Source organism: Vanellus vanellus (genome assembly GCF_965231255.1).
Source record: "Vanellus vanellus genome assembly, chromosome: 4".
Taxonomy (NCBI): Eukaryota; Metazoa; Chordata; class Aves; order Charadriiformes; family Charadriidae; genus Vanellus; species Vanellus vanellus.
The window spans coordinates 58,923,808-58,995,896 of NC_138909.1; positions in this window are offsets into that span (position 1 = coordinate 58,923,808).

Consider the following 72,089-nt stretch of genomic DNA (forward strand, 5'->3'; position numbering starts at 1 on the left):
AAAAACTACAACGACATTGAGCAGATTGCTTCTACTTCTTCCATGGACTTCAGTCCTTGGGACAGCTGTGTGCATCTGCCAGTAGTTTTAATAGATCTAGTTTCCAAGCAAACTGTTCAGGTTAATGACAGGGGAAAAAAGGTTAAAAAAAAAAAAAAATAAACCCAAACCAACAATACAAGATACAAAGACTGAGTTTAGGAACACCAGTATAAATTGGTCCAGAATAACTCAGGGCAAAGACCAACCCTCTGCACTCCCTAGGTGCTAAGTACCTATTTCCATCAGACACTTAACTTCCAAACAGCTCAGGATTAGGTGCTACTTTAGAGACTTTCTCTCAAGCAATGCCAGTATTGTAGGAGTCCAATATTTTCACTATACTAAAGAACTGCTGAGGGGATAGGGCAGTCACTCCAAAACTACTGAATCCAAGAGCAGCCTTTCTCCTGGCTCCCACGAGTACTGGGCACAGCCCATCTCCCAACAAGTATGTGCTCCTTGAAGAGAAAGTGCTCTACTACCCCTTCCTCATGAAATGCATCCATTCTTGCTTTTTGGCAATTACTGCAAAGTTTGGGGCAGTTACCCTGGTGCTGGCTGGACTAGTTTAATAACAGCCTGCAGTGTTTATTAGCAGAGAGAAACAGTTACTTCTCCAGCATTCCTGGGGGTTTGTTTTGCCAGGAATTCCTGCTCACACAACAGATTTCAACATTCCTCTTTTAAGACGGGAACAAACAACTGAACCTACTGAGAGTACCCTTTGTCAGAGCTTGGTTGTGCTTTTCTAATAAAACACAGATGATTTATAATATGTTCACATGAGAGACACATTTGGCACATAAAGCAGTTCAAGTGCAAGATTCTTGGGTGCCAGAAAGAGGTTTCTTGTGATTTCACAACAAAGATCTTCTGTTACTGCCCAGAACAGTCAGGGAACTTTTCTGTACAGCACTAAAACAGTAAGATATTCTCACTGGTTAATAGTCACAACCTATTTCTCGGGGTGTACAGCAGCAAACCCACAATAACTTCAATTGTTCTGCCATGAGACAAATCCCCAAGAATTGCTGGGCGGCCAAAGAGCTACAGGGTACCAACAGCTACGTCCATGGCATGGCTAGAATAACTCATTTGTGTGTCACTGGTTCTATAAGCAAGGCTTGGGGATGGATTTGGGCACCCAAAATGCCTTACCTGCCCAGTGGAAGCACTGCCAGGATAGGGGTGGCTGCCATAGCACTGACATTCTCCCAGGAGGGCAGTTTCCAGCATCACTGAATTAGCCTGGACAAAGACTTCATAGGCAAGGCATTAGGCACTCTTTCTGTCCCACTCTTACTTTTAGCTCTCTATTAGTTGACTCAGCAGTTACAGGTAGTTTTTTAATTCTCTCTACCGTCGCACCATGCAGTTTGACTACAGAGCCAGCAGCCTATGTCCAACCGGCTCCATTCAGTGAATCAGGTCAGGTGGAGGAGCAACCATCACAAAAGGAGGCTAGAAAGAATCAATCCTCAAACAAATATGGAGTCAAAAAGACCTAGAAGGAGCCTTACTTCTTTATTCTCTTACATTTTTTCCAGACTTTCAATGTGACAGAAATAGTTCCCCCCCTGCCCTTGTGTATTTAACTCTTTCAGTATCCTGATAGAACTGCATTGGGAAAGCAAATTGCTGAGGGCCAGACATCAAGCTGAGCATCCAGGTGAATGTTTAATTCTATAGGTTATTTACACAAGTGCCCCCCACAGCAGAGACTGCTAGAATGGATAATTACAAAGAAAAGATGTTTGACCTCACTGAGGTCTGGGTCATTTTTACTGTATGGCTTACCTTTCCGGTACTCACTAAAGCTTTGTAACAACTCACGATGTCACCAATAAGAGCAGACCTGTAAAACTGGAATAACCATGCATCAGCCATCCCCAGTACCAAAATCTGTTTGAAATGAGCTTTAGGGAAAACACTTGTAATGCAGGCCACAGTCACATTTCTTAAGTAAAACACAGACTAACAGAATAAGTGACTTTATGATAGATAAGAATTCATGCTGACAAAATTACTTTTGCAATGTTCACCCAAGAGAACAGGAAAAAACCAGTCCTGTGGGATAAAAAACATTGATCATTTTAGCAAGTTTCATAAGCTGTGTGTTTCATATGCTATTTGTGTTACTCACTCCTCTACATTTATATACAAAACATACACAGAAAAAATAAAGCTTTTCCAGCTTTCTGAGGAACAATAGACAGGCCATACATTTTAAACATGAAGTATGTTTTTAAATTAGATTTGTTTCTGTTGACTACAAGGCTGAATATACTTTGCATAGCATTTCAAAGCATGGCAGCAAACCATTAGAAGCAAGCTAATTACAAAAAAAAAAATGTAATAGAGATTAAATCAGACTAACAAGGAAATAATTTATTACAGTCCATTTAAACTCTAATCATATCAAAACTTTGTCCTTTGTTACTTATCAGTACTCAAATGGGAAGCAGTTAGTTTTGCTGCACACAACAAAGCTGCAGTGAAAGAAAACATCAGTCCATGTGATAGCTCATACTGTTTCCTCTTTCGCTTACAAACAGAGCATTTAAACATGGTAGAATGATGGTTCAGCAGGCTCAAATGAGCCTACATCATTCATTTAATGCCTGAGATAAATCATCCATCCTTCAGCTAATCAGGTTTCAGTAAGAGTCCCACAGTTGTCAAATTACATGTATGAAGCATGCAGAATACATGGCCTTTTATTTATAATACATGCAGCAGCTAAAAATGGTTCGACGCCATCAATTAAAAAAGTAAATCACTGTGCTCTACCAGTTTGCCTCAGGCACCACCTCCGTATCACCTGTCATAGACACTCATAATGTCTGAGCCAAACAACAACTAAAAGTAAGAAATAAAACTGTCACCCAAATATTTCAGCTAAGGTCTTAATTCCAAGATTTCCCATTAAAAAATAAGAGAAGCCAAACAAAACTGACCAGAGAGTAAGGACTTTACACAACTGAACTTCAGAATAAGCACTTTACACAAATGAATTCCCTGTGAGATTTCATATCAACTGTACATCATCTTTCAGGGGGAAAAATGGAAATAAAAGCTACATATTGTGTCCAGATTAGAACACAGCTCTGAGCTGTTGAGTCTATTGCCAAATGCCTTCAAATCTGACCTATCAGAAAAACAGAGGAAGCATTTCATGCGAAATTTAGAAGCTGCTACTTCACAGACCAATTTATTGCTTTGCTATTCACTTTAAACAGATTTTTTTTTTCCATGCTCCTTCTTTTATAAACCTAAGGAACATTCTCAAGCAGGTCTGTCATTGTATTTATTTGAAAAGTGTTTTAAGACAATAATGGGAAGGCAGCAAGGGTAATAAAGTTTTAATATAACTGTAATGGTAAATTTTGAGGTAAGAATTGTTTATTTGAAAAATACACATTCCTGTTTATAACTTCTCGTGTAAGACAGTGTGCCCAATTCCATTGCTTATTTTTAATGAACCCTGAAGTTAAAGTAGCTTTCTACCTCACCATTTCAGCACTGCGTACCAACAGCTGATGCAAGTGCCTCTGAATACGTTTGATGTAGTAATTATCACAGGTATTAATCACCTTTGAATCTAAATGGGATTTTTTTTGCATAGCACTAATGGAAAGGGCTCTTTGCTAAGTTATTTCAAACATGGACTAGACTGGACGGTTTAACACGTCTGTTGTGCTAGCAAAATTCTAGGACATGTCTGTGTCTGTCATGCTGCCACTTACTGAATTTCATCTCAGTTTGCTGTGGAGCTTCTCCAACTTTGGCTGAAAGTTATTCTGAAGAACGCTCATTTGGCTTAAAAAATGTAGTTAAAGTTAAATTTGCATCTGCTAACATTGTCTGGGTGCTGAGTGCCATCCCTAAAATACCACAAGAGAATAAATTCATAGGAGAGTCTTGGGGATTTCAGAGACCTAAATTTTAAATGAACTTCTACACTGTGAAATGCAGACCCTTCAAACTAGCCACCTCAACATGAGGACAGTTAAGTGCTCAACAGCTGAGGGCTCAAAAATTCCTTGAGCAGGGATTTAGATTGTCGGTGTGGTAGATATTGCTGAAGGAGAGGGTAATTTAAGCTGCATTTCTTGTTAGTATCCTAATGTTCTGAGAGATTCACAACACTAAGCTCTTTCTTTCAAATGCCAGGAACCCGTCAAGTTGTTCCAAACACCGGAGGAGCTGATAGTCAATAGTTCAGCAGTGGGATTACTCACCAGGAGTGTGGGAGCAGAATGCTGCCAACTGAGCCAAGCAGCATCCTGGCATGGGGAATTTCTCACTCATGCTTTTCAGAGGTATTCCACTTCACCCAGTACACAGGCTAAAGACTCACCAGAAAGGCAGAGAGGCAGTGATGACTTCTGCAGAGTACCTTCCTCCTTTCAAATGCTGACCTCTCACAGGTGAACCCTACACCTTCTTCACTTGGCCATTGCAAGCCAGCTAGCCCTCCTTCATCATCACAAATGGAAATACTATATTTTCCTTATTTGTGCCTTTCCCCTTCCTGCCTCTACCCTCCAGATATTCCCCATCGGTTGGAAAATACTGATTTAGTGATTAGAGCGTTAATTGGCACAGAGGCAGGAAGCCAGCTCTCACACCTCCAAGTGATTATCCTGAACTAAAAGCAACAGACTCGTGCATTTTCATTTTCTTGTTCTAGGCCAGTGCACTGTTAATTATTTCATGCCTGAGCACATCTGTTGACTCGAGATTTCCAGGTAAAGTCGGTGAATATTTTGTGAACCTTGGCAGGGCTTAGGCCCTAGTCTCCTGCCAAGTACCTCAATGCTGTGAAGACTTTGGTGGCTGTAACAATGCACCAGCAGCTTTCCCAGAGGAAAGATGATGCAGAAGAACTTTTAGTCACATGCAGGGTTAGGCATGAATTTTGTTCATGACAGTGGGTGTCTACAAAATTAACTAGCTGCCCTGTCAATCCAGCTCCTGACACCTCAATCAAGTACGTACAAATGAGACAGTAGGACACCGCTATTGCAATTTGTGCACATGAAAGGTTCAGCTTCATTTAAATACTCAAACATAACTGGGGAATCTTATTGTTCTACTTTTTCCCTGAAGATCCACATGATCGCATTCTTCATCTGCATAATTTGCCTGCATTTCCCCGGTGACTGACGCAGGAGCTGTCCGTACCAGAGGCGCGCTCCTCTGAGCTGGGCTTCGCTGTTTGGCAGTGATTGAGATGTCTGGAATAAGAAAAAAGACTCTGTCAGCAATACAATACTCATGACGTGTTCCATCTTCAGAACTTTCCCCCCCCAAAGTCTCACAGTGAACGATGCAATTAAAATTTTGGAATTGCAGGGGTGGTGATTGAGTGCTCAACTTCTCATTTTCTCTGGCAGCTACTCAACCCCTTTGTCCAATTATGGCAGGAACCAAATGAATTGCAAGTGAAATATGTTTTCCCCAGAGCATTTCCATTTTATCAATACATGCTTCAGGTTCTGAGAACACATTAGCAGCATTGTGTCTTTCACAGACATTATTTCAAATTATTATTTTCTTCTGAAAAAAGAGAACTATCTAATTACAACCAAAGAAACACAAAAGGAAGTGGCCTTGAACACAGCGTTCCTATCTCTTGAAAATAAAAATCCAGCAAGATCAACTGAATTGTGTTTACAGCACCACAAAAGTTTTGGATATTTACTTTACACTTTCAATAAATATTTTTGTGATATGATTCACGTTCACTGCTATTTCTCATTGTTTTGAACATAGTTTAAATTTACTTTTTGACAAAATATGTCTAATATCATAACCACTGAAGAATATCACAATCGTTTTCACAAGTTGGTAGTTTATTTTAGTAGCATCATCTCTATTTTTTTTCAGAATTTGTAGGAATGGTGTTTGTGTACATTTAGTGTGTACACATACAGGCACAGGAGGAGCTGGCATTGAAACCCCACTGGTAAGTTCTGTTGAAAAGCATTTGAAATTAATTAGACTTAGTCAGGCATCAAAAGTCTTAGGTGTTTTGCTGAACAGAAAGGGGGTGTTCCCATGCATACACACGATTAAATTTGGTATACTGGAAGGAAAAGCAGCACATATAGATGACTCAGAGTATCAATGTATGCAGAAGTGGATTCCTGGGTCATCAAATTCAGTCCACCATGGTTAATTACTTGTTATAAACCTTCAAAGGTCCATCCTAAAGTGATTTAGGATTTTTGTCCACAGTATCTATTAAGGTATTCTACAATTCCTCTGCAATGACGATTAGAAACCTTCTTATAATTTCCACAGTAAACACAGGATGACAAATTAAATTCTGATTGGTTTTGTGCTAATACATCCTCTTTTTTAAATCACTTCTCCTCTTGTTTTTTCTCCTAAATGTGTTGTCAAGAACAGCCTTATTATTTCTGGTATCCTGTGCTGAGGAAATGAAGTTACATAATTAACTAATGTAGTTAGGAAATAATTAGATAGTAACTAATGATAGTTACTCCTTTCCTCAGAGTTGTCTAGCGGTCCCTCCCAGTATTTGTTCCAGTTTAGTGCATATATCTCAGTATGAAAAGAAGAGTATACAGTATTAGGGATGTCCTCTCCAAGACCTCATGCACTGAATACTAGATATACTTTACCTGATAATTTGCAGCATCAAATCTCTCTTTGTGTCCCTAGGGCATTAAAAACATTACCTACATCCATTTAACATGTAACAACTAATAACAGCAAGGTTCTTCTTCTCTGTCTTTTATGACTCGGGAGCCCTCTGTTTATATCACAAACTGCTCTCCAAATATCTTTTCTCACAATGCTGGTCGTCATCTCTCCAGTCTTTACCATCATCAATATTCCAGTCCTGTTTGTAACTTAGATGGGTCCTGAACATCAACAAGTTTAATCATCCTGAACATCAAATTTAATTAAACTTAGTTCTGATACCAATTTCACTTTTGAAAATATTGCATAAGATCAGCACCAAAAATGAACTTCAGGAAACTCCATGAGCTTAGTAGTTCCTCAGTGTCGCAATTCATCGTCCTTCTTGTTTGTCAGCTAATCTGTATCTCTGTGCTGTCCTTAATAATTTATTTCTTCTTACTGTATGAAGTTCAGGCTCAGGTTCAGATCAGCATTTCTGTAAAGCAGAAAATCATTTTGACCAAGAATACTCATAGCTTAACCTCGTAAACCCAGAATGCATCTTATTTCCATTTTTTCATTTATATCCATATCCCTAAATATTCTTTATTTAAACTGTAGTCTGTATTTACTAAGTTTAGACTAATGGGTCTGTAGTGCCTTGATGGCTTCCTTACCTCGCTTTTAACACAAATGCTCTGTTTGTTACACTTTGGTCATATGGTAACAATTTAAATAAATACCTGGAGTTATTTAAAGCCCTTGCAGCCTGACTTGTGGTTTCATGTGCTAAATCTTTCAGTCTTCTAGAATGGAGATATCTGCTCACCACTTCCCTGTTTAAGTGCCTTAAGCTTTGCACCTTAGTTCCTCCTCAAAGTTTTTTTTTCCATCTCTTTGTTTCCACCCGCCATTATGCCTTTGCACCGTTTCCGTCTTCATCTTTAATTTGAGACAAAGAATTTGTCTACTCCTGGGGATAGCATTAGGTTCTTTTCAATCTTGACTCCATTTTCATTGCTGAGTTGTCCCACTTCTTTTCTTGTCTCTTTTTACCTCAGTGGATAAAGGATCACTTGATGCTTATGTCCATTTCCCGGAAAAGTCTAAATAAGCTTCCATTTGTTTGCTTGCTTTTAACAGTTCTCAAGGTAGCCCAGTACCTCCCGATCCCAAAGACTTTCTTTGCTAATCAGCTCTATTCCCCTTTGTTCTCTGGCTCACTATCATTTGAATTGTTTAAATACTTAGCAATTATTCATTTGTCTTAGTTCTTTGTGCTGGTATATTAAAGCAAATTGCATTGTTGAATTTTCTGACCTGAAATGAAACATTAAATAATGTAATAACATATTGAAAGAGTTCTAAAAAAGCTTCTGCAGTTAGGAAGGAAGCAATAAGCTTTTAATGGAAATTGTACCACTGTGCGTTGCCTTAAATCATAACTAAAGGCAGAAGGGATGGACGTGATCTCCAAATTTTGTGTCTAAATGTGGATTTGAAATTTTAGTGTGGCCTGCATGTGGGGCGTTTTGGAGGCTGTATTCCTAAGAAGGATGAACAGACTGCATAAAGCAGATATTTTGGTTAAATTATAAAAAAAAAAAAATATGTATGACATGCACTTTCTTTGTATTCATGATATGTATTGGAGGTCTGTACATCAGCACACAAATGAATACTTTCAATATCTTTTCTTTTGTGTTAGTCCTAAGGACTAACACAAGTCCTAAGTCCTAAGCTTTGCTGTGCCAGAAATACCCTATAGTCTATACTGAAGAAGCATGGGTCTTCTGTTCCCAACTACAGCTGTTCATTGCAATTCAGAACCATGAGAGTTAATAATGTGTGAGTAGTGATATCTTTTTCATTGAATATTAACTATAACAACTTTTATGTACTCTGTTTTACAAGAGTTTAGGGAGGACTGGTTTAGCCACCTCACACCAAAAGTGATGGGAGAAAATTGTATTAAACAGTATATTTTGTAAATAGAAGTCAGTGCTAGAATAATTCTAGAGACATAGAGGAAATTACTTTCTCTTCTCTAACTTTTCTGTTTTTTTTTACTTAAAGTAACATTCTGACATGGACAGCACACACTGAATGTTATTGACCAGTCTGTGATCTTTTCAGATTAGATAAAAAAGAATGATGTGCAAGGATTTTATCCAATGTCAATAAATAGCATTCTTGTTCATTACTAATAATGTCCAAAACAAGTTGGATTCTTTCTGAATCAATAATTGTGTTTGCAATAAAAAGATGATAATTTGAGAAACTTGTGCCTCATTCTGCTCTGATTCACATAAACAGGCTTAATTTAAATTGGGATTAATTGCAGAAATCAGTGTGCTAATGACGTGAATTACAGTGTCATAGTGCTCCTGTGAAAAGTATTTAAAATGCCTGACATTTGTTATTTATCACACACAATTTATAAAGGCCATATCTTAATGCTTAGATATATGCTTAGTCATATATACACATACATACTAACTTTAGTAAAACTGTATTAAAGTAAGCATCTAAACACCATTTTCCAGACTGTCCAATACAGAAACCATACAGCTTTTTTCATCTAATGAATGCAGATATAGAAACAGAAAATACATATGATGACGTGATCTAAATTTCTAAAAGGAAATATTTAGATCAACATTTTCTATGCTGAAATTATTACATACACACTGCCAGTACAAGACTATGTTGTTTTAAAGTATCCTGATTTCTTTTTTTAAAGTGGATTTCACTTTTTTTCAAAAGGTTGTCTTTAAATATATAAAAGCCATTGAAAATATTTTTTACAAATCTCTAACTGACATTCTGATCCTCTTTTCCATTGCCAGTCATTATAATCTTTAAAAAAAAAAAAAAAGAAACATGCTCTTTCTCATGGTTTTGAAGCAAATTACAAACCCATTATTTTATGCCCTCACTGCTGGATTACGGGATGCAAACTGCCAAGAAATGTTTTGCCTACGTCAAGCTCTTTCTTGGATTCTCTGAAAAAGCAAGAAGTTAGTGCCATCTATAGACAGAATTTAATATTGAAAAAATAATAGGAAAAATAATATAAGCTCATCAAACTAATCACATCAAACAAAGCAAAGGTCATTCTATAATAAAAAATGAATAGAAAAATGCTCATTCTTTCTGAGTTTTGCTAAGAAATCTGGAAACAATTTAGCACAAATGAAGACTTTAACCTATAACAGAGTAATTTAATATTCCTTTCAGTAATCACGTGAACTCACTTTAGTACACCTTTGTTTAAAGTAACCCGGCAATGATCACGGGTTTAACACACTTGCATAGTAAGCACCATTACTGAGTCATTTCACTTTTTATTGTTTCACCTCTCAGCTGAGCTTCCCTCCGTAGTTATTATAATGGCTATCATCACTGGCAAATCTAATCTTGCAAAGCTTAAGCACCTAAGTCACTTTAATTATGTGAATAAGCCAATTAACTTCAGAAGTTATTCACATGCTTTATCTTGCAGGAACATGCTCTTAGATTATAAAATTGTCTGTCATATGCATCTTGTTTCCTTTCATTGCAGAGCTTCTGGCCTGATTTACCATGAGACTTAAAAATCATATATTTAATGTAAAAATAGTAAAAAAAAAAATAAAAATGTATGCTGGTAACTAAAAATCCACATAAATACCCGATAATGATGAGAACATTACCCAGCAGAGTGGCACTTTGTAAACCATATTAAATACCTTAATCTGTATCTTAGAGGGTCTAAATGCGTGCATAAATCTGTCTTCTATTTGTTTTCATCTCAGTAAAAAAAAAGCTTTAAAAGTCCAATCCAGCTTTCCAAGGAACACCCTTTGGGCTTTGTAATTAAATTAGTTTTCAAATCAAAAACAATCCCATAGTGACAGAAATAAAATTGGGATACAGTTTGTCGGAGTTATATGGAGGAAAAACCATTGCTGTTATTGACCCTAAAGGATCAATACTGTCATTATTGTCAAATGCCCCTCCAAGCCCTTTTGGGCAACTTCCCTTCATTAAATCTCTATTTCTATCCTGAGAGTGAGGAGGAGTGTGGGGATGCAAACACCTGGTAGAGGATTTGTGCTCGTGTCGGAGGCAGGTGTCCCTGCCTATGGTAGGGGGGTTGGAACTAGATGATCTTCAAGGTCCCTTCCAACATAAACCATTTTATGACTCTATGAGCAGAGGAGCAACAGGGCAAGCAGGAAGCCAGCAAGCAAAATGTTCTGTGGTGTTTGGAAAGCAATAACTGCAAACTCCTTAACTTTATAAAATACATGAAAGATCTAAAGGCTTGTTTAGAGTTGAAAGACTAGTAGATTCAGTCAGAAAACTGCGTGTTTTAAGTGGTAAAATCAAATACCCTGAAGTAATAAAAAATAGACTTACTTTTTGAAAAGTTATAATATAATTGATGTTACTATGCCAAAGTTGTATGGTACTGCTGAATTAATTCTGGCACCTTCAAAGGACATGCCTGTGTATTGTATTAGTGCATTCAATTCCATAGCCGGTCTTGTAGCAGCATTTCAATACTTCATTGAATATACACATCCATACACATACAGATATAAATATATATAAAATGTCGAGAATAAAATTGCTTTGAAATGTCTGTATTTTTGCTGCTATAACAAAAAAATGAGTATGTTAATAAAATATGAAGCATTACAGCACGCGTTGAAATTCTTCAGTAGAGGCAAAATAATTTCACAAAGAGTTTTCTTTCTGTCCAGTTCAGCACAATTGCAACTTGTGGTAAAGGGTTTCTAAAAGGAATTAGGTTGCTTGAATTTGTTTGAATGTCAAGATTATATATTCTCTCTCTCCTTCCATTTCTTCCAAGTGCCTAGACAAATTCCATTCTTTACTAACCTAACCAACAGGCAGATTTTTCTATAAAAGTACTAGGCTTTGAATTTTCTTCATCTTATGCAAGTGAAAGAAAATGTCATACTGTTTCCTTGGATGGTAGCAAAGGCATGTGCTGCAGAGCCATACAGATACTGTGACAAAGCTCAGCAAGATGGAGATTAGCAAAGAAGGATGAATAAAAAAGTAACTGCAGGCGAAGATAACCATGGTGCCAAAAAGAAACAGAATTTCCTGAGAATCTGTTGATTTTATTTAATGGTTTGTCCAAAGTTTTTATAACGTTCACCTGCATCTGCACCTTCCTTTCAGTAAACTCACGAGCAACCTTTATTTTCCAGCTGCTTCAGAAAATATACATTAAAGAAGACAGTGCACTTGAAATGAAGAGGCCTAGGTGGCATTTGAGGCAGCCTGATGAGGAAATTAAAACAATGGAGAACTATTGATGCACTTGTTGCTTCCAGACAAAGAAATGTCTGGTTTAACCCTTACTCAGTAGCTGTTTAAAGAAAGTTTAGAAAAAATAACAGAAGTCTTGGGGCTTTTACAACCTTTCTGCCTCAGAATAATTAAAAGAGAAACCATTTTACTTGCCTCTTCTTTATTCAAACTTGGGAGGTTCACAGGTAAAGAATATTTGTCAAAAAATTTTCCCATATTTTCATCAGATCTGAAAATCTGAAACTGATGTAGGTAACTTCCACCCCTTTCTTTTTAATGTACAACATTGATTCCCAGTGAGAGTACTGCTTACCAGTGTTTGCTTTCATTTCCTTTCAAATGAAAAATTATAGATAACTTTTCAGTATGATTTTGTTAAAAATAAATTATTATTACTCTTAATTATTTATTTACAAAGAAACAAATTATCAAATTACACGCATGTGGGATCTGGAAGAAAAAGAAGAATGGTAGGGCTTATCAGTTTTTAAAGGGTTCAATTAAGTAACATTACAGCTTGACTTCAGGCTGCTTTATGAAGTCCAAAAACAAGGAACTGAAGACCATGATCCAGCGCTTGTTGAGGCTAATAAGAGTCTTTTCATTACCACTGGGATGGGACACAAAATGTCACATGTTTCTTATGTAAAGTTCTAAAGTGAGTCAGTAAGATAAAAATCTAGTTTTCTCATATTTAGGAGGCCTGTTCAAAGAACACAGTCACTTGGAACACCATGAATAGCAAGAGAGCCAAGATGAACTCAAAAGAGGATAAATCTCAAATGAACCAGCTTCTGGATGAGAGTTATGAAAAAAACATTCAGAAAAAACAAGCAGTAAAAATTTTTAAATTACAATTGAATTTATATTTTTAAACAGAAGTTGTAACAAACAGACCACCCAACGCCTTATTGGCAACTGGGCCATCAAAGATAAACATGAAGATAATTCAGTAATAATTCAGTAATGTATACCTATAAAAAATAAGATCACAGACAAAGATTTTCTTTCAGCACCACTTGAATTGCATTCATTAGGTTTGAATATTTCCCCATAAATTATTTGCAGACCAATAGAGCCAAAGCTTGTACCCTCCTAAGTAATATGTTTTATAGCATATCTGTTGCTCTCTAAAACCAATTTCAGATCTATTTGGATATGTATGTGTATAAGTAATAATGTTAAACGAGGGGAAAAAATAATTTGATGAAGATATAAAAGGAAAAAAAAAAACAACCTAGGAAACTCATTCAGTGAAGAAATTGAATATACCCAAGTTTCAATGTTTTAGAGGAGTTAGAGGAAAGGGCTTTTTTTTTTTTTTTAAGGAAAAAATGAACCAATTTTGAAAGGCTCAGATATTTCCCTGCTGCGGTCTGGAGTTCTTGCAATATAAGTTTATTGACTCTTGTGCTGTTTTGAATTTGTATGAGGCCATTTATATCATTTATGAAATCTCATATATTACTGTGAAGCACATAATGTGGTTATGTAAAATGTGTTTTAGTTGCCAAGGAAAATAGCGAAGCAAAAAAACAAAAACCCTCGGTGTCTTTGGGAGATTTTAGTATGCACTGAGCTTTAGAGGATGAATACGAAGCCAAATCCGACCTGAATGCTTTGGGTTTGCCCTGAGGCCTAGAAAGAACTTTTTTCTTTATGTACTCTGCCTCCACTTGGAGATAGATGTTTATAGAATATTGAGGAGCTATATAAAAAAGGTCATCAACCACAGTCTTGTCCGACTTCAAAAACACAGACTAGTTATTTTTACTGTCAATCTATGAAAACTTTGGTTCCTTCTTACCGGAAAACAAAGGAATTGATAGAGAGAACAGTATAACATGAAATAATGTACTACTGGATCCTTTCCCATGGAAATGGATTCAGTCAGTCTTCTTTTACAGCAAATGCTGTAGGCTTTACTCAATATGAAACTATCCTACCTTCAGGCTCTTTAAATTCATGTAAAGGGAAGTTTGAAAGAATTTGAAAAGGCGAAGTGATGGAGAGAGATTAAGGATTATTCTGTCTCCCTTGCGTGAAAGAGCTTTGCTGGAGCTGCAGGAAGGAAAGTGAATCTGTCTGGAAGTATTATATTATCTAGAGGTAAATTGGATGTTAACTGGGTCAAACTCTGCACAGCTGTAATTCTGCTGTAGGAGAATTCAGGACAGTGTGTCAGCACAGCAGCAACTCTAAATGACTGATTCTTTCACCCGTACCAGAGAACAGTGGCTTATCTGTAGGGCACAAGAAATGAAACCCTACAAAGAAATTTCTTGATCAGCACATTTGAAAATGAAAACAATCGCATAGCTAACTAATTTCCAATGCAAATAATTAAAATACTGTTCAATATTGTAGAACTCTGTGAGAAGGAAACCATCTGCAGGAATACTAATAATTACTGACGCTGCTCATAAAAGTACAGCTAGAGTAGTAGTTTAAAGATGAAGAAAATAGTCCCTGTGATAACTAATAGTAGGAGAGGACATTTTTCCTCCTTGTGTCAAGACAGAAGATGAAATATCAATACTTATCAGACAAAATACTACACTCGGGACCTTATTGAAGTGTTTGGAATTCACTATTTTTCTACTTTTATTATATAAGCATATTGCATTTTTTAAAACAGAAATGTTTTGTTGTCGCCAGCATTGAGCCTCCCAAAGATTGCCTCCCTTTTGCTCTTAGATTCAAAGAATATCTCGAGTTGGAAGGGACCCATAATGATCATCGAGTCCAACTCCCTGCTCCTCCCAGGACTACCTAAAACTAAACCGTAGGACGAAGAGTGTCATCCAGAAGCTCCTTGAATTCTGACAGGTCTGGTGCTTCTTCATAATACGCCACAAAATGTTTTTTGTTTTAAAGATCAGCCATGTTCTGGACAGTGCATACCACTATGCTTCAGAAGGGCACTGTCTGCAGCACTGGCAGGGCCAACCCCAGGACCGACAGAAAGTCCTTGTCCAAGTTTACTAGTCATAAATACTCCACTGGATTTGGCCGCTGAACTCAGTTCTGCTGCTGGAAATTGAGGTAATCCTACCAGAGATAATCTTTCGTAATGCAATGTTATTAAACCAAAGTGGATTCATAATTACTTTGGAGAAGCCATTTCATGAGGAAAAAAGATGAGGGGGACTCAATTAGCTGTAATGTTTTTTTGTTATCACAAGACAGTAATTTTTTCCCATGACAGAGAAGACTGCTTAGGCAAATGGAACATGATAAACAATTTAGGGCCAAGTGAAAAGATGAATAATCTCTTCGCAAGTCACGTAATTACTGTTTTGAAGTTATCGTTAAGTTCAATATTGTGAATTAAACAAAGAAAGAGGGATGTCCTTTAAATGATTAATTATACCTAGTTTAGACAACCCAGTATCTATACCTAATGATTTACCAAATTTCTAGTGTATTGAATATAGACCAAAACCCATAGCCTTATACACAAACACTGTACCACAACTTTGGAGGAGAGATGGGTTGATCTGATTAATGTTAGTTGACTAAAGACAAATCTCACTACACATAAAAAGTTGCAACTTTCTGTCTAGCACTTTGCAGGAGTAGCAATGCTGTATGCTGAATGATTAGGATTCTATTCTGAGAATAAAAATAAGCATGTTAAAACTAAGCTCTCTAAGCATTGATAACCAAACCCATGTTTCTTTTATTCACGTACTGGTAGGGTGGATTATTAGTAATACTGAGCTCTGTAACTCATCTGGAAAACAAACAGAAGACAGAGTTCCTCTCTATTTCTGAAAGCAAGTTTCATTTAGGAGATCTATGTAATCATTTAGGGATCTTCTATGACGCTCAAGTACAGATACTTAGACTGTATCAACTATTAAGTGCGTTATTCTAATATAAAATGGAATTCACCGTGTATTCCAATGAACCTAACCTATATATCTACCTGAGTGAAGGCAGGGACTGCCTTTTGCATCTGAGATACTGGATGAATTCGTGATGCAGCAGCACCAATGCAATTTCCCCCTCCTCTCTTCTCAGCAGTTTCTTAGCTCTTTTGTCCCTCCCTGTTCTGCTCCAGGCACTCAGCTGTTTTGTTTATGGCTGCAGCAGTCCCTGGCTGTCTTGCTTTACACTAGTAAGTGCCTTGTCTGGTTTATATATGCTTTCAATGCTCCTAAAAAACTTGATGAAGGACAGATAGCAAAGGAGGCCAGACCACCAGTCACTGCAAACTGGATAGCTCTGTGGATTCGAGTGAATTAAAACCAAACTGTACCGATTCACAAAATATGGTTTTTTGTGCTGGGACGCTGTGCTTTGAAATTCTGTTGTGGCTGCACAGACTCTCCGTTTTCTGGATGTCTGTTTAAAAAGCAGACATTTCTGTTTGCTGAGCATATTCATTTCAATATGTATTTGAAGCCAAAGAGATCATCTGGATCCACAAATAAAATGCCTGCAGTCATTCATGGCACTCACAAATACTATTGGGGTGACCAGAGGTAGAACCTATAATTTAGCTGTCAGGTTTTGTTAATGAGTCCATAAAGTAAAAATTATAGGCTGACAGCATCCTCTGTTGGGAAACTTGCCATTAAGATCTTCTGAGGTCTCTTAAATAAAAACTGCCTGAGTGAGAAAAGTGCTGTTAATACGGTTGAGTGTTTTAGGGTAGCTAGATTTCTTCTAATTCCCAAATACTCTACACTGCTCTTGAAGGGTGAATGCATACATTAATACCCTGTCTCCCAAGGAGATGTGTAAATTCTTTTTTTTTTTTTTTGAGAAAAACGGCAGCTTAACACAGACACCATTTACATAGGGATCTTATTGATTCTCTGTCATGAGGAATCTTGACATGAAACCTGATGGCTTCCTAGAGGGTATGTGGTACTCTGGCTCCAGTTACGGTCCTGAGGAGGGAGAGACCTGCTAAATGACAGAGGCAGAGCTATGGAAAAGGTCACCAAAATCCTTCCTATCCTTAAAAATCTACCAAAAGTGTGCTTTACACCAAAACAAATATTTCCTAAGAAATACTGTTGGGTTGCAGCAGCCTGGTTCAAAGCCGTCCCCCCCGCCGGGTCCAGCGCAGGCAGCTGCGGTCCCGGCGGGCAGAGTGGCCGGGAGCTGCGGTCCCTCGGTCCCTCCGGGAGAGTGGCCGGGAGCTGCGGTCCCTCGGTCCCTCCGGGAGAGCGGCCGGGAGCCGCCAGCCAGCGGGGACGGGAGGGGAGGCGCCGCCGGGGGGAGCGCTGGGTGCCGCCCGGGGTGCGAGTGAAGTTTCCTCCTCCAGTACAGGAGTTAATGGGCTTCCTGACTTCTGCTTTTTCATAAAAGGAAAAGAGGGAGGAAAAGGCTGTCCTCATAAAAATATTAGGTACGTCTTGAAAAAAACTTTACATGTTACAGCCATGATTTACTTAAATGAAGAGGCTAGAGGGAGAAAGAAATTAACCCCATGAGGTTCAGTGCTGTGAAGTGCTAAAGACTTGCAGTTAATAACCGAGACCCAAGTCTTTGGCAATAGACCCTTCTGCGCACTCTCAGGAGTAAGATACGGAGCCTGGGGGCCATGGCAGAGCTCTGAACACTGAAATAACATAGGTGCTACTATGAGGTAAATTCCTATAGTCGTTAAAGCCTATAGTTACAATCCCATCTCTATTTAAATATGAGGACAAGAATATTGCTCAGTCCATTATTTCTCTACCATCTCTTTTATCAACAACCCTGGTCTTCTTCTAAGCGTCAAAATCAAATAAAAGATCCCCTACAGGATGAGTGGTACAATGACCGCTCTGCAGATGCAAATAACCTCCTCAAAGCTACAGTAGTCAGAGGAACAGGGCTGTAATACCTTGTATTATTACACCCTTCTTTTCTCATTCGTCTTCAGATGTCCTGCTTTTCCATTTTGTGCCTTTTCTTTTGCATTCTTCCATTCCCAGGTCTCCTTTTTTCTCCACCCATCTGCTCTTTCTCTGTAGTTCTTGTGTACAAGAGAATCTGCATCACTGTTCACAGTAAAAGAGGGAAAATGAAGAGTTACAAGCAAAGTACCCTTCTGAATAACGCTCACCTGGGACCATTGAGGGATATATAAGCTTCATATAATACTTAGAGGTATTTAAGTATCTAAATACTTACCACAACAGAAGTCTACAAGGTTTATTCATACACGTATTTTTCTAGGCAGCTCACTATAACTAGTATCCAAACCACCCACAACTATGCAACAAAACTCCACATCATTGTATAAACAAGTGCGCCATGAAAAGCAATTTCTCTATGATTCCTCAGGGCTTTGTGGGTTTTTTGTTATTTATTTATTTAAATGGCTTAACAAATGTACTCAGATGCCACAGCAATAGGCAAGATATAAGAAGCAAAGTAGAATGTACACTGGAGAAAATAGAACAGTTTAAGATCAGATTCAATTAATTAGCTATGGATGGTTCTCTTCTCTCCATTTTACCCAGACTGGAACATATCTGATCAAACAGAAGCAGCTACTTGGAAGAAAATACTTTCTGGACTACAGGCAGAAGTACAGCAAACTGCTTTCTCTATTTACTTTTTAGGGTTTGACAGTTCTTTACGTATACTCCTTTAAACTTTCACCCGGAGCATCTCCGACTTGGCCAGTTTTTCCTGATGTCTGGGGGGATCTTTCAAGAGCAAAACAGAAGAGAAAACATGTTTAATGCGATCCCACAAGCTTAGCAAAAGGTAGGAATACCATACTGTACTGCTTTTTAAGTGTTTAATTTTAAAATTTGCAAGATTTCAGGTGGATAATGCCTGTCTGAGGCAAGAAGGCACAACTTTACCCCTGAATTTTCTTAAAAGACATTCTTAGAAAACTAGGGTTGTTTATCCAAGTTGGAAAGTGAAACTGAATACAACCACAGGAAAATAAAGCCTGCACATTTACTTGTAGCAATTACAAAAAACAGTGGAGACAAATAAGCAAATTATATAGAATTTAAGAGCAGCCTTTTAAGAAAAATAACAATAGTGACTTCTTGATTCTTAATCTCTTACCTCATTTTGTGTCCCCTAAATGAGAACTTTGCAGTGAACAGCAGGATTTTATAGCCGCTCCTGCTTCTGTGTAGAACTGCTCGGGTCTTGACAACTGAGAAAGCTCTGCTTTTAATTCACTGGAAGGCATATCCTGAGTATCTTAAAGGGATTGATCATACACAGCTTCAAAGAAAACACAGCTGAGCAGGGGTGAGTTGCATTACATTTAACCAAAAGCCCTGGAGTTTAAAGCACTCACCTGGTCTGTGGACACCAGTTCCAATCGCTGCACTACACATGGGCTTTGAACCCATCAGTTGTAAGACAGAATACTCCACAAGTTCCAAATTACCTGTACAAACACAGAAGGAAAAATTTATGAGGGGAGTATTATGAAGTCTTGCTCTGAGATGCTGCCTATCCCCTAACCACACACCTGAATGCACCAGTCTGTATCGAGATGTATAAATGGGACCATATTCTGCTCAAAATTCATTCCACCACCTATATGATTGTCTAAACATTTGCTCAAGAGCTATCAAGATTCACCCATTTCTTGTTAGCTGTAGGAGTCCTGCGCAGGCAAAGAGGACTCACTGTGATCCTGCCTAAGACCAAGGCTTAGGTGAATCTAAACCAAAAAAGTTCTCATAAGCATCAAGGGTATTTCACAAGTAGGGAAACACCAAGAGGTTTCACACCTATCCTGTCCCAGAGGTTAGTGAAGTGTCTGAGCAAAGAGGCAAGTGAGATTTGTTTGTCTGCCTGAGGCTGTTCAGATTAGACTGGAGTAGGCACCGGGAAAAAAATAGACAGATGGGTTGGAAAAGTGTGTCAGTTAAAGAAGCCCTGAAGAAAGATGGGGACTAAGCATGCGAATTCAGGCCAGCAAGGATTGCACTGGGGAAAGGATGAGCAGGCAGCACATGAATGAAAATGATGGAGCGGAAATGAAGGGGGTTTCTATAGCAAGCCATCATGCACATTCTGTAGGAGCTGACTTCTAGGATATTTACAGCCTCAAGACCTTAGGGAAAGTAATGGTCGTTCTCGTCAAGTATTTAAAACAGCCTGCCTGGTACAACTCAGCCACCAGACTCAAAAGCAATCCTTTTAATTGGGTGCTGGAGGCTAGAGGCAATGGATGCTGTATGGACATTACAAGGCTCTTCCTTTCCTCGTGTGGTGATTCTACTGGCTTCACCAGCAGGTGCATCTACAGAATAGGACGTGACTCCACTGGTCACTGACACCTGTAATTCCCCGCTCACTGCGACGCTGCCCTTCATGCCCGCTGTAGGCAGGGGGATGCCACCATCACCAGCATTTCCTCCCACTTCCTCAGGAGAAAGATGAGGAGAGAGCTGGGGGGTGGAAGAAGGAGAAAAACCTAAATAGAAAGACTAAAATGGCCTCCACCATATCCCATCACCCAGGGGCTTAGGGTACTCTCAGCATCCTAAACCCACCGACGTGGGTTGTGAATATCATTTATGAGGAGAGAGATAACCTGAAGATAGGCTTTAAAATGAAATCTCCTTACACACTGGTGGCAAGGCCAGGAATGAGGTATGAGCTGACCCCATTCTTATTCCCGGTCCTTGAGCCAAAAAGCCTACATCCTGTCTTTCTGTTTTCTTCAATGGATGATCAATCTGGAAGACTTACTTGCTGAGCAGAGATTAAAAAATTAAGTCAGGAATCACGTTTCTGTTCCTAATCCTGGCATTTGACTTAATCTGTGGCTTTAGCTAAATCACAAATTCCTAGTGCCTCTGCTTTATCCACCTATGAAATGATTGTAACACTAGTTTAATGACTGTAAAGCACTTCGAGAAGTAGTGAACAAAATATGCAAAATAAGCCTAATTTTTTTCTTTCTTAGCCTTTACAGTCAAGAGAATAATTCACAATGAATAATTTATGCAGTGACATGAACTCTTCCCTTTGAATGTTATTCACCCACAATGTATAATTTTTTTTTCTGAGTTACTTGCTATTCTCCACTGGTTAAATAATTCCCATAAATATTTATTGGTTTATGGGCTGTTCATGAAAAGTTTATTCAGAATATTTATTACCTGAAATTTAATGAATTGGTTATTTCTGGTGTATCCAGTCTCTGCTGCCTGACTAGATTCATGTAATTTGTTGAATCAGGTCTTTTATGCAAATTATTTTTCTTATACATCAATTATATTTTCTGTATCTATTCCTACTTATAATATATGTTTGAGAGCATCCCTAGCCATCAACTCATTCACTGGAAAACAAATTCAGTTTTTAAATCACAAATGCAGATAAAGAAAATTCAATATTTTAGTTAAGGTAGAAACATCCACTTGCATCCGATCTTGTTCTTCATGTACAGAAAATGAATACAAAGTTAAAAAATATTCTAGTCTTTTTTTTTTTTTTAGTTTAAATTAAATTACCATTAACTTTTTTTCGCGTACAAGTAATTTAGCATGATTAAAGTGAATACTCTGTGGATTTGCATTTTCCAAATGGATTAGTAATACATCTCTTGGAATTCATCAGGTATAAGAATGAAGCTGTAAAACAGTGGTTTAAGTAAATGCAAAGAATACCAAGAGGATTAAAATGAGATCTCTAAGGCCAATAACATTGCAGTGTAGATTTTATTGTAACATTAAATCTTTTGAAATATTTACAGAGAAGAAATATTCTTTAGCTCTGAGACAAATTATAGAACACAGAAGTTTGAGCAAGCTATGATTTACATTTTCACTTACCTGAGGGAATCATTAATTGCTAGAAACGGTTCATTATTTAAGAGGTCTTCAAGTAAAATTATGAGAAACAGGGAAAATTTCTGGGTGACAAGCAAAACCTGTTTTAAGTATAGCTTTGTAGTTGTTGTTTTCTAAAACAAAAAAAACCTAATCATATTTCAATGATAAATTAACTGGATTAAATATTTTTATGTTGCTTTTTCATCTTAGTGTAAAACTATGGAATAGCCAGCAAAGTAATTAACTGTAAGGGCATTTGTATTTTTAAAGCTTACAGTACTCTATGGGATTTTTTATTTTCTTTAAAAACATTTTTAAAGAAATCAAGGAATAACATTCTCTCATGGGTCATAGTCTCCAGAGTATCATCCTTCTGCAGAGCTGCTTTTCTCACATCAAGACAGTCCTTTGAGGACAAATTTTATTTTTAGTCAGGTGAAAATCTCAGTTAGCATCTTTCAGTGTAATGGACAAACGGATAAGCTCTTTGGAGTCTTACTCTAAAGTATTTGTGCAGTGTGCACACATTTGTATGCCTGTCAGCCTAAGTGCCTTTCCATCCTCTCCTTCCAGACAAGCCTCCATCCCTGTAATTGCTACATTTGTACACACAGAGAACTTCACATACAGACATGGATTTTCTGCTATTGGAAACTACCGAGTACCAGGGGATGAAACCCATGTTAGTCTGATAGCTGTTACTCTTAAAAATATTTCACTGAATACATGAATTACTGCAAGAAAATTGTTTTTCCCCAGTAAATTTTAGACTCAGCTATGCTTGGATTAGACCTCACAGTAGCTGTACCGTCAAGGATATTGGATGCTAATTTAATTTAGTATAAAGAAAGCTCCAAACGTAACCTTCTCATTTCAAATGTTCATAACTTTTATCTAATGTATTATCTAAGAGTAAAATTAGTTTTCTCATCTCTCCAATTAAATCTTAAACAAATCTGCATTCTCAGGCACATTTTTAAAATAAAATAAAAAAATAAGATAAAAGACTGTTAACAGAAAATCTGGGTACAGATAAAGATCCAAATCTATCCTGTCTCACTCATTCTAAAATATACCAGACTTGAAAGGCATATTCTCTCAAATATTTTCTCCTGCTTTATATTCACTGACACAAGGGTACTCTTTAGTGAGACGATGCTTCCTCAGGCACAATAAGTGCTGGCAACCTCAAAAGAAGAAATGACTACAGAAAACAGATATACTGATTGTTTCAGACAATAACATGATCACGCACTGTCTAATCTTTCTGCACTCTCATCCTTCTACACAAAGCAAATGGGCTAATAAAAAACCCACTAGAAAATATAGCAACAAAATCTGCCACAGACATCTCAATAGCTATGCATTTACCAACTATTTCGCCCATAGGAAAACAAATTTTAGCAGGATTTTCAAAAGGTTCTTAAATGTAGCATTGACAACGCTGAGCCTACTTGAAATAGTGTGTAAAGGCCACTGACTTTGAAAACTACTGCCCTGCTATCTAGTGACTATGCCTACAGGTCATCCTTATATGTATGAATCAGAAAATCACATTTTAGCACTATGCAATGTTTTCTTTCTGTTTGAGGCACAGCTCATCAGTACCAGGTAGTTAGAAGACACTACATCATGAAAGTATGTCGCAGTACTAGGATTATCTTATAAAAGAATTGCATCATGGTAAACAAAAAGCATTTTTCTTGAGTTTGGCTGTCTTTGAGTTCAAAAACAAAGCTAGTAAATCCAGCTGTATCTGGCATTTCCCACAGCAGTTGCTACATGGTAGTTGTAACTAGAGCATGAGACAGTGATGGATAAATAGCCTGCTGTGGATGATTTTGGAAAAAAAAAAAAAAATAAACCTTTTAGAGGGTTTACAAGGCTCAGAAGCTTTGGGATTTTAGAAGCATAAAAATCTTCCCAGCTGCACTCAGTGGAATTCCACAGCTCCTCCTGCTGCTCACAGTGATACATTATTTAACAAATGCAGGAAAGAAGCTTCTTGAGAAAAGCAGGTTTTTACACACCAGATGCAGTTTCCTTGCATGTATTCTTCCTTAGATTACCACAGACAGCTTCTCACAATAGGCAGAGAATGACAACGTTGTCAAACTGACAAGACTTCGCAGAGAGGTTATTTGGCTGATCTCAGGTTTCTCCCCCACATTCTATTCCTCTAAACGCTCAAGCTTTTTATTTTTGGCTTCAGGGTGCCTACACGTGGGTGGCTCTTTCTATTCTTAACTACTGTGTTCCTCTGTATTACCTATGCTGCCTTTGTCTCTCCTTTTTCGGGGCACCCATTTTAACCTCCTTCCTTCCAGCCCCTTTGGGACTTACTGTGGGTTGAGTAGCACTTCTGATTTACAGTCCTGACTTTTTTGCCTTTGCAAACCCTCCCAAAGTTGATTTTCTTACTAGTCAACTGATTTCCTCCCTCATCATATTTAATAGGCAATTATTTATATATATTTTTATTTATCATCTCTCAACTGGATATTAGCAGGTTATGAGATTGAACTTAAATATTTAAAAAACAAATCCCTTGATAATAAAAGCTACATACAAATTTGTCTGCGTGCTTATAGCTTCAAAAATATAGTCAACAAATTTTTTCAGGCAGCTCCTTTAAAGAGCAACAGGAGCCTGGCATGTGACATGTACCCTGTCAGGCTCCTCAGGGCACTGTGTTGCTGCAGGAAACCTCGGGAATGGTGATCCACAGCCTGGATAATCCAGCCCAAGATGCAAGGGATTAGGCCATGGACTGTTCAGGCCGTAGAGCTTGTTGGTAGAAGCTGGTTTTTAAAGTACTGGACACATATGGAAACAAGGCACTAATGAGCAACCATGAAGAAACAGAAAGGTTGGATTCTTGGGAATGTGGTGCGGAAATTAGTGGATGCATATGATTTGCTCCTCAAAAAGGAAAAACAAAAAGAAAACCATTTATCAGCAATGTAGATTTCATTACAAACCAAAGCAATATTTTTAAACAAGGGACAGAATCAACATATATATATATATATAATTTACTGTATTGCATTACTGTAGGGTTTTAGCCAATAGCAATTAGAACTGGGCAAATACCAAATTAAGTCTGAATTGCATTTCAGCGCAGCCATGTTGGTGCCATTTCTGTAAGACCAGTTCTGGGCAGAGGCAGAGCAGTTTAAATCCTGGGGTTTGCTTCTGGGCCGGACCTGTTCTGTGTGCGTCTGCCACCACTGGGAATATGAGCCATCTGGGGAGGGGACAGGGGAAGACAGAGGAGGAAAAAGTGCAGCCCTCATCCACATCCATTGACTCAAAAGAGGCCACACCTGCTTGAAGAGGATGGTGAGGAAAGCAGTGACATATGGCCCATAAGATGGAGATGCACACTGGCACCTTGGTGGGTGTTAGGTGTACATCAGAGTCCTCTTGTACTGCCAGGGTGAAGAAGGGACCATTGGACTCATTAGTGGGCAAGATGGAAGGAAAAAAGGGTAATTACACCAACAAAAGTCACACACCCCCCACCTCCAAGAGCCCAGGGCCATCCTCCAACTCCACCTCTGCTAATTCTTCCCAGACTGTGTCCCCATCAACTCTTCCCATCCTCCCTACCATCTTCTACTGAGATCTCACTCTTCTGCAACACTGACTTTTCCTTTCATGGGACTTTTCCTCATCTTGTCCGTAACCAAATTCATGTTCGCTTACAGCACAGAAAAGGCTTGATCCAGCTTTTATCTAGCCACAGAAATGAACCATCAACCTCTGCTAGTTCCCAAATATTACTATAGTGAGCGCTGTAAGAAATCCTAGGGAGACCAGACATAGATGGCTTATGCAGTACAAACCACCTAATTCCCGAGCAATGTGAGGAGCTGGGTAAGCAGTATCCCTGGTCAACACCTCCTCATTTCTAAGCCCAAAAGCTACTTGTGGTAAGGAGCCATTCCTTTTGTTTAATTTTTGGCTTTTATCTTAAGCCCAAGCTTTCATCACCTTTTTTCAGCCACAGCCTCTGGATTTCCAACTCTGTGGCTGAAAAACAGATATGAAACAGGATATTGGAGACAAGCAACAGAAATGGCAGTCCTTGGTACCCAGCATTCCCTAGAGTTATTACAGAAGCTATATGTACTGCTAGCTTTTTAGTAAGATACTATTTCTTTTTTTTTTCTTAATATAGAGGAAAAGTCTAGAGAAAAAGATAGAAGTAAAACACAGACTGACTGGCGACTTCAGTTTCTTATTGACGGTAAACTAGGCATATTCTGAAATTCAACAGGTTAAAACAGAGCAATAGGGACACTTAAGGGTCAATGATTAATGGCGGATCTTCCATCTAAATAAATGGTAGATGAAAATTAATGGACTCACAGGCAGCTTCTTAAATCAAGCCTTCATGACACTTACTGCAAGTCATATGGAGCATTACTACATTCCTAGATTATTTTAAAGGAATAAAAACTCAGAAAACTTTATGGGAAGCAAGCACAGTTTTGCTCAAGCTCTATTATTTTCTTTTTTTCTGAGAGGATCAAAGTGGTTCGCACCTCTTCGCAAGAGGTGACAAGAGCTATTCCTGACAACAACTTGCATATGCTCTTGGAGAGAGGAACCCGTGCTGCTAAGTGTCTCCCACATGTCAAATCAAGCATGTAAGCCTTGGTTGGGGAGCAATCAGGAAGGAGGGTAGAACCTCAGAAATTGGCAAGTGATATTTCATTAGTGCAAAATAATTATTTCTACGCCACACTGGCTTCAGTGGAAGTTGCACTGCTGTTAATGACAGCAAAGTTTTTTCCAGGTAGGTAACTTTGACCTAAACATATCATATGGATTTGAAGCAATTCCTCCAAAAAAAGCAGGCGGTGGAGTACAACATGTCAGAATCTAGTGGGTAGAGTCTGTGGAAATTTCTTCAATGTCAATAGTTTCAGGAAGAAAACAGATACTCTGAAACATTCACTCAAACAGGCCTTTCCAGCTCATTTCAATTGCAACTTTTTTTCCTTCCACAAGTCAAAATATTCCCTCATTGTAAGAAATTTATGCTATTTCACTTGCCTTAAAACGCAGCTGGTGTGACCTGAGAGATGTCACAACACAGCGTTGTGCCATATTCCTGGGTTGGGCTTTTTTCTTCTTCCATGAGCATGAGACAGGCAGCTCATTCCAGCATGAAACCAGTTGACTCAGACCACAGCTGGGAGCTGGACCACACAGACATACAAACTCCACACAATTTTTTTGTTCTGTACATCACCCTGTAAAATAAGAAGGCCAAAGCCACACCATAATCCTTAACTCCCCATTATTCTTTATTTCCCTTTCCTTTAGGTGCAGGCAGAGATAAATTGCTTTCTATACATTGTTCAATGGCAACATTCTCCACATACTGTAGTCTTGGAACCCACCACGCAGTCAAAGGATACAAAGGATCCATTTGGCATCTTTCCCCATAATGAGTAGTGTTCAAAATAAAAATAAAAAAAAAAAAGCTTTGTAAGCCAAAAAGAAATTATCACTTTAAGGATATTAATAATTTTCAAGGTGTTTTGCTATTTTACAATTTGTTTGGTTTTAAACTAAATCTCATTATCCACAGAAATATTTGCTAGACTTTTCTGTCTGGAATATGCATAGTTTGTCTTTTAAAAGATTGTCAGTCATAAAACTTACTTTATTTCCTATATGTAAAGAAAATATTCCAAGGATGTTATTTCCCTAAAAAGTCAATGGAAGTTCTTTTAATTTGCTCTGACAGCAATAACTAACTGAGTAATAGACATTTATCTAATACAATGTAGTAATTTTTTGTCATGTGCCTAAAGGAAATTTGGGGCATGAAGGTTCCTGTCTATTTGTAAAATGGAGCACTAAGTTTATAATATATAGCTTTAATATTCTTTGCTTTCATTAGCTTATGATAATCTGAAGTTCAAAATGCCACAAGAAGAAAAAATAACCTACCTCAACAGTCAGTGCCTACATGATTGCAAATGCTAATCTAAATCCAAGATGAAACAGGAATATTTTCTAAATATTTGTATCAAATGCCTTTTTAGCGAGGAGAATGATTATCTGCTATTATCCTCACCTATTTTGACACATTTGATTTTTCAGTCATTTTGATTATAGTAGTCCTTCATCTGTAGATAGATAGCCTGTTTGACACGGGTAATCACTGTGAGTGTTAACAAGCTTTTCCTGATACAAAAATCTATAATGTCAAAGGAAATAATTCTAAGGTATCCTGCTCTGATGGATTTGGAATGACAATATGATAATTTATGAACTGCAATGATGATGAAGTCGCTATGGGGCCAGCTTGGCAGGAGTCTGTATGGAAAAACAGACAGGAAAGAAATTGTTAATTTGCTCCTTCTCAAAATACTCTTCTGGCGTTCTCTTGTTAAAACTCTGAACTATCAGTTTTAAAAGTCATGCCAACATCTCCAGGCAACCTAAAAGTTGTCTTCCAGTTACCAGAACAGCAAAAATTTTGAGCAGAACCAAACAACTGCAGCAAGACGGAAAAAAAGGGGGTGCCACCAGGAGTCACCAGTTACCTGGGAGAAACAAGCTGAGGTGTGGGATCTTGCTGGCTAGATGATACAAAGCAAGCCCACCCCCAACACAGGTGACACTAACGTTGTTCCTTTCTTTACACAAACAAGATGGGAAAACCATGTGTTTTCATATCTCAAGGGCAGTTATTGTGGGAGACCAGAAAATGAGGCAGCTCTGAAGTTGTCACTTTAAAAGAGCTGCATTCTAATGCTGAAAAGAAATCAGAAATGTCAAGATTAGATTCAACTGTTTCACCTATTTCTACCCAAGCAAGATTTGATTAGAGATCGCTAGACTCCTCTGCAGCCACAAACTTTGAGAAGTCCTGACAATTTTAGCAGGTCTACTTCCTAGCACACCATTTACATCTTGCCAGATACACCACATCAATATACACATTCCACTGTCATTCGAAAAAAATCAATACAGCACAGCATGTGAAGTGGAGAGTCAACAGAAGCAAAGTCAGCTATATGTACTTTATTGGTTGAAAAGCAAGGTCAGACTTTAGTCTGAAGAGGAAAAAAATGTTATTCTCTTTCATAAGTGAAAGAATTCAAAAATACGATCTGGAGCACCTTGCGTGGAATGCAGAAAAGTTTCACACACAAACAGTACGACTTTTGTTTTGCTCCTGTAAAAAAAATTAAAACCTACATTGCATCAATAGTCTTTTTGGAAGCGTTTATAAAAATGGCAAGTGAGAAGTATCAAAGCAACAGCAAAAGTATCTGTGGTATTTTATTTTTTAAAAGGTGCTACACATTTTGCAGGCAAAACTGAATTTATAAAATTTGAGGGAGGAAAGTGAAATATTTCATTATCATAAATGGCAGACTGTCAAAAAAAAAAAAAAAGATCTCTGCAGCAGTAAACTGAAATGGATAACAGTAAGCTTGTAAGGGACAATAAAGCACAACTGGAACCACCTAAGCAGTGAGAACCCAAAAGGCGCCTGAATGGGGACAGAACAGCCTCCAGCTTCCACGTCTGAAAAACCCAACTCGGTGTTATATCATCCGTGCTGACTTTACTGCCAACTACCATTATGCAGTAAAGCTGAAAGTGATACTTTTGCTCTTTTCCCACACTTTCTTTCAACTATTGTTTTCTTGTTCTCCTTTCCAAAGTGCCACAGAGAAGCATTTTTCTGGGCCAATCTTTAGTGCCAGTTCAAATCAAGGATTTTTCATTCTTTAAAAATTAATCCGGAAATCTGTGCTGCCATGCTTGTTCTGACTGGATGTAGACCAGGAGTTAAGAATCAATACATCTTTATCAAGAGCTAAACAAGCTTTAATGTACAATGTTTATTTGGATGTTGTCTTTTATTTTCTTTAATTTGTTTTGGATCAGGACAGGGTGTTTTAATTGGCAGGACACATTTTGATTGTCTTGTTTCCTTTGAATGGATCTTATTTTCATGTCCTTCTTTCATCTGTTCCAAACCCCTGCATTTAGGTCAGCTTGGCTTGCATTTTTAAGAGTCGTTCACTTGGGTTGGATTACTCTGAACACAAAATTGGTTATAGTCTGCTGCAAAATAATGTAAGTCATTTACTCCTTCTGAGTTATCATTTAATAAAGAGAATCCAAATCTGGAAACATTTTAACACGAAGACATTGTAGATAGATGTGGAACCGACAGTACTGTCTTTCCAAATGATGGTTGGCTGTGGGGTTTTTTGCTGTTGTGTGCTAGTTACCCCTGTCAGTTACCTTCCCATCTAGGAAAGGTCATTCCTGCCTGGGAGTACTTTTACAGAAATGGAAGAATATGAACCACAAGAGAGTTTGTGCAGTTTCTGTCAGCAAATAAGAACAGGAATGCTTTTTGGAAGTGGAACCTAATATTGTTCTCTTATGATGTGAAAAATGTAAAAGTTTTCAAGGCAGGATTTGTCTTGGCATTACCTTGACCTTATTTACAGTAACATCTATATATTGCATCCACAGCAGTAAGGCATTCAGCCTGTAACTTCCAAAATACCCCTTAGCATTATTTTATATTCGCTCAACTTATTATCTCTCTAGACTACAGAAAAAAAAAAATCTACTTTCAATTATTTATTACAAGTTCTCACCACTATTTCTTTTCCTTGGCATTACATTTCCTCCAAAATCCTCAAATGAGAGTTGTTGGTTCCTAGTGGTTTATGTAATTTGACTTTCTCAAGTTATTCTGTTCCTTCCTCACCCTTAAAAAAAAAAAAGTATTAATATGATATTCTAATTGCTTGTGTGAATGGCCTTGGAACACAGGGTCACAGGCAGTGGTGCTATTGCACAAGTGTTGCTGCAACTGTGACAGGGTCCTGGGTTTTGTGCCCAACAATGGACAGTGCCAATTTAATGGTGGAAGTACAGAAGAGGAGAAAAAAATAAAAGAAGAAGGCAACAGCTTTAATATTTCCTAACACCTTCTGGTAAATCCATTCCTGGCAACACGAATATATCTCAGCCTCTCAACAATAACAACTATGGTAAAACTCTCCATTGGACTTCTCCATTACCCTGGTTTTTTTTCTTTTATTTCCTTGTAAAGCCTGGAAACAAAACACAGCCACCTTCTCTTTAATATTTTTGAGCAATTTCTTATTCTTACACATATTGGAGCTGTGGTCTTTCACTCAGATCTATACAAACACAGCCGTTTCCCTAAGCTTTAATAACTTGTTCTTGGTATAATGGGCTGTAGACATAGCAGCTTTTGGCACTAAGCAATGATATTCAACAGCAACCATCTTGCGTCATAGATAGAAACAGGCACTGGTTTGTTTTGGGTTAATTTGCCTGAAGACATATCTGTCCTTTGAACTGCCACCTGGAGGTAACTGCTCCTTTGAATTACACGGGCAGCCTTGGGGAAGCAGACACTTCAGATAAGGGGCTGAACTTGGAGAGGATGAATACAAGTCGTGGTTGAACACTAAGAACATGAGTCCAGAAATCCTGTCCTCTTTGTATCATTTGATAGTGAGCCATAAGGTTTTGCTAACATGGTTGTGTGATGCAGCAGGAGTGATGGATGGACCAGGACAGGCCCCATAGTGGACAGTCTTTCCCTTCCCTTCCCTTCCCTTCCCTTCCCTTCCCTTCCCTTCCCTTCCCTTCCCTTCCCTTCCCTTCCCTTCCCTTCCCTTCCCTTCCCTTCCCTTCCCTTCCCTTCCCTTCCCTTCCCTTCCCTTCCCTTCCCTTCCCTTCCCTTCCCTTCCCTTCCCTTCCCTTCCCTTCCCTTCCCTTCCCTTCCCTTCCCTTCCCTTCCCTTCCCTTCCCTTCCCTTCCCTTCCCTTCCCTTCCCTTCCCTTCCCTTCCCTTCCCTTCCCTTCCCTTCCCTTCCCTTCCCTTCCCTTCCCTTCCCTTCCCTTCCCTTCCCTTCCCTTCCCTTCCCTTCCCTTCCCTTCCCTTCCCTTCCCTTCCCTTCCCTTCCCTTCCCTTCTCATTCCCCAACAGAGCTGGGAGCAGACATGAATAACAAATCCTCCTCTATAAGTGTCTTCATCTGTAGAATTCCCATAGAGATCCTCATTGCACCTTTTGGTCTTTAATACCCAATGATACTACTCAGAAAGGGAATGAGAGGGTGTGGACTTAGTTGCCAAACATATGTCTTCTGTACTCAGTCACGCATTTTATTCTCAGTTTATGCAGCTGTTCCTCTTCAAATGTCAAGACATCTACATACACTTTTAGATGACAAACTACCAGTAGCTGGAAATGAGTGCTGATCAAGATGAAAAAGTACTTCACCGTTAGACTGCTAAGAAATGTTTGTCCACATTTCCAAGTGAGGACAAGTCAATCTAACTCTTACGTTTATCACTGACAGGCTCGATTAAGGTTATTCACGCTAGTTGATGTTGAACATGAAGAGCAGCTGCAGGTTCTAGCTGATATGCAATACGTCTGCCTGCCTTTGCCATGGCTTAAACAACCACAAACAGCAACCATGAATACATCTTCTTTAGGCTTTTGTCCTAAGTTTCAAGGCCATTAATGGACTAAGCCCCAGTGACACTAGAAACTGAACACCAAGTTTTGAACCAAGACAATTAGGTTCATCTAGAATAAAGCGGATAATGAAATTCATGCTCATAAAGAGTCTCCAGAAGGAAGTCAGGTTAGCTGAGAAACCAAACATCTTTGGGAAGTGTCTCAAAGCCTTCTTTTGGAAAACCTTTTCATCATAATCAATGTATACAACGTGAATAGACGTGACAAGAACATTGACAAATGTCTGTCAGACTTCTGTTACCCACCCCCAAACATGACCTTAGTTCTCAGCTCCCAGTTAAAGAAATGTGCCACATCCTTCTCTCATTGATTTTTACCTAGAAGTTCCTGAGATAGAGTGGTGATAAGTGGCATAATAAAAATGCAAGCTATGTAGTTTTTGATCTCTCCAACATGAAATTTGCAAACAACACTACAGGGAAGAGCCAACTTGCTGATGGCACTGACTGGGAATCTTCAGACACGGTTTCAGGATGAGCTTCAGTATGGAATATTTGCTCACTGAGATGTTAGAATCAGTAACACATTCCTGCTACCTTACCTTAACTATTTTTGAGGTTTTATCTGGATAGCTGTGTGTTCAATACTTCAGCATGAAAACACATTCAAGACTTGTTAATCTTTTCTGCCAGCAAACAAAGGCGATCAATGGAGAAAAACATCCTCATACCAGCTGCTAAGTACCTTCTAGTCTTTGTTTAGTGCCATGAAAGGTCCTTACCAGATAACTATATGTTCTTTCATGGATGCTAACAAAAGACTGCGGGCAATATCCCCTCAACACCTCTTCATGGCAACTGAAAGACAACTATGTCACTGATATTTTGATACCAACATTATTTTAGGTCTGTAACATGAAACAGGAAAAAATAAAATAATAATAATAAAAGCCTGGCAAAGTAATAGTAATGAGTGACTGCTAAAATATTTGCTGTGTGAGATTCCTAGCTAAATACTATCTGCCAAAACTCTCCTGATTCGACAGTGAAAGCACTGACACTTTCAACAAACCCAAGCAAACTGTATGGCAAATGAATGCATATGGGGCTGTCTTCCAGTGTTGCACTGCTCAAATGCACAGCCTAGAGCTCGGGCTTCACAGGTACAGACAAAGGGAAAGAAAGAACCGATGAATTTGACTTTCCTCCTCGTGGACATCGTTCAGAACAGCGACAATGACAAAATATACTGGGGAAAAAATTGCCCTTTTGTGCAATAATGGCCTAATCAAGATGTGAAGAGAACATAAGCGGGTTATATTTCCCTCCTCAGCATCTCCAGCTCAGTACATTCTGAGATCGCATAGTTCCTTGTGGTACTGCTCTAACTCTCTCCGTCTGTGTTACCTTGTCCTTCAGAGACTGTGTGGCAGATGGTGCGCTCACACCTTGGGAATCTCCAGCCCAAGGCAGAGCCATATCAAGATCGAAAGTCTGCCTGCAACACACTAGAACACGGCCATGAGCAGCACTGGGAACAAAGGCTGTGAAAACAACCGTTCACTCACGTATTTATAACAATGAAACCCACGCATCAGTACTTAGTTACATTAGACAAAGGGACCCACCTTCATGGTGTATTCACTTTTGTGTGTTAATTACAAATATGATAACTTTTCAAAAATAACCCCTTTTTCCAGTCTTACTTCCAATAAAAATCATCATGGGAGGGATTCGTTCACAGTGAAAAATTTCTTATCATTAGTTTTATGCTTTCAACCAATAGAAGCAAGCCTCAGATGTGTCTCACAACTTGAATTACTTCATTACAAAAACACTTGCTAAATCTGTGTTAAAAGCCCACTAATTTTAACACTGAAAGTTTACAGATTAATTAATATTGCCAAAACAGTGGCTACGTTTTCAGTTTGGGTCTAACAATATAGTAATTCTCAGTATCTCTTCTTCATCAGACCAATTAGTTGGCAAAGACCTTGCGCCCATCAAAATGCATAGTAAATCCCCCGCTACTTAGTACAAAACTACACATTATATATATTTTGTGAAGACAGAAACAGAAACCGTGCTAGTCTTCAGCTTCTTAAAATAAAAACTGGAAAGACAGTCTAAAGAGTGAATTTAATCTCTTGAGCACCATCTAATGACCAAACTGTAAAATCACAATGACCAAGAAGCACATTGGCAGCTGTGTTAAAAAAGGCTGAACTTTTTGACTCAAGCTGGTCAAGAATTTCCATCAGAGGTTTTAATGGAAAGGAGCTTTTTGCTGAAATGGAAAACTCCATGAATAGTATCCATTTTGACAAAATTATTGAGTCAGTTCTCTATGAAAACACTACCTGTAAATGCTAACATTTTGTTTTGAAGAGGTCTTGATTTTTTTTTCCGACATAACCAAAGAAGTACTTAGATGATTAAAAAGCCTTATTGTTTTTAGCTCTCTCCTGAAAGAGGAAAAAAAATATTTTCCTACCAGACACCACTAAGCATCTTCATTCAACATTTCCAAACTAGACGTGCAAATGCAAAGTCACAGTTTCAGGTATATTACTGTCAGTATAGTACTTTGCATTTATTATTAGTTCAAGCACATTAAAAACAAAAAAGTAAAATAAAATGACAGGTCTGTCCAAAAATCAAATTATTTAAGCATAAGTTAAAAAGAAATTAAGAACACCTCCAAAAAGCAGCTATGATGACTAGTAGGAAATTAATATTAAGGGTACTTATATCAGGCATGTATAAATGCTGTATGGACCTGGAAAGGTCAGTCTTGAACAAAAGATTAGATTGAAGATCAGGAAGGTCAAGGAAAAAAGCGATCAAGGGAGTGGAAAGGGAGAAATAAGGAAAATATGGAAGGAGGGGAAAAGACATAGATCAAAGGGAAAACAAAAAAAGATGGATAGAGCAGTAAAGTCATCCCACCAAAGGAGGACGAAGTGCTGGCACTGCCACTGAAGGCTGGATAAAGGGCACGTGTCATACACTTTTAAGAATTTTTAGGCCATAATGGAAAGCTCAAGATGTTCAAAGCACAAATAAGCCAAACTGAGGCACAGATGGGGTACTCAACATGGCCTAAATATAGAAAGTTAATCTTCCTAATAGCCTTAGAGATAGTCTGAAGGGTGGTTAAGTTCAGGTCAGGAATGCACGTTTCTGAAGCGATATTTTTGGTGGTGCCCACTTAACTGCACTTCGGTTCATATTATGGAGTAGCCTCAGAGCACACAAAACTGCATTTCTTTGGACGAACTAACTGAACATATGCTGCAGTGCTTTGAAGTTAACGGCATAGAAGCTTCTGGATCTGATCCTGCAAGAGCTAAACCAGCTTGGACTCAACCTCAGCAAAAGGATGCCAGGAAAGCCAGGCTTTTCAGCAGACTATCACAGGCTGAGGAAGCCCTGCAGAAACAGTCTTTCTCACCGCTGTCATCAGGAATCAGTGCTCCAGGCACAGCTGCACCTGGGGACTTGCTGTCGGAAAAAAAAAAAGATGAGAGCTAACTCCTGGAAAAATCCTCACCCTGAAAACATCTGGGTGTTTTCCAGTCAGTATTGGTGGCAGCTCTCTAAAAAAAAAAGACACCTGTCACATCTTTCCAAAAAAAAACCCAACAAAACACAACACTTCAAGAGCAAACAGTTGCAGAGCAGGTCTAGATTTCAGGATTCGTTTCAAGCATCCTGGCAGAGGCGGCAGCATTTCCCTCGCAGCCGCCAGCCGCGGCACCGCAGCTGCCTTTCCCAGCCAGCAGCCCGGCCCTTATGAATGCCACTTTCACTCCACACATTGGCGGCCATCAGCCCAGCTTTCATGCCGAAGCAAAACCGGTTATTCAGCGAGAGTGGGATGAAACTAAGTAGAATAAGGGCCTGATTTACAATTAACTCCTGACCCAGCTTCACCCGCTGCCTGTGTGTGGCACGCAGGGCTTGCATTAGCAGGTGTGAGTGGCCCAGAAGTGCTTGCGTAGGTACGTCTGGGCAGCAGGAGAGGCCGGGCCCCAAAAGCAGGTGCTAATTGATCGGGGTTAGTGCAGCCTTTTGGGGCAGAATGGCTCAGTGTTCTCCTCTCCCACCTCCCGGTGTACGGCGAGTGGGAGTGAGCAGCAGCCGGCATTTATGCACTTCATAAAAACACCACTCCGTCCATCACGAGAGCCCCGAGATCGTAACCGGCCCGGACTGAGGGGCATTGACGGAGCCATAGTGGGAAGTTTGCACAGCACCTGCCTGTGTTATATCTGGCACGTGTCGCCGTGGGTAGGCCCCATCTTTCACAGGCAAAAAAAAAAAAAGAAATTCACCTAGACTTTTATATTTTTGAATGTGTGTGTGTATATATATATATATAGGAGAAGGAGAAGGAGAAGCGAGTGTTTGGGCTAATCCTGATTTCCCACTTCTGCCTGCCCAAAAGCGTGTCCTACCTCCTTGGACCACACTGCACACCCCGAGTGTCTGCAGTGTGCCTACAGCCACTGATTCCAGGACTTCCAAGGGAAGACACATAGCCGGGCTGTTCCCACTGCCAGGAGAGGCAGGGCAGGCCGGGGGACATCCCCACCACTGGGACTGCTGCTCCAGGACCCGCTGAGGCCACTTAGGTGGCATTGGCCCCCCAAACCTGACCTCCGTGGTACCAGAGAAGGCCAAGTACTGGGGGGAGACAAACATGGGAGGATGGTCTCTTTCAGTCAGGCTTTTTGTCAGATCTGCTTCTTTTTCTTCCCCTTCTCTCAATGCCATCTGTTTCCCAAATATGTCAAAACATATAGAAAGGGCTTGGGGTGGCCTGCATGGTGGACAGGGTTTGCATTCACTCCTAGAAGTGGTGACATCCTCCAATTCAGAAGGGAGAGATCCCACTGAGAAAACTGCTCCTCCTCATAGAATCATAGAATCGTTAAGGTTGGAAGAGACCTTTAAGATCATCAAGTCCAACCTTTAACCTAGCACTGCCAAGTTAACACTAAACCATGTCCCTCAGCACTACACTACACATCTTTTAAATACCTCCAGGGATGGGGACTCCGCCACTTCACTGGGCAGCCTGTTCCAATGCTTGACAACCATTTCAGTGAAGAATTTTTTCCTAATATCCATCCTAAACCTCCCTTGGCACAACTTGAGGCCGTTTCCTCTCGTCCTATCACCTGTTACTTGGGAGAAAAGACTGACCCCCACCTCACTACAACCTCCTTTGAGGTAGTTGTAGAGAGTGATAAGGTTTCCCCTGAGCCTCGTTTTCATCTTCAAAGCTTTCCTGGCAGTGTGACTCCTGGTTCCAAATATGACCAATTTGCTACTATCCAGAATAATACAGATGACAAACCTTGGATAAATGCTACTGCCTCCAGATCCCAGCTGACTCCTGGTGGTCTTGGACAAAGCTGGCATGCCACCACAGCCCCCATCACACACTGGCAGTGTGTCCGGGGTCACAACACCACATGGGCTCACACTGTCTAGCACAGAGAGAGCTCCAATGCCTTAACATTGGGTTAAAGTATTCATTTAACGTGGATAAGCAAGTGCCTGTGAGGCTTTCAGACTCCACTGTAGTTAATATTTGAAAAAAGTTTTTGAGCAGGTCAGGAGACTGAGTTTCACTGAAAAACCACACCTGACAGTTGAGTTCCATTTCCATTACATTTAGGTCTGTTTAGCCCTGAAAGCACTCTCCTAAGACGTGAAAATAGAGGGAGACTAAGTAAACAAGAAAAGGAGAAAGATAGATATCAGAGGTTGCACTGTGGGACTGGGGATTGGGGTGTCTCAGTCAAATCTGTCATTTAACTTACTATTTCTGTCCAGAAGAACACTACAGAAAGTACATTACCAAACACCTCTGCCACCCTTTCAGCATCTAATCACCGGAAAAATCAAGTCTGTATGTCCCTTGGGCATCTCCTTAAAGAAGAAAGTGAAAGTTAAAAAGAACCCTATCTTTTGGCTGTGCTATTAACTTGTTTAAAGTCATTGTGTGAAGCATATAATGGAGTAAAGCATCACATAGGTATTCTTTGATGCAGGTCTCAAAGATTAATTGAGCCATTTCCATGACAAGCACAAAAAAGCTGTGGGAGAGCAGAAGCAAAATTTGCAGCATGATGCATATTTTCCATGGTGGATAGCAGTTGTGTTCTTGAACATCCAGTGGTTATGCCAGGGCTTTTTTTCTCCGTGTTTCAGTTCTGTCAGCGTAGCAATATAAAAATGACTTATCAAGATAATCACATGCCCAGTGAAGTTCAGCAGCTTGTTTCGTTAACTATTAAAGTGATGGCTAGAAATGCTTCTGAAGATTTGATATTATTTGGCCTAGGCTTTTTTCCCCCTGTATCGCAATACAAATTTTACAGGAATTAAGTGAGGCTGTCCCTCATGGCTGCAGCTAGAAGATGCATGTCAAAGCCTGACCTGTCTTTTTTGAAACTGACATTACAAAAAAAAAAAAAAAAAAATTCCACAAAACAAGGAAGGGACCAAAGGCAGCATTCAGCTGTTAAACTGCAGACTCACACAAAAGACCAGTGTGAAAAGCAAGACTAATCTCCCCATGCAACATACACTGTATTTTCAAAAGTCAAGTGCTCAGGTCTCTTCGCTGCCATGTGCATTAGAAGGAGTATTTGTAATGTGTTGTAAAGCTAACAAGCTTGGTTAAGCAGAGGTGTGTGGTCTTTCAAAGAGTATTCCCAGGGTATAACCTCCCTCCTCAAGAAACTCATTTATCACTGTGATGGTTTCACCTCATTTGAAGCCAAGTTATTGTCACCCTTAAAATAATGTGCCTTGACAGGAAAAATGAAATTCATGTGAAAATTTATACAGTCATCACACTCTGGAGTCAAAATATAGACTATCGTATCAAAACATAAAGCAGATGAAAACTTTTTCCATGTATATATTGTAGGTGGTATTTGCTTGTACCACAGCCTTTTTTCTTTTTTTTTCTTTTTTCTTTTTTTTCTTTTTTCTTTTTTTTTCTTTTTTTCTTTTTTTTTCTTTTTTTTTTTTAACTAGCTGTAAGTATTTAGATCATGTGCATATAGAATAACACATGGCCTGTGGTTCACTGTCTTTAAAGGGAGGTGTACATGCTTCATAGCTGCCGTGGTATGGCAGCCAAGGCTTTTTAAAATGTTAAGCTAGGCTGGGAAACGTGCACATGTATTTAATAGGGAGTAACTGTTTAAATGATTGGTCACCCCCTAGTGCACGGTTATATTTCAGGTGCTGTGAGTGTGCTAAATCTTGTACTGTCCTATTCCACAACTGATGTTTGCACTCTGGAGTCTCTCAAATTTTTCTCTTCGATCCTCCATCCTCAAAAGTCATCGAGGACCCAGGGCAGACTAGACTAAATGAAACTGCGAGTGGAAACGGTTCCAAGTTAAACCACAGTCTCTCTAAAGAAGCTCAGTCCTCAGATACGTGTTTTCAAATCACTTTGACATACATCGTGTGCTCTGAAGGAGCTATGCAGGAGCACTCAGTGCCAAGTGTTGTCACTGTGAGGCTGTGCTTTGCTCAAGTCACAGGCTCTGTCTGAGCTTCTGCTTCTCATCGTGGTTTTTTTATTGTTGTTTTGCTTTTATCTTCTTGCTGTCATCCCTCGGCCCCAGGATTTGGAGATTTCATTTTGAAGACTTCTAGGATTGTTGGCATTTTCATAGCTGGCTGTGAATTCCTGCATAAATTGTTATTTACTAAATAATTAAATCAATTTATGAAATAAATTATTATCTTTATAAAACTATTTTCACTTTTACTGTTTTTCAAAACATTCTTGAGGTTCATCTGACTTCTCCATGAACATGCCATAAAACATTCTCTGTGAGGCTGTACCTGTCAGGGTCAGCAGGTATTTCCTAAACTCTATGTGACTTCTGTGTTTCCCTTTGCTGCAGTCTGCATTTTCAACTTAAAGACAATCTTTCAAATCTGTATTTAGACTTCCAGTTAAGCAACCTAAGTATTATAACCTTTTAGATCTCAGTGAAGTCAGAAGTAAAATCTGGCCATGTTTGGAGGACTGGAAATGAAGCTTGGAGCGGGTATGAAAGCGACAGGTGACATCAATTATGAGAGATGAGATATATATAAACAAAAAGGGAAAGGCTCAGACAGAAAAAAGAGAAAAAGCAAACAAACAAACTTTTGCGTAAGAATGTTCTCCTGCCTTCCTTACCAGGTGAGTCTTGTTTGCATGTCTTTCTCACTATCTTACTCAGTCAGTTTTACCAAGTTGTCAAGCATATGGAAAAGGAACTGGGTCATTTTTTTTTATTTGGATATTAACAGAATCGGAAGGAATAATTATGCAAGGGGTGCAATAGGGGGCATTGTGTTTAGGGGCTGTCTCAAAAGCCAGACCGCCCTTCTTTGCCTAAGATTCAGGATGAAAGAAAATTATTTAGAACTTGCAAAGATTATTAGTAAAAACTCTGATACAAATCCTGTTTTTAAGACTATGCAATTGTGACAGAAACATTCTGTTTTACTGGAACTTCATCCTGAAGAAAACAGCACTTCTGACAATTTCAAAACATGCCTTGAGGCTATATTCACAATTTAATATCTCATTTTTTTTATTCTGAAATAACTTTTCATTTACTTCTTTCTTAGTTTACCTCATACTCATATAACATATGATCAAAATCTAGCCCACACAAACCATAAGAAAATTAAAAGTTTCCATTTTGTCAAATGAAGAACCATCAATCCAAAACAAGAAGACATTTGGGAAGCCTGGTTTCTGGAAAATGTTAAAGAGTTCCAGGTTTTGTGCCAGTTTAATACACAGCTAAATGTCAGTCCCCGTTGCAAAACAAAATTCTGTTTCTTTGCAACAGAATCAAGTAACTGGAGATTACAAAAACATGAAGCCTGGTTAGTAGAGGAACCACATTGCTCTAAATGCTGAGCTTAATACTGATAAAGGAGTCTGTTTTCAAAACTGGGTACTACTCATATTCAAAAGTCCACCCTAAGCTGCATATATGCATTTGTCTTCCTCTTTTACTCAAATTGCTCCTCCAGCAGCTTTTCAGACACTAAACTTCTGATGTCATTAAGAGAAAAGTCCAACAGAATTTTTAAGGTAGCTTGTTTACTATGTGATCAATTCTGATTGATTTATTTCCATGTAACAAGAGGTATAATGACCAAGCAATATATATACTATGCTAATGATAAACCACTCTTACAAATTTCCAGCTGCTTCCCGCATACAGCCTTCTCTCACAGAGAAGATATCGATGTCCACTTGCAAACAGTTCTGATATTTACTGAGACTGATTCAAGTTGGTCTGGAACTGTTAATGTATTCAAAATTTAATTACTAAAGAACTTGAAGCAGCTGTGATGAGTAACCTTGTGTTTCCCCTGCACCAAGCAAATTAAATGCTTTTTCAGATGCCTTTTCTCTACCCCTATATCGGTCTCACCTGGAGCTATTTTCCTTTGCTAATCCCATTACTTAAGAGCAAGAGATAATTTAAAGCACTAAGTATGCCAAAGGTGATTGCATACATTTGATTGGATAGTAAAAATAGTACCAGCAGGCATAGAAATATTCAACTCGGGGGGGCGATAAAAACTCAAAACAAGATGAAAAGAGTATTGATAAGACAGAGGTTATTTGTATAGTAGTCACTGAATTTTAATGTTAATGTAATGTCTACTCTGCATGTCCTAAAAGGGATGAACAGATGAACTAGGGGGCATATAAGAAAGCTACCAGTCAGGAAGGGCTTCTCCTACCCTTGGGAAGGAGATGGCCCGAGCCTGGAAAAAAAAGGTAGGCATGGATAATGAAGATCAACCAGGCTATTAAATAAACAGAAAATAACAAGAGTGGTGTTGACAAAAACAGTAGAAAGTATGTTCTGCAGTCACAGACTGCAAAACACTGGTCAGGGAAAGGATTTGGTGATGACTGTTGACAGACACTTAAAACCAGCAACGTGATGTCTGGTAGCAGTTAGGAGAGCAAACAAAACATGGGGAAGTGTAAATAGAGGAACAGAGCACAGATCTCAACGGATGACTGTGTCCTGGTGCAAAAGGCTGCTGTGACTGCACCTGGAGCACTGCGTGCTGCTCTGGGCATCGCGGAACAGGAACTCCAGCGTAGGTACAAAGGAAGTGAACAAAAACAGGAGCTTAGGAGCATGCCCTTACAACTGGGAGCATCTCTCTGATACAGGAAAACCAACAGTAAAGAAAAGCTGCCTGGCAAAAAAAAAACATTTAAGGGCAAATACCAACTCAAATAACTTTAAATGGAGAGGAATTTAAGGGAACACAAGGCAATTCAGCAGAGGCGACACAGTGCTATACTGTGATAAGATATAGAATGTAGAGCGACAAATCCTGCAACTGCATTTCTACAGAGCTGCAGCTATTACCGTGGCTGGGAGCACGGCATAATCTACTAAGACCGTTTTGGCATTAGTGTGTGACTCATGGCTATGAACTTGTACACAATGCCTACAGGGCCACTGCGTGTACCATTGCTCAGGGGTGTTGTCCTCAGCTGTCACAGAGCAGGTCTGCCCTTGCTGAGCCAGTTTGGATGCACTGCAGATAACTTTCTGCTGTTCAAAGCCTGCACCTGTGCTTCATGTGCTCTCCCTCACCCACCCCCTGGTAGTTGCAGATGGGAGATTTCAAAATTTATGCATGTAATATTGAAATTGAAAAAGCAATATTTCAGGAGGGAACTCTGCTTCCATTCTGTTAGATGCTGGCCGTGCCTATATTAACGTCATGGTTTACACCAGGAGAATTTTTTTTGAAGAGAGTCATCTAATGGCCCCACTTACCACACGTGGGTCACGTTGTGGAGCAACCTCAAGGGACGCAAACTGAATTCCTTTCAGATGAAATTAAACCTGAGACCAATATCAAACCTCCAACTGCTCACGGGCTTCTGTTCCAGGGGTCAGAGCCTTTACTGAAGCTGAAGGAAACCCCCTGAAATGAGAATGGTATGGATGTCAGGTCCTAAGCACCAACGATTTTTCCCACCAGGTTTGCTCCTGCTGGGCTACAGTAGTTGCTAATGTAGACAAAGCCTATCTCTATTTCTTAAAAATAGCTCCTCACTGTGATTCCTGAGCACATTTTGGTGTTTTGCCCAGCAGTGATTTTCTGCTGGAGTGGCTGTAACTACAAAGTAGATATCAAGGTCAAGTTATGAATGGCATATCCATTCCACTGGAATAGGACATTATGGAAGAACGACCTTTATCTTCATTATCTTCTCTCTATTGAAGAAAAACTGAAAAGCACCAAATGTGGACTGACAAAAAAATATCTAAGTACTAGGCATACAGGTCAAAGGAAACTGATAAGCCACAGAGCTTCTTTCTCTCCCAAAATGTTATTACTGTGTAAATATGAACCATGCACATGGTTTGGCTATTTGCCAGTTCCACTTGGGTGTGAAAAGCAGCCTTCATGGTTGAAAAGCTATTTTTCTGAACCGCAAATGGCCATGGCCACGTGAGAGACATCTATTTAAGATCTGGCCCAAGTAGAACCAGACATAAAAGACAAAATAGCTGGTGAGGCTCTGTGTCACCCCTGAAACTACTCCCATTTTTTAATAGTCCCTTGTAGACTTGCTGGGGAACCATCTGAGACAAGCTCAACCCCTTCGCTGGCAGCTACTGTCTGCCTATGAAATACGATTACTCAAAAAATATTTTATTATGACGCACTTTCAAAACTTCCTGTGCTTAAAAGAGTTTATTACCAGTGGATTTTTAGAGAGGTCCCATCCATTAATCAGAAAGGCGAAATGCCCCGGAGTAGACTGTATTCCTCCAAAGGAGCTGTAAGAGCAGGTTATTCAAGAACTCATTTGCCGGTTATAAATACTCTGAAGTGCGGAGCGGGAGTATCGGCAGCAGAGAGCACATTAGGAGCTGATGGTGCAGCTGTGTGGATATATTTCCCTTGACTTGTGTGGCATGGGGCTTAGAAAGTATAAAGGGTAGGAAGTGAGGTGGAACTGGAATTCAGAATAATCAGGGTCTCTCTGTACTGAGAGCACGGCGAAGAAACAGCTGAGTACATAAAACCTCATAAAGAAAAGCAAAACAATGATATTCCCTATTGTGACTGTTTAGTCTTTCTGTAGAGACTCATGAGGTCTGGGCTATTATCTATTTTTAATATCACTTGACCTGAAAATTTATGCTACCATCTGGAGAATGTGAGGATTTCTGTGTCACAGACTTAATACTGTCAGGAAAAGAAAGATGGGGGGCAGCAAGAGAAGTACGTTACAAAAATGTTTAAACATTATTCAGCAAATGCCACTCATTTCTTTACATCTTTTCTAAAGAGAACTTAAACAAAAATATATACCTTAAATTTCAAAAAGTAAAAATATGGGTTGAGATGTGAATTCATGTTTATTATCGCAGATAATATTTGCTTTAAATTTCATTATATTTCAAGACTTTTAGTACCTTAGGAAATTAAGGTAACCTTTGAGAGGTCTGCTGCTAATTTGTCTTTTACATAATGAATTGGAAATACTAAATGCAAGAGGAAAAACAAAAGGCTATTTAAAGCCTTTGTAATATTCTTCTTGTTATTACATTTATAATGATTTGTTTCCGGAGTCATCTTCAAATAGGGAGATTGGTTTTTAAATCATGAGATTTTACCATCAAAATAAACTTCACTATTTTTTGTCTTTAAGCATTAACTGCTTATGCTTCAAAACTTCTCTGAAAACCCACAGCTAGAAACACTGTAATAATTGCAATTGCCGCAATATTAACAAAACAAACTATATCATTAGACTTGCAATAAAGTCACAAAAATTACCAGCTCTGTAAGACAGTGAAGCAGAGCGCCACACCAGAGCAGGCTCAGAGTGGGAGGGGAGGATACTGGACCTTGTCCACTGTAAGGACCACTCCTCGTCCCAGGGCCACTTGCAGTGGTCACTGGCCCATAAATCAACATCTCTGTCTCTACACCCAGGGAGCGATCGTTAGCCAGTGTGACGGGTGGCATGAGTGGCCCATGCTCACGTTGCTTAGTGCAGGATCCCTCTGGTGTTCCCTGGCCACATCTTTGCTACGTATTACTTGGCCCTTGGGTTCCTCTGGGCCCATGTACTTACTTGATTTTTTGGCAGGATGGGGGAGGAGGTCCCATTTCAGTGCATCTGAAATACCGTGAGGGTCAGGCTGCAGCCCACCAGCGTGGTGCTTGTATGACATAAAACTGAAGGTATGTGCCATATGCCCTGAAGTCTGAGGCTCTTTAGGGTACATAGCCTGCTGGCAAAGTGTCGAAAAATGTGTGGGATAGAGGAAACAAATGCTGACAGAGTCTTGTCCATACTGCTGACTGGGATGGATTTTTAAGGTGAACTATCCCTCAAATCATGCTGAGGATTTTCTTTGGGGACAGCTCACTGGAGCAGCCCAAGAAAGGAGTATCTGTGAAAAGATAATGCTAACCAGGCTACAATAAAGTAATGCGTCAGAAAACAACAATAATAATTTTGTATTTGTCTATTTGATGTTAATGAAAGACTGAACTGAGTTTCCAGCCAGGGAAATGTGTAAAATTTTTAAAATGTGTATTTTTGCATGTTGGCTTTCATGATGTGTGAAACTAAAGAAAGGGGAGCAAACAAGCTCACCTTCAGAATCAAGTCTAAACCAAATTTAATTCAGCCTTTCTTAATTAAATTAGAAGAGCTGCATTAAGATGATGGCCACAGTCATAGAAGCACATTTGATTTTCTACAGTCAGGCTTTTTAGATCCTCCTCCACACACACGCATCGGTGAAAATCAGCTTGATTTTCAGAATTCATGGTAGCACCCTGCAAAGCTTACTAAAATCTCTGGAAGAGGTGTGTTTCAGTACTTCTGGAAGTCGGGAAAAATATTTAGAGGTCCAGCTTTTGGAGTTAATCACTGGAAGACTGAGTCGCATTGTATTCTTCAAGACCAAACCTTAAACCATTCATGAAATCATCCTGTTGAAAGAGGGTACTGTACAGCTTTCAAAAAGTGATCCAAGATATCAGCAGAGGGTTCATTGGTCATCTTTGAAAAATCTCAACTGAAGTTCAGCTCACCACCTACAATTCAATTTCCTCCCCAGCTGACTACAAACAGGCAGGTTTAAAAGTCCCATTCTTACTCTGTATAGGTTTTAATTGGTCACAAGTTAATCAGATGCTATACTGTTATTAATGGAGCCTTATGGGGTAATAGACAAGCATTTTGAAACCCAGAGTGATCTCTTCCTTGGATCTCTTTCTCGGATTCCTCCCAACTGTGGCTGCTTCCTGCCTGTCTACTCCTGTTAACCTTCAGCCCCTCTTTCTTCACAGCAGCTGGTAAGGCTTAGGCATATTTTCTCCCTTTTGCCATGCCCCTTTCACCCTGTCTTTGCTGCAGCTCTAACTCTTACGCCCAGATTAAAGGGCGAGGAGTAGTGGTGAAGTGCTGTAATTGAACAAGAGGCTGCACATTATGAAATTCTCTGATGACACAATCTAACCATGCAAGTTAAACAGCTATTCTTCCTTATCTAAATAAATTTCCTAGCTGGGAGAATAAGATCTTACTTGTTTGCAAACATACAGTGCTCTGAAATACCGGCAAGTATGGTATTGAAACAATCCCAATGCTTAAACAGAAATAAGGTTTTTAATCTTTTCTTAAATCTGGAGAAGCAAAGCTATTCTGCTTAGACTGCTCATCCAGCTGCAAATGCTGTAAACATTGCATCTGTCACCTTCCTGCTAGTCAGGGTCAAGGCTTTGCACAGCATAACTCTTAATATCATGATGTTGATTTCACATCTGACTTATAACCTGTAGAAGTTCTGGAAATTTGTAGCTAGATATCCCCAGAGAATTCAGAGAGAAAGACAGAAAAAGCTCTTACTGCTCTTTAAAAGATAGGAGTTGTTTGTTTGGTTTTTTTTTACAGCAGAATGTAACACTCCTGTTTACCATTTTCCCTATAGGCTATGTTTCACATTGCAAAGTAATGACACAGGACAGTATTATCTTATTATGTCACAAGGTAGTAGAAGAAAGACAGTTTAGAACAGAGCTCCAGTACGCACAACTGTATATCAACTCTGCATGTTTATTTATTGATTTTCTTTAACTATACTTTTATAAAATATCACAGCAGAAGAGTTGTCAGTAAAGTACACGTACAATCAGGCCCTCCTATTGCCCATGCCAAGGTCTCTGCCAGCATATGCCAGAGGCATTCTTTCTTATTTCCATTCATAAAAAGCAAGAAGAAAAGAATAACTGCATCGTCTATAGGCTGTGCACAACGTAGTCAGCTCGGAATAGCAAGATGCATTCCCAAGGGTTCTTATTGGGAGTTATTAATGTGATTAATGTGTTCCTGTATCAGCTGTTTGTTTAACTGAGCATTGCCGTTGCGTTTTGCACTGGCTGCTCACTTCATACATAGATGTTCATTGTTCTGGCTCCAGGCTTTGTTCCTTTCTTTCACACATTGAGAAAGTTTTCCACAAACTGAGTGTTTATGTGTTGAGTGCAGTACTCCATGGACTTTAGGGTCTAATGGAGTGTGAGAGGGGGCCTGTGGTTTTTCATCTTGTTTTCAGCTGTACAAACACCACGTACTTTTCCCTTCCTTTTAGAGGCCAGTCTACGGCCTGCTAAAACACCAGCGCACAGCAACGTAGTTGCTGAGACTTTACAAGTCAAACTGGGAGGACCTGATGCCATTCACCTTAACACCAAACATATTGACAGTGTTTATTTTCTCTGCCCCAGCCTCAGCTCTCAAATAAACATATCGGTGGCTGATTTTCAGGGCTCCTCTGAAGAAAAGCCCAAAAGAGTATCTATCTCATTGTCAATAACAAGTATAACCTGTTCTCAGAATAAAAGTGCTGGGGCAGGGGACGGGGATAGAGAAGGGTATAAACAAAGGAAAAGATTATTTTAGCTTTTGTATGCCTGTTTTAAAAACTGGGGTTTATTTCAAGACACTTTTTGATAAAAGCATGGGCCTTGTTTTGCTTTTACGCTTTACACTTTGAGAAGTCCCAAAGGGACCTGAACTAGGTTGGTTGGTACTTTGTATATTTTTTAGCGTGCGCACCTTGCCTCTGGGGAAAGACATTCATTAAATTGCTATTCTGGGTTGATGACATACAGATTTACTTTTCTCTTCATCAAGAAATTCCTGTAGCTGTCTAGAAAAAGAAATGTCTTACTTTAATATAACATCTCCTAGATGTCTTCGAGCCTTTAAATTAGCAGGGGAAAATGACTACTAAAAATCAGCATAGACACAGTAATATAAAATTCTAGCCAGAAAAAAAGAAAGTGAATGCAAAAGGTGTTCATGCTGTTAATTGCTAGAGAACGAGCATCCTTTTTAACAAATACTAATTTTAGTCCTTTTCCACACTATTTCACATCTCCAGATTCCTTCAGCAGTATCTTTCTGTGCTTTCAAAGATTGTCCATGTACCTACAATGAATGGCTAATAAGAATTATGTACACAAGCCTTTTGACTGATTATGGTGTAATTGTATAACTGGATGTGTAGATTGCAAATGACAAAATGGAAAAAAAGTGTCTGAAGTCTGCTGTTTAATCATAGTTTCTATATTCATGGTTCTCTTTTACATTTTTTCTTGGGACTGTTGATGTGGAAGCTGTTCAGAGCGCTGAGTGACTGTCACCACCATCTCTTATGTCTCCATAAATATTGTCCCAAGTCTCAGTAGACATACGTTACAGTTCTGTAAGCCCTTTTGAAAGCAATTAATCCTAAAAGGAATTACTTTATTTAAAATCTAAGACCTTGGTGTTATTTCTGTGTGGTTGTATTAGCTGGAGAAAATCTACTGAAGAAGCAGAATCCCACAATACTACGTATCTGCACTAAGATTTCTTCTCCTTATAGGGCTAAGGATTTGGGAAAGGGTGCTACCAGCCAGAGACAGATTTCATAATATGCCATGTTATAAAACCAGAGGTAGAGTAACTCAGACAACCTGGTTCTACCATTTAGAAATTTTTAAAATAACTGCAACGAAGAAAAAAAAACAAACCAACACATGAGTCTTTAAAACTTGGGTTAAAACTCTTCCCTGGGTCATATGTGATGTGTTTAGCATACATACAGATGTAGTACTGAGCTGTTTTAACTGTTGCTTGTGGTGTTTTGTGTAACAGATTCCTGACCTCACTAGTTACGAAAAACATACTTTTAGGACTGGATTTGTGACAGGTACTTGTAAAATACCTCAGGAAGCCTGCCCTTTCTGTGCAGGGAGCACAACCTGAGAACAGACAACCAGACAATAGGAGAAAACTAAAAGAAAATATGAAAATCATAGGTGATTTTAATTCAAGTTAACTGGACAAGGTTGCAATAAAATGTCAAAGTGCAAGATGCTGTTTGTTTGGCATATCTGATAGAATTGATGGCTCGTGACAGGTTTGTGAGGGATACAAAGTTGAGCACGGGAGGTTAAGCTAGAAGAGGGAGACTCTATAATGTCTTTTAAATGTGATCACAAGAGGTCATGTTCTTCTTCAGGCATTTATTTAAAAAGATTAACATAAAACCATAAACACGTATATTAGAATTAATACCCTTCTCTATTCCTTCTCCAAGGATCTCCACACAATCTCTGTTTCTATTTTTAATGCCTTTCCCTTTGTTGTTTTTTTTTTTAATTGTATTCAGACAATTAAAATTGCTAATAATAATTGTATTCAGGCCAAAATCTTTCAAACTCACTGAGTATTGGCATGTTGGTAATTAAGGTCTCAGCTCTCCTGTTGTGACTTTTATTAAAGTCAATTTATATCTGTCAGATCCTGGCTGTCTATAAGAATTCCCAGTGGGGATACTTGAAGCAGCTTTCTCCCACATCATTAATTACACGTCATTAATTTGATAATGTATCACAGGCATTTGATACCTCTAGAGCCTGGCACTTTTAATCCAGGACTTCTGTAATTGGCAAGAGCTATTTAAGAGCAAACACATTCATCTAGACCCCAGGTGCACATGTACAGCCTCACTGATCTATAGCCTAATTTGAAGATTTACTTTCATACCAGGTGCATGTTTTTACCGTGTCTGAACTCAGGTATATTTTGAGGATTACCACTAAATTTGGCTGGAATTTCAGCTTACACTTGAATATTTCGGAGAATTTGAGGTGAGATTTCCGAAATGGCAGATGTATTGAAAATGGTGTAGCTGTGATACTAATACATTTCCAAACAGTACTAGAAAACTTTTCACAGACAAGCAAGACAACGTTTTCCAAAAGCTCAGCTTGTTCCTGCTGCACAGGTGGTCAAAGATGTAGCCTCCAACAAAGATGTAACACCCAACGTTGGCAGCTGTGCTGTGCAAAACCATGAAATAGCTGTAAAGCTATACCGTTTTAGGCTTTCATAGATTTGTTCATCCCTCATGTTTACAGCTGAATGGCTAAGTAGAATGCCTGCATGCAGCAAAAATAGTTTGAAAACCGATTAACAACACTACAAGGGCTTCTTAATTTCAGAAGGCGTGTGTTCTGCCTTCTTCCCAGTTAAGCGCTGTGGTGCAGGAAACTGATTTCATAGCCGGGCACAAACTGGGACAGCTCTCAGAAAGACAAATTAGAGACAGATTAACATCTTCCTCTGCTACTGCTGGTGCAGAAATGACCTGCAGTACAATATGGGATTAGTTTACGATGAAAATATCTAATCCAAAAGGGAAGGTGGCATGGAGAATTACTGCTAACCAAAGCAAAAGAGGAGACAGAGAGTTGCAGTTTTCATACACCTTTTAAATTTTTACATATGGTGTACTTTGGATGTATTTTACTGCATCCTCACTTCCCTAACTGGGAGTAAGGATAGAAGAAAAAGTGTTTCCCAGTGTTTCTTGCTCCAGTGCCTACAAGGCCCAAGAGCAAGGCCCAGGCTTAGCCTCAGTCCAAGAGCATTAAAAAGCTGAGCCTGGGCCAGGCTGTAAAGGGCCACTATGTTCATTACAGTCAGAAATCGGACTTTATTACACTTCTTATTCCCAGGAAGTAAATAACATTTCCCAGAAAAAAAAAATAAAGGTGTGCCTGATGTAAAAACTCCCTGAAGCACATCTCTCCCTGCTTTAAATTTTCTCTGTCCTAACAAAATCAATGGCAAAGTACCTGACAAAGTGTTTGGATCATTCATTTTTTCAGAAAGAAACTGTGGCACCGACAGGGCTATTCACTTTAAAGTTAATTAGGGATTTTGAGTGTCCTTTTGATTCTTGAAAAGCTCCACTCACCAGCAACTTCCCACTGTTTTCCCCAAGGCCACTCAGAAAACAATTTTACTGGTTTTCGTCCCACTAGTTCTACAGTTTCTCACTGTGGACATAATTAATTTTCAACTCCTCTGATGCCAATGTGAATCGGTCTTTAGCTGAAAGATTTTTGTACCTGGCTGCAAACGAAGGGACTGATCCTACCCAAGGCAATTTAACTTCTCATAAGTAATGCTCCTTTGCTTTCAAACCCTGCCTTGAGGCACCAGTCTGCAATGACAGAAATCTACTCTGTTTCCAAGAAATGGCTTAAGCCCTTGGTCTAGGGTGAGTGGGGGCTGAGCGAGGAGGCCTGCAAGCTGAGAGATGCTCCGTGGGCATCATCAGCCTTCCTGGGACTTCTGCAGCAGGACTTGCCCCTCCTCCATGTGAGCAATGAAATTCCACCATTTCCACCACCCGAGGACCTGTATAGCCACTGGACTGAGGCACGGTTGGCTTTCTCAGGCATATATGCAGGATTCTGCTAGGATAAGACCCAAAGACCCTTTGGCACCTTTCACCCTTCTCGTGTCTCACTCAATTGCCTGTTTATGACCTTTCCCTGATGGCTCCCTGCCTGTGGCTGGTGCTGGACTCCACCGCGCAGCACAGGCCAGCAGCCTTCCGTCCTTGTCCCAGACATTCTCTGTCTCACCAGAAACATGGCCTCATTCCTTCCCACACTTACTTTTTTCCTGGAGCACAGGAACTTGCAAGAGTAGGTTTCATAGAAATTCCGTCAGTATTGCTAGTGGCGTTAAGGATCAGCCTGAGTTTCTGCTATAGCTACCTGATTTCAGAGATTTTAAATCATTCATTAGGAAAAAAGAAGAAATGTAAAAAACTTTTCAGTGGGAGACTTGGCGCTCAGGGACTCAAACAGAAGCCATTTATATTTAATTGACATAACTGTAATTGGGAACAATTTCATTGCAGGTGGAAAAAATACAGTTGATTGTTTTCATGGTTTTATTTTTCTGCTCCTACAGTTAGTAGATGCATCTGTTTAATAAAGGACAAGACTACAACATGCTGTACTTGTTTGAAAGGAAAACGGGTTGGTGATGTATGCTGGAGCTGTAAAACCAGCTATTGTCCACATGCATCCACTATTCTCTTGCTGAAGTCTTCAACATTAATTTATGATTAAGGGTTGATAGTAGGACTTCCTAATGGACGTGCTGACAGATTCTTAACTACACAGTTTCTGGCCAAGCAGCTTTTTTTATGTCTTGGCTTTAAACATAATGGATTATAATTCTTACACATTGAAAAGCTGATTCTCATTCTCATTTAGTGGGTTTGTTTTGGCCAGTTTATGGGCTTTTATTAGTACTGCAAAATCACACCGTGCATATAACTTTCACTGTGACAATAAGAGGCCTTACTCCTGAGAGTGCCAATCCGGTGTTATTCTACCGTACCCAGCAGAGTAGCCAGAGCTGAGGGCTGTGGATATTATTTAAATTTTGAGAGGACACTAAATTAATTTCTGATTTAGTAGACCCCCTAAGCTGAGTGTTGTTTTTGAAAGAAGTGGTCTGGGACATTATTATGAACAATGTGTTATACTGCAGAGCGATTACACTATATAGCTATTATATTTTGCATTTCGTGTGAGACCCCTGGAAATAGCAAGAAGTGAACTACGTCATGTAACAACAAGAAATGAGTTTATAACAGACTTATCTCATGTTCAGACCTGTCCGAACAACATATTTTGTCCTAAAAAGAGCCCCACAGGTTTAGTTACAACTTCAAATAATTCCATACTGTATAATGTCTCTCCATCTCTGGTTCCCACATTTTTAAAATGAAAGTTGCATAGGTTTTGCCTTTTATACTTGTGTCTGATGCAGGGTCAAAAATATCGCACTAAAACATATGGCACTAAAATGAACATCAGTTCAGCTGGGAATCAGATAGTGGGGAAAATACTAACTTCGGTGGGATAAACAGACATACTTTCATCTCTTGTCATGCAGGGGATTGCTATTCTGTAACTCATGGCAACAAAGGAAAACTGTAAGTCTAAGAAAGCTGCTTCATATTTCTAGATTACAATCCTTTTTGCTTCTTTGTGATTTGCACAGAGCTTCCAAGAGAAGTTCATAGGAAAACATAACTATGTTTTTAAGATTTTTATTTGGGTATTTCACCTATCACATTTATGTAGCCCCCTCTCATTTCTCATCATCTGGATGTAGGATTTTCACTGTGCGTTCATCATTTCAATCTTCTGCATTCTTCAAGTAGATTTCAAGAGAATAATTCAAGTCAGTGAGTATACACAAGAGTTGACGATGACCTCACCTTTTAGTTTGCCTGATACTTTCCATTGTAAGAAAGATACTTGCCAGTGTTTTTCAAGAGGTCTCATCACCTTTCCTTCTTGATATTTGTCGGAGATTAAACTTAGATTAAAGATGTCTTCTCTGTACCAGACAAAATGCAGCCTAGTCCTGACTGCAATGAAAGATTGTTTCTAAAAACAATTACCATTTTTTGTGCTTTTATTTGGAATCTTCAGGAAAAAAAAAAAGCATAATTATCCTGGTTTCAGACATTTTCAAACTGTGCATACCCCCAACAGATCATTTCCACTCTAAGGACAGTGACCATCTGTTGCCAACTGATGTAGTAATATGCTTTGTAGTGTAAATGGCAGAAATCTGTGTTGTAGCTCAAGGTCATGCTATAGTTGCAGCTCTGTGTTTTCATCTTTAAAAAAAAGTCTCAACCACCACAAACCTAGGAAATTAAAGAAAAAAAAAACACTCAAAAAAAACCAAAACAACCCCAAACAGAAAACTATGTTAAAAGAGTTTTATTTTAGCTGGAAAAATCAAGTACTTGAAAGTCAGGAAACGGCAATTCACTGTTGCACTATGGTATATCAGTACATGATCACAGAGTGCTTCTCCATGGGATCCCTCCACATTCACTAAGAAAGGACTGACACACAGCAGAGCAGAGTTACAGCTTATTGCATAACTATATTGAAGAGCTTGATTTTACAAACAAAATAGCATCCATACCTGGATGCTTCTTTGCTATGTCGTGAGGATATACAAGGTAAAAACCAAACCCAAACGTTTTTCAAAGACATATGGCTGTTGACCTATGCTGCAGGACAACATCTGAGATGTACGTTTTAGAAGTGCAGGTTAGATGCCAAGGTATTATCCCACTCAGGATCTGTGTCTGACCACCCTGTGACAACAGAGGAACGGGAATGGTGTTGCAGATGGGCATCCAGGAAGTAGGGTCAAAAGAGATGAATAAAAGTAAGTCTGCATGTGTGTCGCAGATGTTACTGGAGTATTGGGTTCCCGATCCCCTTGTTTGTTTGTTTTTAAAATATCTATGGCTTTTGTAGTCCATGATTTTTCAGATCTGTGTATCCATGACCCTACAGGATGTGCGAAGGCCTGTGCAAGGTGATGGTGGTAGGGATATGCATAACGGTTGCACCAGTTTCACCAAAACCAGTGAAATCCTAAGATTACATTTTGGATTAACAAAGAAACCCCACCAAGTATGAGGATGAAACAGCTTTAAGAGGCACAGAGATTTCTTGTTCCCTGTATAACTTCTTTAAGAAAACATTGGGCGGCCTTATCCCTTAGCAGTGAATATCAGCCGTAGAAATCTGCAGGCAGGGAGTTATGCAGAAATATTTTAACTGTAGTTGCTGTAAACTTGGACGTTTTGAGAGAGGTTTAACTTACATGTGTTGAAAGGAAATTAAGAGAACATTAAAGACTGGGTTTCTCATCTAGAAAAAATGAATGGAGACATTTCAAAACACATTTTGCAGTATGTTACTTCTAACCATGGCTAGCAACAGAGAAATAAGGAAACAGTGCAAGGAATATTAGGTATTTTTTCCCATCTGTGTCCCTCAAATTCAGCATATTGGTGGGTAATATGTACAGATCGCTGTGTTTAGTAGCCTATAGTAAAACATTGCTCGCTGATCAAGCCAAATTGAAAAGACACCTTTGGAAGACCTTCTCCGTTCCTTTTATTTACACTCTTTTTAAAGTCTGAAATCCTGGTAGATTATATTATCTATCTTGAAATATTAGTCCATGATCTTATATCAGCATCTGTAAGAAGTTGTCCTTGATCGTAAACTTAAATCCATTGACATCATTCATTTGTTTTTCTTTGTAATGTCATGTAGAACACACATATTTGGTGATGTGTGGTGGAATCCTCTTAGATTTGTCTTAAACTTGACCTAATTCAGAATAACTAAGCAATGGATTTGTGAGAAATTATTTCTCAGAACAATTCTGGATTTGCTTTTATTTATATATTTCCCATTGTTCTCCAGGTAGGCAACAATATTCTTATGCAATCTAATCTCTCAGAAGTATCCACCATTGATAGTTTCTGAGACTAATAGATCAGCTATAATTAGGAAGCCTAGAAAAGCTATTCACATCCCCCTTCTGCAAACATGTTCACCATATAGCCTGTACCCCAGGTGTATATTCCTATGAATTGCCTCTCGATCCCTTTGTTAAATTGGTTTGTAAATGTTAAATTTAGCCTGTACACCCATACAAAAAGCCCACGTTTCTCCCACCTAGACCCCGAACACCATTCATTTCCATCAGAGTACAGAGGAGTCCAGAGATCTTTAGCATGAGATTCCTTGAAACTCAGCTAACCACTTGTTTGTCTATCAAATGCCTTTTAGGCGCCTCTTATAACACTCGTGCAAGTCACACTGGTATATACATAGCTACTTCAGCATTTATCAGCTTCTGAGTACCTGCAACAAATGAGATTTAGCTTAAATGTATAGTTATTATAAAGGCAAATACAGCGGGTTTGTGCTCCAATATGCTATCACTAGACAGAAATGAAGATTTTCTACTGTTGCATCTTGCCAAGGAATAAACGAACTGATATACATATCTAATGTCTTGTCAGATTTCATGCCTGAAATAGGTACTAGATGTATCAAAGGAAAGTGCAAATTGCCCCCAAAAGAATGAACTTCTGATAATGAACTATACTTCCGCTACAGCAATGATTTTATTAATGAACACGTGTACTTTCTACCTTATCCAAAGCACTGCCAGGCAAAACCAGGACCCACATTAACTGTACATGTAGAGCTGTTTTGGGAGTCATGCTTGGCACTGCTGGCTTTGATATCACTAGTTTTGCAGCGCTATTACGCTACAGGGCAGTCATTCTTGCTGTGCACTGACCTTATCTGAGATAAGAAAGAAGACCTCTCAGAAAAGACTGCCATCTTCAGTGACCGGACTCCCTGTGCCTGGTACATGCCCGTGGCTCATTGTAGCGTGGTCAGTAAAAGAGAAAACAAGCCATTATAAAATTCCTGTTGAAAGCCCTCTGGTAAGAAAAATCTTAATTAACAGGAGATATGCGAATACTTCCCCTTTGAACTTAATGTTGTGGTTGAGCCTATTGCTGCCTCAGCTTGTCTCTGCTCTCCTTCTGCTCAAAAAAAAAGCATTTCTTGCACAGTTGCAGTAAGTTGGACTGACACTTTTTTCATCCAGCAGTGTTTCGTGAATCTCTTTGACATGACGAGTTTGTTTGGTGAGCTCAGTTAAATGGCAATATCAATATGGGACCACAACGGAGGCAAACACTTAAGCACGTGTTTAAATCCTTTCCCAATTCAGCAAAACATTGAGCCTATTTCCTTTGATGGAATGTAAGCATATTTTTTAAGTGCATGGTATTATTAATTTTTTTTATTTGCTGAATAGAATAGGCACACTTTCTTTAAATTAAGATAATTTGAATTTTGGAATTGTATATTTAGAATGCCAAAATAAAAGAAAAAAAAAAAAGGCAAACGAATTTTGTATACTCTTGCTTGCTAGCTTGGCTCGAGGAGTTAAGCATCATCTGTTCCAGAAAGATCTCCCTCACATTATTCCACAAGAAATCTACTAAACTGAGTCATGACTGAGTTTTCATAGCACAATTAAAAGAGAAATCTTAGCAAAGGTAAGAAAAAAACAGAATTGAGCTCGTACTTCTGCTTGATTGTCTGCAAAATTTCTCAAGACAAGTTTTGAAGATCTAGTTAGCTTGTCCAGCTGACAGACATAAGTCCAGCACTGCAGCAATTCCTAAGTATTTCCTTCTTTTTGATTTATAATATAATATAAATTGCATAAATTATGCTTTGCCAGATATCAAACATCATGTCACACAGACAGCCCTTAGCTGAGGAAAACTGGCATCCACTTGTTCAACTCCACAAGTAAGAGAAAGTATAAATAAAGCATAAATGATTAATTTAACCTTCCCTCCCTGCCTCCCGTTAACAGCTCAAGGACCCACAGCACACTGTGCTCCTGTGATGTACCAGTGCGGTAGAGCCTTCAAGACTGTGGCTAACCCCTTTCCAAGTACAAACACCTGTAAAAACAAAATTAGCCCTGCCAATATGTCTAAGAAGAAATGCTTTCCAGTAGGTTATAGATATAATATTCACCCCATTCAGGGGAATCCAAACAAAACACAAATGTCTTATTGGGGCAAGAGGATATTAAGAATAATAGACAGATTATATGATAGTTTATTGAAGGCAAAGGAAGAGACATTAGTCATAGTTTTGTTATAAAATGAGACTTAATCAAAGAGGAATGGGTTAGAGGTCATGTGTTCTATTTGTGCTATTATTATTTTTAAATCATTGAGACTTCCATGAGTGGCAAAAGAAATGATCCTGAACAGTGCAAAACAAGCCAGACCTCACTGGAGCACTTCAAGATGAGCCAACAGAATCCACCGCACGAGCCCTGCTGGCTCTATGCTAATCTTCTTTTTATGCCTTTTTAACAAGGGATGATTGGGATCTAGGATCACCTTCACCAGAGAATTTTGCATCAACAAATCACTAGGCTGGCTGGGATATGCTTAGTGATGTGTTGCAACCTGAGCAGAATGTAACTTATCACAGAAACAACATTCTTCTTATATGCTGCTCCTTTTCCTTCCATTATCCAGGGGTTTTTTAATCAAGCAAGAGAACTCTGGCACATGTGTTCAATTTTTCTTCTAAGTTAATATGCGTATTAACTTCCAGATACCTATTTTGACGCTGAGGGGCCAGGGAGAGAGGCTTAAGCCATTCTGTCACACTGAACGTTATGTGATTTACTGTAATAACTGTGCAGTTACATGGACAATAAATTTTAAATAGTGCAACCATAACTGTACCTATATGTTTTGTACGCAGAACTACTGGCTTGCACGCTTAGGCCTTATAGTTCAGGATAAAATCTTTAATACCTGAAAAGTTGCGATATGTTTGTTTATAGGTGAAAACTTGCATCCCGCAATCAGAGTATTAGAATTACATTTTAAATCTAAGCCCAGACATAAATTTACACCAGAAAATTGACATTTTAGAGCATTCAGATGAATTTAGGATATAATGCTATTGAAAATTGAATACCTTTGTTAAATGACATTAACATGCCAGAAACAATAAAAAACCCCTTCTGTTTAATTTGGTACTAATTAAAACAGCACTGATTTAAAAATAAGAATTGTACAAAGACGATAAAATACCTGGTAGACATCACCTTTCATATTAAAACTAATTCTAAAGATGAGACACCTGTTATCATATTATTAAGAAAAAATAGAGTGAAAAAATCCTCAAACAAATTTACCTTAACTCCTTGCCTATGTACATTTTCCCCATTAACATTTTGAAAACATCCACAAAATTTGCAATATTATGTTTTACTTCACCTTTACTTCACCTCCAGAGCTGTGTTTTATTCCACTTACACAACTTCCACAGCTAAGTACATCCAGAAGCAAGGGTGCTTCTTTCACCATGCAGCCTATATTTTTCCTTTTCTATTTTTATACTGTTACTCCAAACTAATTTCCAATGTGGCATGCTTTGGTATCAGTAATTTTCATCTATCCAGACTCTTTCTGCTGCACCCACCTTATCTGCTGGCTGATTATTGTATCATGAAAAATAAAGATATCAAGTTTATGTATGTGACTTGGTTGATTATTTTACGTTCATAGTCTTTGCTGCCTTGCTTTTCTTTCTATTCTAGATCAAGGTTGTTCAAGCGGCCTGATCTTATCTGTCATAGACTAAAGTCATCATGCAGCTGAGTGTCCCAAGACACAAATCACCCACCCTCCACAGCTGAGAGGCAAAGGAGCTCCTGGACCACTTCACAGGCAGGACGTGACTGGGTTCCTCCAGTCCCACCAGTCTTCTGTGGAGCACCACTGGTCTTGGTGGGATGTCCAGGCCATCTTAGCCCACTGCATCAACTCAGCAGCACTTACAGCTCCATTTCCTCCAAGACTCAGCTTACCCAGGGCCCTTCTTTGTGGCAGCACTGTACCATTACCAACCAAGTAGCACAGCCTCACCTAACAGTCAGATGTTCCTCCAATGAATCCGCATGAAATCTTCAACGCATATAAAGTGTCAAACCCTTCTCACAAGAATCAGCAGAAGATGAAGTATTACAGTGGGTTTTCTCTTTTGCCCAATGTTGCAAAAGTTTTGGGGCTCAGCTAAGGAGATAAGAAGCAAGTTCAAAATCCTGTCATGTTTGAGAGCATTTGACCTACCATCATCCCTTTTTTAATGATCCCAAGTTATAGTCATGCTTAAAATGATAAGAATTATAAAATATCTTTGCTTCAAGACTTTGCAGTTAAATGCTATGTCATAGAGTAATGAAAAAGAATAACACGCAATATTTTTTCAAATTTTTCATAATAATCCTCCAACTGCATATATATATACATTTGTGTATGCCTATACAGACAATAGGTATACATATGAAGAATATACGAAAGTAGTATAGAATCAGAAAAGAGGAAAAAAAAAGGACAAGGAATTTTAAGGCACAGGCAGGGACAGAAGAGAGTGGCTAATGAGGTTCATAAAAACTTTGCCTTTTGGAAGGATTAGCATTAAAAGAAAAAAAAAAACTAACTACTCGGCAATGAAGAAAAATCTTTTGCCTTAGCATCTTTGTTCAAACTACTATGTGTGTACAGTATTTCCTTTGTGATTTTATGAACATGTGCATTACTTATAGACCATAAGTGGCAGTCTGGATACCAGTATCTCAGGGCATTTATTGGCAGTGTATGTGTAATACTGTTGAAGGCGTATTGACCTCCTATATGAGGTCTATGTGACTTCACAGTTATGGCAGTATAAAACTGGGAAAATCTTTGGGAAACTTTTAGGTTCTCACAGGCAGAATCCCTCATTGTCTTATTTCTGTAATCACTTCCCTGGCACTCAACTGAAGCCCAGGAACAGAGCTCAAAGAGTTGCGTAGTCGCAAATGCTTTTTCTCTGCCCTCCAGATTATTGCATTGTACTTTGTTGGGTGTAACAGCCTTTAGGAATTCATTTTCTAGTAGGAGGGTAGGGATCTTTAAACTACCCCTGCCGCTCTGGTAAGCATAAGCAAAAGCACACGTGGTCCACATCAAGCGTGAGGTTTGTACCCGCATCGCTGTCCCTTTCCTTCCTCCCTCCCCTCCAGTCAGATTATCCCTGTGCTGCTCATGTCTTTCACACTCATTGCTACATCATGACTTCAGCATTTTTAACAAGTTATTCTCCCAAGTGGTACTTTAACTTGCCTTTTGCGCTAACGGCGATGTTAGTGAGGCAAGAAAGCCTCTGAGAGACACTTCTTTCCCCAGGCCACAGATTATCAGGAGGGGATAGGAACCATTCAGCGTATTACCAAGGAGAAGAGCATTTGGAAATGGCTAGAAGTTTCCTTTGGTTTGTCACCAGCTCCAGCGTTTGAAGATGTAACGCACCTCTGAGTGCACTGGGCTCTGTCCTGCGGGGACCAGCTGAAGTGCTTCCTGTCAGGGTCCGGTATCAATAGCACTCTGAGGGGTCTCAGTGACCCCTATAGCCTGTGCTCAAGTGGACAAGCAGCCAGATGGTCACACACTTCTGCATTCTTTCACTTTGTTTTTCCAGCATTCGATATACGTGGCATCGTCTTTTGTCTTGCAGATCTAAAGGGAACAGAGCCCCTGAAGAACAACTTACAAGAGAACTTACTGTACGTGGCAGGAGTCAACACGGTGAATCTGTTAAAAAGTACGTCAGTTATCAAGGGCAAGAAAAATCCAGAAAGGGTTCTTTTTTGGTTGTTTTTTTTTTTTTAACTGTTGTGAGCAATAAACAGATAACATATGAATTTCAAAGACACTGCTATCACAGGTATAGAAACATTCACATTTATGGGATATGCATTCATATTAATAATGTCAAAGTGAGTGATTTTATTATTATAATTCAAATAATTTGAAAAATCAGTGCTATATTCTTGAGATTTTCAGTTGAACAGGCTTGAATTCTGAGGACAAACTGTGAACTACATTTAAAGATCATGAAAATATTCAAACACCAAAAGGAAAAAATAAAGAGAAGGGATAAAAATCCCCACCACTTCAGATTTCCCAGCAGTTCTAGCAAAGACCGAAGCATAAATCTGAGAACTAACAAACTCAGACCACAGACAGTGTCTGCAAGCCAAATCCTTGTTTTACTGACTGCAGGCTACCGTGATCAACCCCTCAAAAATTACAGTAGATCTCCCTGTGCTTACAGCGAGTGAGCCAGGCGTGCATCAGCGCTTGTCAAGACGATGAGTAGTTAATCTCATAACCTCAGCCTCATCGTAGCGCTGTTCAGAAATGTGGAAAAGCATATGCAACTCTAAGTGCGACAAGTTCTGACTGCATTAAAGATGACAGATTTATGGGGTCTTATATTTGACTAAGAGGAATAGACGGAGAAATAACAGTTTAGGAGCCTGAGACTAGCCAATGGCCTATGAAACAAGTGTATAGCGGCATTTAACAGAAAGTAGCTTTTAATTACAGTGGTTAAGAGAAAGTATATAAAAATGTCATCAGGCGTCACTGAGTCACAAAATCATACGGTTATCTGCTCTCTCCCATGACAGATTCTATATACGTTTTATGTTTACGTCCTGACAAAATCCGCCCAAAAAAACAGTAAAGTGTGGATCCACGGGTGAACTTCACAGAGGCCCCACCTGGCTTAGCTCTGGAATTGGCTAAACCAACTCCCCTACAGGATCTGGAACCAGCTTTTGAGGCTTGGACCTGTCTATCTGAGAACTGCGGATATTTAAGAAGTAATTCATCATGTTTAGTTTTCAATTTTTCGAGCAATGTAACTTATGTTTCTTCCCAAGGAGGGTTCAGTTTAATGAGATATTGCCTAACTTCTCCAGCCTCATGACCAGATATATTATTTCCAGTGCCAAGGTCTACAACAAAGAGATGGGACGCAGTCTAACTTGCTAATTCTTGTCTAACTCTTAATTTGTAAATAGACAAAAGCCTGAGAAAATATTTGTAAAACTATGCCTGATAAAATGCATTTGCCGTTTCTCCTTTCATCATGTCATATATGCTCAGCCATCGCTCACATCTGCTGAACGGATCTTATTAGCTGGAGGCAGGTCTGCGTATCAGTTTTGGAGGGACTGAAAAGCTCTTAAATTCTTTACTAAAACCCTGGCATAACATATTTGCCAAATATTGCAGATTCATTACAAAGCTGAAGAAATCCAAGCCTGAGACGTTTCGCTCCTTTTTCCACCGTCTTCCACAGGCTCCTTTCATCTCCTTCCTCCTCCTCCTCTGTGCTCCTCTACTCCTTTAATCTCTTTCCTGCTCTTCCTCTCCCCATCAGAACAGGAATGTGTGAACATTTATCTGTGTCTTTGCTAAGATGAACATTCTTCCACTCTCTCTCCAACCATTGCCTACCCCTTCAGGAACAAAAAAACTCTCAGAAATGAGAACACCTCGTTTCCACTCAAAAACTTCTCAGCATAAAATTCAGAGTTGAACTTACTGTGAAAACAAAGGAATAAAACTCACCATTCTGAATGCTATACAGGACCTGAGGTTTGGGACTGCAATAGTTGCCTGAATGAAATGGAGGATTGGAGGGAAATAAGTTAAAAGTACACAAGAAACCTTCCTACTTTGGCATAGCCCCTCCTTGACCTGCCTGTCTGGTATTTGTAAATGTTTTCAATCAACTCTACTTTTTATCATGACCGCCCACATTACCTACCTTCAATTGTGCTCTGAGCAGCCATACATCCGCGCACCACAGCATGCTGAAGCCTGAATATCTCTAATTAGGAACTTAACACCTCTAAAACGTTCCATATGGACTCATCGCAATTAGAGTTTGCTGCTATTTCCACCATGGTTGTGTTGGGCTGAGATGGCTTCATTGCATGACCTGTGACTTCAAGGTGCCTATCTTGTTTTCCAGCTTCCTCCTGAGTCTCCTGAGTGCTTCTTATAGTACGTTTACGTCCTTCCCTGCCCCTTCCAGTTGGATGTATACTGGATATTTCTCTTCATAAATGTTCCAAGCAGTATAGTTCCTCCTCAATAACTTGAACTACAATTTAAAAACAGCAACAACAACAACAACAACAACAAAAAAAAAACCCAAAACCCAAACAAACACAAAAAAACCCCTATGATTTCAAATACGGATTTTAAATATATATATATATCTTAAATTAAAAATAGAGACTGGATGCATGCAGAAATTATGGCAGAAGTTGCTTTCATGACTGTGCAAATGCTGCACATCTCCATCTGACCATTGCTCACATGTCTGGCAACTGCCCCCGAGGTGTCCCGCTCCCCCGGGTGCCACAGCCCGAGTGACAGACAGCACCCACGGGCTGGCTGGTGGCAGAGGGTGGCGAGGAGGGGCTGCATGCGAGAACCCAGGGCAGCTCCTGGCCTCTTCCCTCCCGGGGGCTTCGCAAAAGCAACCGCGCAAGACTACCCGCACGTACGCTTGGAAAGCTGACGGCACATTTCCCTCTTCGTTCTGGGGTATAATGGCAGGAATCGTTAACTACTTTTGAGTGAACACTAGAGGGAAATGTTGCTCTGTTAACAGACCGTTTCGGACTGATTTTGCTGTATTTTTATCTATTTTTTTTAAATTTATTTTTAGAAGAAATATATAAAATGTACGCTCTGGCTTTCAGTCATTTGTTTTGTGCTTTCTACTAGAGAAAAATTGAGACTTAAAAATAAATACTTATTTTCTTAAAACAGAGTTATATGTTTAACCCAGTGCGTATGAGAGTAAAACTAGAATTAAGCTCACTGTCCAAAGCGCATGAATCTGTCTTTCCACTCCAGGTAATGAATAAACACCTTTTGCGACCTGATTTGTTTTTTTGCTGAAGGTCTACAAAAGGAATATAGGTTCAATTCCCCCCCTGTCTCCTGAATACAAAGGTTGAAACCAATGAAATACATCTCTTTCCTGTTTTCCCAGATACAAATGCTATGGTCCCAGACTGAGAAAGACTTCCATTAATTAAATTACAAGGGGGGTTATTAAGGACTACAGCCCCTGTCTCTAAGTCATTAAGTAACTCATTGAATCATACCACAATAATAAATCATACCGTGATGTTCCAGTGTATACAGTCATTAAGCACTTTGGAGTGCATGACTTCCTGATATGATGTGTCTACATTTTTAAATAAACACATGCCTATATTCTCCTGTTGCTTGTATACTGCAGGCACCTCCTGTTTGAGTGCCCAGAGTAGTGGGATGGATTGGCTAAGCTCTAGTAAAAAGTATGGTTGGCACCAAAATGTCCAGAGAACGGCAATAATATCAGGCACCCCAGAAACAAGACAAAGACAAAAACAAGAGTTCCTTCACACGAAACATGAAATACAATAAGGAGATTGTATTGCAATGTCTGTATAAATATTTTTTATAAGTGGTAAGTGCTAAGACTACAGCGAAGTATGTGCTAATATTTTTGACTTTTAAAAAATATGAACTGAAAATTATTCAAGGTGTTTCATAATGAGCAGAAGAAGCTTTTAAGAACAAACCAGTGTTCTTAAAATAACATTTTCACAGACAGTATTGAATTGTTTTAATCATGACATAAAGAATGAGTAAATATAACACAAGAGCGGACAGCTTCAAAGTGCTTAAGGTTTATTGTTGGGATTTTTTAATACTCATCATACATTTACTGTTTTTCTAGTTTGATCCCAAAAGAAAGATTGTGTGTTTATTGTTTTCTGTTTTGTCCACCCCTGTAAGGGATTCATATATTTCCTGCTCTCACTCAGATAACAGTCCTAAACCATCTTGCCACAAGCTTTCTGAGCTTGCCTAATGCTACATAAAGCCTTCTTAGGTTATGTTATGCCAAGTTACTGCCAGGTATAATGAGAACTTTTGGATGCAACATCCACAACTTATGAAAGCCCGGATTTTATTTGTTGCAGTATTTTGTGCCAGATTCGTCTAAGATGCAACTGAATAAAATTTATGAAACTTAATGTTTACCAACACTAAGTAAATATCATTATAACAGACAGTAGTAAGTGTTGCTCACTCAGTAATGACTAATTTGAGATGATGGAAGCTGTTAATTATTGGTTGTAATGAAAGAAGGTGGAGAAGTTTTATTAAATTTGTTTTATAGATGAATAGCTCATATTTGTTATTGGCTGAATATGCATGCAAAACGACAACCGCATGAAATTTCCATTGCTTCTCACCTTGAAAATATTACTGCTGGTCTCTATGATAAATACTTCAGCTTTAAGGATATGCAGGATTAACCAATCTTTTAGGAGGGATGGAGTGAAAAGTTAAAAGTTAGCACAGGAATTCACCCCATCGATCAAAACTGCTTTCTGGATGGTGCCTCCTCTCCTACCCTGTGTGAGCCCCTGCCTTGCGTCCGTCAGCCTGCCAGGTCCAGGGGACAGTCAGACCACACCGGTCCTTTTAAAAAGACAATAAATCTCTTCTGCAGCATATTTGAGACGTGTCAATACCTTGATTTTCATAGGCTTCTTATTCCCATTGCAGGTAGTTTCTGGAGAAAATCATACTGAAATAAGTGGCTCCATCACAGTGGGGGGATTTGGTCTTTCATTTCCTGAGTTTGGATCTTAAATGCTTTTAGGCACTTACATACCCTGGAGACACTTTTTACACTGTTCTGATGGGCACAGTACAAACACTAAAATCGACAAACAGATTAAAAAGCAGTACTCCTAGTGTGTGTTATTTAAAAAGCTATAAGGATAACAACTTCAATTTGTTCCACAATAAAACTATATTGTTACTAAACCTTTCTTCTTATCAGTGTCATTTATTGCTGGTACGAGTCTGGTGCATTAACATCTCTGTTAAGAAAAAAGCATTTTAAGTACAAATTGAAACAGTAGAGACTGTTTCTGATCTAAAGCTCAGCTATGGAGTGTACTTTTTGTAGCAAGAAATCTAAATGTAATAATTACTATTCAGCAATTTCTATGAATAAAGCCATCTAACAGTCTTTATATAGCTGGGAACTCTGGACTACAGGAGGCATTTGGTTTATTCTCGGGAAAGAAAGAAGTCAACAAGGTATTGCTCGGTGCATAAGTAAAATCTGATAGACCACCAAATAGCAATAATACTGGGAAAAAAAAAAAAAAAAAGAAGTGAATCTTGCAGTTCATACAGGTGGCATGACACAATGAGCATTATCAGAAGCTGATGCATTCAAATGTGTTCAAACATTCAGCCAGACTCTTCCCTCCTACACATAATTCAGATTAACACTTCAATTTTTTATGTTAACACTCCAATTCAAAAGGACCTTTCTATGCTAGGCTGACCCAGGCAGTCAGTCAAACCACTCATGGTTTGGTCTCCATTATGTCCATATCTGCGTAAGCAGAAGGGGTCAGTTTTTATATACTGTTGCAAGCTAGGTCGAACAACTGAGAATAGATGGTAAAAAGGTTCTGTTTACAAGAAAACATTCAAAATTTTTGCTCTTCTTTTTTTAACTTGGAATATTTGAGACAGCAAAAATGCACCACACAGTCTTAAATTATGGTACCTGGTTTCCTATTGAAGATTTTCAATTTAAGTTTGATCCATCCAACTAGTTTCCTCTAAGACAGCCATCATTCTCTAGATGTCTGGTGTTAAGCAATGAGAAATAAACTAAAATGTAATATCGTCGAAGGGAATATCTGATCATGTTTTCAGTGGACTGTTCATATTACAAAACCCACATTTTTCACTTTAGCCATAAAATGAGCTACTCCCAGCTTTTTTCCCTGGACATTGCAAAGCAACCATCTAGAACATGCTCTGAGACTGACAACTTTCTTCCATATATGGGTAACATTTTAATTTTCCCTAGACCATATTTGAAGTCTGTTATAAAATGTGTAGGGATCAAAATTCCTCCTTCTGAGCCAAAATGTTAAAAGCCAAGTGTTTTAAAACATAAGATGACCGAATGCCAGGCAGATTACGCACCTAAAGTTCCATGCAGATGTACTCCACAGGCAAAATTTCAACTCTGTTTGGGTATGACTGAGAGGTCAGAAGGAAATCTTTTGCCTGGAAGGAGAAACATGCAGAGTGCACCTACCTTCTGTATATCATTCATAAGCTCTGTGTCTGGATATGAAGAAATAGGAATATATAAATCAATTATAGAGTCTAGTGGAAAAAAAAAAAAACCTGCCTAAAGTTTGCAAACCAAGGAGAAAAGCTAATATCTCATGTTATTTCCATCTTCTCAATGAAAACTACTGTAGTGTAGATTACATATGTACTGAGACATACTATAGCTTATATGTAGGAGCAGCTGACAACTTCAGCAATTGCACAAATGACTAAAAAAGCGACCTTCCTTTCATAATGACACAGAATAGTATTAATTCACTTCAAGTTAGAGATCTCACATTTAAGTTAAACCAGTCTGTGTGGTAGATGAATATGGCTGTCGTGTATTCATCATTTTCCAGGGGGTGAAAGACATGCCTGATTCAAAATGAATTGTGTGATCTATGATGGCTAGACGACATTCAAAATAGGCATTTTTCAACCACAATTTTTTAGACATCTCCTACGCAAATGTAAAGTACAATAGTCTATGGAAGACTTGTCTTACATATACTGAACAGCTGCCCTTAATGAGTTAAATGCATGCTCATTAAGGACCACAAGTCTGGCATAAGATGGTCTTACTGCTTCAGGATAGAAATCATCATGCCTCTACAACCTATACAAGCTGCTAGGTTAGAGAAGCTCATCTAAAGTCTCTGAAGAAAGGGGATTATGATCAGCAAACATCATGGTCACTGGACAGCAGACTGTTCCAACCCATCTAGGAAGTGTTGAAAGGGACATCAGCATTCTTCACTTGAAAACTTTCAGCTTCGACTTTCTTCACTGAAAGAATGAGTTTCCTCCTATTTTTAGTCTCTACACAATAGCAAGGAAATTTGTTTCAGGATTTAAGAACAGAATCACAGAGATGACTGTTGTGTCACAGCTACTGAGGATGCACAGTAGTTTGGATCCTTCCTGTGTACTCAAACAACAGAAACCTGTAAAGTGCATCTCTAAGCCACCTTTTGACCAGTACTTTGACCTTTGCTTTACCAATTACATACCCAGTACTTGAGAGATGTCAAAAAAGCTTCACTAGAAGCTTGAGAGATGAAGAAGAAAGTTCTAATTTCCCAAATGAGAAAAAAATTGAAGAGTCTGTAGTACTAATTTCAACTTCTAAGCACGATGCCATAAGTTAACTGAAAATGCTATTTATTTCAAAGCAGATTGCTAGGTGAAAGAAGTAAGATGAGAGGTCTGCCATGACTGCTTCAGAAGTGTCAGAACATGGGGCCAACCATGATCTCTGTTTTCCTGCTGTTCTGTTTAGGGTGAATGTGAGTTTCATGCACTTGTCCTGGTTTTAAATGGCTAACTGGTCGCTCCAGAGTTATCTGACAGCTCAGATTCCCTGGCAGATGGCAGCTGTAGATGCTCAGGTCAAGTCCACACATGCAGAGGCAGTGAGGTCAGTGCATCCCAGGTAGGCTGAGCTTACTGGGTGTGCAGCAATATCATTCTGCACCTGTGACACATCAGGAACATATTTGACATATCTTATATGGTCTTGACCTCTATTCAGTAGGTAGACAGTAGGTCTTATGTATCCAGAAGCTTTGAACTCGCTGCACACTCACAGCAAATGTGTATGTGCACCTGTCCAGACTGATATATAGGAATCCAAACTGAGTGAGGCCTCCTAAAGATCTTATCTAATAATGATATAAATAAGGCGTATGCATTGCATTGAAAATCAAACATGTCCTTTTCCTTGGAACCCAAAATGTTGCCTACTAAGAGATAACTGGAACACCATTAATGTAACAAAAAGATGGCTCTGCCAAAAACATGACCATGGCATATGGTCAAGTAACACAGCTGTTGGGAAGACTGGTTAAAAGGTTAAAAAAAAAAAAAAAGTCTGTAGCTTCAAGAAACTCTTTTTGAGAAGGCATGTTTTTTATGGAAGACTATGGAGCTGTCAACTAAAGTAGAATTCAAATTAAAAACAACCTTCTGACAAACAGAAGATGAAGTTTTCTCTGAGTCACACTGTCCTCATGCAGGAGTTCTCCAAACCTGAGAACTCCAACAAACCTCAAAGAGCTTGGGACAGGGCAGTCATACTACAGTGGACGTTAGGAACATACCCTACTTTTCACAGAAATCTCAAAATACTTCATCATGCTCACATGGACCAAGAGCTCCTGAAGAAGATATGCTGCTGATATTTCTACTCTTGCAGAATTCAATAATATGAGATTCCTAAATAGCTTTTACCTTCGTCAGTATTTATGAATCAGAACTATATGGAAACAGTTTGCACTTCTCCACTTCTAATACACAACTATCTATGCAACAATAAATAGTATTCATTTAAGGACTACCATGCTACATTTAATCTCTCCATTGTGATCATTAGTACAGATTGAGAGAGAGAAGTTTTAAAAACTTACTTGTATAAGTCAGTCATCTCCATCATTTCTTTTCCTGGCCATAGCCATCTCTTCTTGGCCTGGCCATTCCTTTTCCAGTAAGCCATAGCTCTTGATCTTAATGAGCATGTACTTCTAGATGGTTCAATGTATGCAACTGTCACCAATAAGCCCATCTTCCATAATGGTCTAATACTTTTTTGAGCTCTTTTATGCTTTTGACCACTGTAGTGTCACGTGGCATTGATGGCTAATTATGCTAATGCGTGAAAAGGACATTTTTGTCTGGTTTAAGATTTTGGCTTCATAAAGGGTTCTTCTCTCACAATTCTGCTGACCTCTGTCATGCTTCTCCATTGCTGTATCTTATTCAGAGATGTGTAAGCCATTCCATATGGTTGATTCTACCATACTTTGCTGTGCGCATCAATAAAACCATTACATTCTGATATATCCACTTTTTTAGTGGTGACTGAGCCAAAACAAACTTGTTGATTTTCAGATTTTTTCATGAACTTCCAGGACCAGCAATTAAAAAAGACATCTTTAAACACATGCAATAAGTAGATTCAAGAGAAAACAAATGTGGACATGGTAATGTCATTTTTGCAAAGTATACATTACAGCTCAATTTTAAACAAAGAGTTAGGGATTTATGGCAGAATTTTGGAAAGTGCAAAAGCATTTTAGGAGAAAAATTCCCAGTGATTTTCAAGGAATCTATAATCCAAAATCACCCAGACACTTTTGAATAACTCACACGTAGGCCCTCAAAGTTGTATTGTAAAAACTTTAGGTCCTTCTCAGCTGCAGGAAATTCTTCAACTGTTCTACTAAAAATAGATTTCAATTTGTGCTGGAGGAACTTTGCTCCTATAGACTCTTCTAAAACGTATCTAAAATTAACATATATCCACAAGAATGTTCAGAGAATCAAGAGGTCTGCTTTATATGTCTTCTATTATTTGCATATTAGTGTTAACTATTCACGAAGATTATATTAATCTCTCTCTTTGTAAGTATATATGTATGTATGTGTTATATATAGTTCATATTCATATTCCATGAAATCTGCAGTGTTTCCATTGTATCAGCATATTCTTCTCAGGGATTTGTGGCCATTGGGAATACAAGCATAGCCCTAACATTGTACATCTGTCCCTGTAACAGAGCATAGGCAGAGTGCCAAATACCGCTTTTGGAGCAAAGATTTCTCTTCTCAATATGTTTCTGGAGAGCCATTGTAGCTATGAACTCTCAAAACGCAAACTGCCCTTGAAGCTCCAGGGAGTGACACAACTGTTGACACACTTCAGACCACCCGAGCTCCCTCACTTGAATTTGGCCAAGCGATTTGCTGAGCTGCCTTACTGATGACAGACGTGAGAATACATGACGCTAATAGAGAAGCCTCCGGGCTTTCAT